The 60948-nt window shown below is 40.8% G+C and overlaps 1 non-coding gene across 1 annotated transcript; it reads right to left on the reverse strand.

The window, feature by feature from the left end:
• Nucleotides 1-41183: 41183 nt before the first annotated feature.
• LOC133813553 (small nucleolar RNA R71) lies at nt 41184-41290 on the reverse strand. The gene has a single exon (XR_009884563.1). It is a non-coding gene; the product is annotated as a small nucleolar RNA R71 (small nucleolar RNA).
• Between the last annotated feature and the right edge of the window lie 19658 nt (nt 41291-60948).

Genomic DNA, 60948 nt, shown 5'->3' on the forward strand with positions numbered 1-60948 from the left:
ATCATACTCAACTAGGTGGTAGGATCGATCCCGAACCCTTAGAATTAAGTTCCCACGGCTAAAAACCAAATCTGGGCAAAAATGCACAAACCATTCGCGACTTGGCTTTAAGGGTCGCGACTTGCCCCTAAGTCAGAGAGCATTTTCCTGGGATTCAGGGTGCGGACCGCGGCTTGGCCCCCCTTGAGTCACGGCGCGCCCCCCAGGCAGAGCCTCCTTGGCTCCTGGTTCATTCCGGTCGCGACTTGCTAAAACAAGGTCATGACTTGACCACGAAACCAACCATTTTCTACGGTTTTTCCCACTTAAAACCTTCCAAAAATCTATCCAAACAATATCAAAATCCCAAAATCAAAGTTCCCAAACATCCCAATTATCCAAAACCAATAAAACTCAAGTCTCAAACCATCTACAAGCTCATCAAAACATAAAATACAATCAAAGCTTCAAATCTTAGAGCTTAAAACTTGGATTACCTCCGATTAAGTCGTTTCCCAACTAAATCCTCCAGCTAATAAGCTTCTAATCTTTCCTAGAATTGCTATGCCTCAATCATTGCTTGAATCCAAGTCCTAAAACTCGAGTTTCCTTCGAGAATGTGATCGGGTGTCGAAAAGAGAATGAGAGAGAGAGAACGTTCTGAACGTTTTTTTTTTATAATTTTAACAGGTTACTTCGAGCTTAAGTAACCTCAAGCAAATCCTAATTCTCGGGGTCCCAAAAACGCCCCCAGGGGTAAAATAGTCACAAAATTTCCCCCTGATCTCACTAACTCCCAATTTATCATCAAATATTTATTCCCATTACCCAATATCTCAGTAATGTGCTAAATACCCCTTGACTCACTCCGAGTCAAGTATGGATCCCGTTGTAACTTTCTCACTGGCTTACCTCCTAGGATTGTCTAGTGCTGAGTAACCCAAGCATAACCAAATAATAATAAAGTACCACACACATACCACATATATGCCAAATATACCCATAGCAGGCCAAATTATGAAAATTACCGAATTAAACAGAAATGGGCCCACATGCATATTTAATACACCTAAACATGCATATCAAGTCATATTATAATATAACTCACATAATCACATAATAATACACATAAATATCATATAATCACATAATTCCAAAATTTGTCATCCTGTCCTCCTAATCAAGGCCCTAAGCCTTATTAGGATATTTGGGTCGTTACAGTGAGATACATTAGAAACTAAAAATAGTTGATGCATGTATATTATTGTCTACACTATGACTTTTTCTATTCTTATTTTATTTCTATTATTAATTTCTTTTTAAATATTATTGTATTTTATATATATGTCATGTAGCCATGTAAATATATATCTATGTCAACCATGTGTTTAGATGTCATATATCTAAAGATTACTGATATAAATATTTATATATACTATAAAACAGTAATTCATTATATTATATATATATTTTTTTAAATTGTGGATTAGTTTTTATTAAAATTATAGACAATATTTACAACTTTAAAACTAAGTAAACGTGCATTGCACATTGATTCTACCTAGTATATGTCTTCTATATAAAAAGTATGTAGATGATGAAAATTCTTGGTTTTAACGGTTTGATTTGTTAACTTTAACGACATATTCTAAATATTTAACAGAATATACTTTTAAGACTAAACAAAACAAATATTTATTAATTATATTAATATAAATTCAAATATTATAATATAACTATAAATTTTATAAAATATCATTATTATAATAATATATAATACAAAACTAGATATTTAATAATTATGTTAATATAAATTTAAATTTTATAAAATAATATATAATATAAGACTATATATTTAATACTTATATTAATATAAATTTAAATATTATAAAATATAATTATAATTGTTGACGCGGTTCTTCGCCAACAGATAATTAAGAAGATAAGAGGAAGGGATTAATGCTTATGTTGAACCGAAATAGATGAATGATCTTTTTAGGAATGGGCTGGTGACACAATTACGTTTTTAGGTGGTTCAAATGTTAAAATCATTCTACTCCACCAGTCAATATTATTGCTATATGCTTGGTATTCTTTTACAGGGTATTTCTTACGCAATCGAATCCAACCCTTTGCAACTCCCAGGGTCTCCATATTTATAGGAGAGGGCACCTAGGAGTTGGTAAGAAGGTCATCCCGTGACCTTCTTACCTATCATGTCAACTCTGTGACATTCATGATTAATTCCTAAAACATGACACATGAAGTGTGGTCTAATCAATAGGTAAGGGGGATAATGGGCCGCACGGCTCAACCAAGTCGTGGGTGTCTGAATGCGCACGTTCATGCTGCGTGTCCGAGAAGTCAGGGATATATCAGACACGTGATGTCTGATATATGCACGTTTACCTTGCGTGGTTGACTTTATAAAAGGTCACAGCCTCCAACTCTAGCTCGCACCACGAGCTGGATGCTTCCCTCGACCTTTGGCCTTCAAAGTCCAAACTCAGTCTAATCTTGGCGAACCCTTAGGTTACCTCGAGCTGAGGAGGTAGGATCTTTCGAGTGGCAGCTCCGGTCTTGGGGATGTCCACATGGTAGACGTGATTAGGCCGTATCTCAGCTTGTTAACAGCCCGTGGGAAAACCAGGGCGTACATTTTCCCCCCAAGCCCCTGCTCGTGGTACACAACGCTGCATAGGGCCACAATAGGGGCTTTTAGGCTTCCCCATGAACTCTTCATATTCCACATTTTACGCAGGCGCCGAATACGTGGAACACCGTGGTTGGTGACGGTACGTCTTCCGAGAACCGCATTTAATGGCCTAGCCTATACTTAGCCATCGTTTTGTCTTTCGAGTGGAGAGCCTTGGATCCCACATCAGGGCAATCAAACGGCCCTCCTCACGTGGCCCTTCACGTATATAAAAGGGGTGGCCACCTTACGCATGGGCCACCCACTCATTTGAAATTTTTCAGAAACTTTCTTCTTCTTCTCTCTTCATTTTCAAAAGAAGAAACCCTCTTCTTTTCAGCTGCCATTCCCAGCACTCAAGAAGTTCAGGTGTAAGGGCTCCTTCGAAGCTTTGGAATCAACTACTCCGACGAAGCCCCAACCCAGGCGATCCCTTCATCCTCTTCTCAACTAGAACATTCTGTAAGTCTCCTGACTGTGCATGTTTTGAAATTATTTTTCACTGTAGCTTAGGTAAATATTTACTGTAGTCACATGCAAGGTTTTGTTGGTATTTTGTGGGCATGAAGGGTAAAAGTCTTTTAGGTTAGGGTATCATTTGCAGTAAAAAACCATTTAGGAGCATTGTTTATAGGGTGCGTTTTCTGGGGAAATTTTTTGGGTAGGATTTTAGGTATGCTGGTTTAAAGTACCCAGTATTTTGGGTGCAAAACTGGGTAGCTTAGGGGACACACTTCACAGGCGGTTTTGCCTTTCTCACCTACTGAAACTTTCCTTCCAAGGAAAATTCTATCCTGACCCTCCTAACACACGAATTCTGAGTAATCGGGGATCTGTTGGGAGCACAGGCGTGTGTGTCATAGAACCGTGTGGTCTCACTCTCCATGGGCTAGGCTTACCTCAGCTCGTGTCAAGGAAACACATTCAGATTTTTCTCCATTTTTAGGTCGCCTTCTTCTAAAATTTCTTCTTTTTGTTCGCTAGGCGACCAGATGGGACCCAAGAAGAACGCTCCCAAGAAGTTCATAGGCAGCTCATCTTCCCAACAAAACAAGGGAAAGGAGGTGATGGCTGAATCCCCGATTCCCAACTTCGGGCCAGCAGTGGAACGGGAGCTCGAGGTGGCCCCCGACGTATTCTTTGAGGCGAAGAGGATCATCTTGAAGATCTCTGACCAGGCGAGGGTAAACAAAATATTCCTCTCCCATAACATCGAGCTGGGGAGAGGAACCGTGATTGCTCGACCTCCCTTAGAAGGCGAGCGGAGCTGCGCGCCGCTTGATGAGGTGTTCTCGGCTTGGAGCGACGAACATTTCAAGGCGGGGGCCTTCCTCCCGTTAGACCAGTACTTTGCCGATTTCCTCAACTACGTGAGGTTGGCCCCCTTCCAGCTCCCCCCCAACTCTTACCGTTTGTTGGCGGGGTTAAGATACTTGTTCTTGAAACAGGAGTGGGAGGTCCCCACTCCTGCAGACATTCTGTATTTCTTCTGCCTCAAGGCTAGCCCGGAGCAACGGGGGCGAGGTGACGGGTTCTATTACTTAGCCCGGTTCCCCAACACGGCTGCGGTCATCGAGCTGCCCAGCCACCCCAACGACTTCAAAGATCAATTCTTTATGTCGACGGGGTTCCGAAACTGTGAGCTGCACTACTTCAACCGTCCTCGTAAGTGCCTTTCAACCCGTAAGTTAAGTATCGGTTAGCTCCCCCTATATCCATTTCTGACTTAGAATAATTCTGCAGCTATCTTCGCGAGGACAGAGAAGTCTGTGATCCTCGGGAGCCAGTACGAGACACTGGCGGGCTTGCCCCCCAGTGAAAAGGACTATCGTCAGCTCGTGACGGACGAGACGATGCTGGCCTGTAAGTTGATCTCCCCAGGCCAGACTCTGAACCTGAGGAGGCCCCGGGTGCTTCCCCCAGCTCGCGATACGAGGCCTATCATCGTGGAGGAGGTCGTGGGGGATGAGGATGAGGAGGACGAGGTGCCCCTCGTGAGGACGAGGAAGCGGGCATTGGAGGTCGCCCAAAGAACAGACGAGGAGAGGATCTGATCCAGAGCAGCTGCAGGTCCCTCCGACCAAGGTAACCCTTACATGTTTAGGAACTTAGATAGGGCCATTGCAGACCCCCGACTAGCTAGGTTCAATCCAAGACAAATCGTCCAATGCCATCGAAGTGACCCAGATTTAGATGAAACCTTGCTCCACTGCGTCGACCAGCTCGTGTTGGATTACGAAAGTAGCCGCCCTAGGGGTACCGTAGTTGTAGACAACACCCTAGCCTTTAGGTCGGTCCTATTCGAGGAGCATGGGACTAACCTTCGGTCATGGCCATCACTCTGGGAGGGTGCCGTAGCTCCAGGTCTTAGGCAATACGTAGAAGAGTCTAGTCCTAAGACAGCCTCGGATCCAGAACCTGCGCCAGCTCGAGAAGTAATTGCCTTAGATTCCCCCGCGGAAGCTCCGGGGCCGATGGTCGTAACCATAGATTCTTCCTCTAGCTCGGGGGGTAGGATTCTCTTTAGTATATATATATATATACTTGAATCTCCCTTTTTTTTTTCTTTTTGCATGACTACTAACTTGTGTACTAACCATATCTTTGTTTTGCCAGAGGAGATGTCTCAGCCCGGGGGAAAAAATCAGCGGGCTGTGTTCATCGGGGGGAACTCCTCAGCTGGGGCCTCTGGGCCCAAAATGAAGAAGCTCTGGATGGCAAAGAAAGTCACCGGGACCCCAACCAAGTCTCCTGCAAAGGAGAAAGAGCAGCCCCCAGCCGCCCAGGCCGAGGAAACTGCACCTCCTGCTGCAGGGGGGAGCATGCCCCCACCCCCTCCGCGAGCTCCGGCCTTCGTCCGGGACACAGGGGCGGAGCCCAGACTTCGTCGATTGTGCCTCCCGAGGTGCGCATCCCGGTTGACCCCCAGGACCTGGAGAAGATTCCAGATGTCTTTCGGGGGATGGTGTATGAGACGGCGAACTACGCCGTCAGCCACTTCTACCGCTTCAACGAGAGGGAGCTGTGGGCCATCGAAACAAGGAGCCCGGTGGGCGTACTGGAATCTTCATTGGGCATGGCCCTAACGGTAAGCTGACCTTACCCTTTTATGGTTTTTGATTATCATGCCTTGCCCTGTTTTTCCTTTCTCTCCTTTTTTTTTCTTAAGGCAGTCGCCTCTCCGTTTTTGCAGAGCGCCTTGGCCCTTCACCGGAGCATAGCCAGGACTAAGGCCCAGCTCGAGGATATAAGGGGCGAGCATCAGGAGGTTGTGGCCACCCACCAGACTTCCTTGCAGACGGCTAAGGATGCCCTGGCGGCCGTGCTGGCTGAGCTGGAAGAAGCCTGTCCCAATATTCAAGAGGTCGAGGCTACCAAAGTCACGCTCGCTACTGCGCGGGCAGAGCTAGACACTGCGAAGGCTGGGGCTAAGGAGGCCAAGGCCGCCCTGGAAGCCGAGAAGGTAGCCTCCAGCACCGCCATGGAGGACATGCTCTACCACTGCTGGGTCTACAACCCTGACGGTTATTTCTCCTTCTTGGGAGTGGACGTCTGGGAGCCCTTGCTGGAGGGGTTTAAAGCTCGCCTCGAGAAAGAAGCACCTTTCGAGACCGGGGAAGTCTCCGACGCAGCTGACCAGGAGGGCAAGACGGCAACCTCCACGAGGCCGACTGGTGGAGCCTAGGGCCTTTCCATTTTGCTCCCACTCTTTTATTATCATTCACTTTTTTTTTGTTGTAACTTTGCATGAGGTTTTTCACCTCGAGACATCTAACTATCAATTTTATTTTTAATCAATTTATTTCCTTTTGTCTTTACGCACTTTAGTTACTATTTTGAAAAACTTAGTTCGTGTTAATTTTTGTCAATATCTCGTGCTCTTTAAGAAAAACAACGATCAATCGATTTAAATTAACTTCTAAGTTTTATGACCTGGTTATTTCCAGGAACTTAATTTGAAAACTTAATTCGTGTTAACTTTTATCAATATCTCGTGCTCTTTAAGAAAAACAACGATTAAACGATTTAAGTTAACTTCTAAGTTTTATGACCTGGTTATTTCCAGGAACTTAATTTGAAAACTTAGTTCGTGTTAACTTTTATCAATATCTCGTGCTCTTTAAGAAAAACAACGATCAATTGATTTAAGTTAACTTCTAAGTTTTATGACCTGGTTATTTCCAGGAACTTAATTTGAAAACTTAGTTCGTGTTAACTTTTATCAATATCTCGTGCTCTTTAAGAAAAACAACGATCAATCGATTTAAGTTAACTTCTAAGTTTTATGACCTGGTTATTTCCAGGAACTTAATTTGAAAACTTAGTTCGTGTTAACTTTTATCAATATCTCGTGCTCTTTAAGAAAAGCAAAGATCAATTGATTTAAATTAACTTCTAAGTTTTATGACCTGGTTATTTCAAGGAACTTAATTTGAAAACTTAGTTCGTGTTAACTTTTATCAATATCTCGTGCTCTTTAAGAAAAACAACGATCAATCGATTTAAATTAACTTCTAAGTTTTAGAACCTGGTTGCATCCAGGGTAGGGCTTAGTTTGTGTTAATCCTTTATCAATATCTCACATTTTTTTTAAGAAAAACAACGATCAATCGATTTGAATTAACTTCTAAGTCTTTAAGGCGACCTGGTTATATCCAGGTACCATATGCCCCCCAAGTAACTGGGAAAGGGTCTTTCATGGTTACTTTAGATTACACTTGTAAATATGTACAATCATAAACGAAAAGTTAATTCTCATTGCGTAATACATAAAAAATGGCCTTTTAGGCCTTACAAGGGAATCATTGATAATATCTCTTCAAATGGATGGCGTTCCAAGTTCGTGGGACTGCCCCTCCATTAAGCCGAGCTAATTTGTAAGTTCCTTCTTTAATGACCTCGATGATTTGATATGGCCCTTCCTAGTTTGGTCCCAATACTCCCTCTTTGGGATCCTTTCCGGCTAAGAAAACCCTCCTGAGGACCAGGTCTCCAACGCTAAAGGCACGTTTTTTGACCTTAGAGTTGAAATACCGAGTGATTTTTTGCTCGTAATGTGCGAGCTGGAGTTGCGAATCTTCTCGTCTTTCATCAACCAAGTCAAGGGAAGTGCAAAGTAGCTCGTGGTTGTGGTCCTGGTCATATGCCTGGACCCTATGCGAAAGTACCTTAATCTCCATAGGGAGGACTGCCTCACTCCCAAAGGTCAGGGAGAAAGGAGTATGACCCGTAGGAGTCTGATGCGAGGTCCGGTATGCCCACAGAACCTGGGGGAGCTGTTCTGGCCAGACCCCCTTCACTTTGTCTAGTCTCGTCTTGAGGCTCGCCTTTAACGTCTTGTTAACGGCCTCGACCTGGCCATTTGCCTGAGGATAGGCCACGGAGGAGAAACTCTTCACAATTCCGTACCTTTCGCAAAATTTAGTGAAGAGGTCGCTGTCGAACTGAGTCCCATTGTCGGAAACGATTTTCTAGGGCAACCCGAATCGGCAGATAATGCTCTTAACCACGAAGTTGAGGACTTTTTTGGAAGTTATCGTTGCCAAAGGCTCTGCCTCAGCCCACTTCGTAAAGTAGTCGATGGCCACCCCGGCGTAACGGACCCCACCTTTTCCAGTAGGGAGGGCGCCAACCAAGTTGATCCCCCAAACTGCAAACGGCCATGGGGATGAGATCATCTTCAGCTTGACCAGGGGAGCTCGGGCAACGGTGGTGAATCGCTGGCACTTGTCGCACTTCTTGACATACGAGATCGAATCCTTGGACAGAGTGGGCCAGTAATATCCTTGCCTCAAGACCTTTAGGGCCAAGCTTTGCCCCCCAGTGTGATCTCTGCAAAAACCCTCATGCACTTCCTGCAAGATGGCCTTTGCTTCGCCTGGAAGAACACATCGTAGGAGAGGTAGGGAATGCCCACACCGGTATAGCACCCCGTCCACCATCGTATACCTTGGGGCCTGGTACAGTACTCGCCGCGCATCATTACGCCCTTCAGGTAGCTTCCCCTCGGTGAGATACTCAAGGATGGGGGTCATCCAGGTCGGACTAGCGTCGATCATCTCGACCTCCACCCGGGCTTCTTCTATACTTGGTTTTTCCAAGAACTCTACCGGAATTTACCCCAGAGCCTCCGTCTCCCCAGAGGTGGCGAGCTTGGCAAGAGCGTCTGCGTTAGCGTTCTGTTCCTGAGGTATCTGCTCGATTGAGCCTCGCCCAAACGCAGACAGTTCAACTTTTACCTTTGCTAGGTAGGCAGCCATCTTGGGTCCTCGTGCCTGATATTCGCCCAGAACCTGGTTTACCACGAGCTGGGAGTCACTGAAGCACTGGACAGAGCTCGCCTTCAGCTCCTGGTCTATTCTTAGCCCGGCCAGCAAAGCTTCGTATTCGGCCTCGTTGTTGGAGGCCTTGAATCTGAATCTCAGCGCCGAGTGGAATCTATGTCCCTCAGGGGATATTAAAATGATTCCAGCCCCGGAGCCGTTCTCATTGGATGAACCATCCAGGAAGATCCTCCACGACGCCTGGGCCGAGGTGACCTTGGGCGAGTCTTCTGCAGGATCCTCTCAGAATCCTGTGCAATCTACTACAAAATCGGCCAGGGCCTGACTTTTTATGGCAGTTCGTGGGGTGTACAAAATCTCGAACTGACTGAGTTCGATAGCCCACTTTAACAGACATCCCGATGCTTCAGGTTTTTGCAAAACCTGCCTTAAAGGCTGATCGGTTATGACGTGTATTGAGTGGGACTGGAAGTACGGCCTGAGCTTTCGAGAGGCCGTGATAAGGCAGAACGCCAATTTCTCCATCAACGGGTACCGGGATTCAACTCTGAGAAGTCTCTTGCTGATGTAATAGACAGGTCTCTGAACCCAGTCTTCTTCTTGGACCAATACGGCACTAGCTGCATCCTCTGTGACAGCTAGGTAGAGAAAAAGAGGCTCTCCTGCTTTTCGTTTGGATAATACGGGTGGCTCGGCCAGATGTGCCTTCAGGTCGAGGAAAGCTCTTTCACACTCTTCTGTCCATTCGAACTTCTTATTTCCTCGGAGCAGGTTGTAGAATGGCAAACACTTATCAATGGATTTTGAAATAAACCGATTTAGGGCTGCCACCCTTCCTGTTAGGCCTTGGACGTCTTTGCACGACCTGGGTGAGGGAAGCTCGAGTAATGATTTGATCTTGTCGGGGTTTGCCTTGATTCCTCGGGTATTGACGAAGAAACCCAGGAATTTTCCTGATGCGACTCCAAAAGTGCACTTCTGTGGATTAAGCCTCATGCCATACTCCCGTAGTATCTTGAAGCATTCTTCCAGGTCAGAAACATGGTTGTCGGCAGTCTTTGACTTGACTAGCATGTCATCAACGTACACTTCTATGTTCTTCTCGATCTGGTTTGCGAACATTCTATTTACTAACCTCTGGTATGTAGCACCGGCGTTCTTCAGCTCGAAAGGCATGACCTTGTAACAATAAACGTTAGTCGGGGTCATGAAGCTGGTGTGCTCCTGGTCCGCCGGATTCATGGCAATCTGATTGTAGCCTGAGTACGCATCCATAAAGGACATGAGCTCGTGTCCCGCCATGGCATCCACCAATTGGTCAATCCTAGGCAAGGGAAAACAATCTTTGGGGCAGGCTGTATTCAGGTCGGAGAAGTTGATGCAGGTCCACCACTTCCCGTTGGGCTTCGGGACCAACACAGGGTTGGCGACCCAAATCAGAAACTTGGCTTCATGGATAACGCCGCATTTCTTGAGCCGGGCTACTTCTTCCTCTAAGGCTTCAGCCCAGGTTGTTCCAAGGCGCCTTTGCTTCTGGGACTTTGCAGGAATGCTTTTATCCAGATGAAGGGCGTGCATGATGACACTCGGGCTAATTCCCACCATATCCTCGTGGGACCATGTGAACACATCCAGGTTGTCCTGCAGAAACTTTGTCAGCTCCACCTTCCTCTTACTACAGAGGATTTTACCGAGCTTGACCATTCGTGAAGGGTTCTGCGGATCGATGTTTACTTCCTTGAGCTCCTCAATAGCCTGAAGCTCAGACCTGTCCTCGCCTATTCGGGGGTCAATATCCTCACTTAAGACGATATTTTCCCCCTCGGCGCTCTGAGGTTTTTCAATCTCAGGATCAGCTAAGGGTTCCTGAGATTCCTCTCCACCACCTTGGATGGCCATTGCTAGCTGCCCGGGTTTCGATTTTCCCTTCATGGAAATGATGTAGCATTCCCTGGCAGCGAGCTAATCGCCATGGACCGTGCACACTCCCGTGGAAGTAGGGAATTTCATCGCGAGGTGACGAACGGATGTGACGACCTCAAAAGCTATGAGTGTGGGTCGTCCCAAAATAGCATTGTATGCAGCGGAGCAGTCGATGACCACGAACTCGAGGAGTTTGGAGACTGTCCGAGGTCCTTTTCCCAAGGTGATCACCAGCCCGATAGTCCCTATGGCCACCGATCCTTCTCCCGAAAAACCATATAGCATCATGGAGGTCGCCTTCAGCTCGGCAACAGTCAGACCCATCTTCTCCAATGTGGACTGGAATAGAAAGTTTACTGAGCTCCCATTGTCGATCAGCACCCTCCTAACTCTCCGATTAGCGAGCTGAATTGCAACGACCAGAGGGTCGTTATGAGGGAACTGGACATGGCCCGCATCTTCTTCTGTAAAAATGATCGGTTACCTCTCCAATCACTGCTGCTTTGGCAGACGCTGTTCCGGGATGAACTCTACTCCATTATGCGCCTAGTTCGTTTACGTACCTCTTCTGGGCACCTCTGCTCGTGCCAACCACATGCGGACCTCCAGATATTGTGGTTATCTCTCCTTCTATCACGGGAGGAGGGACGTCTTGATCTATCCGAGGCCCGGGCTGACTGAGCGGGACTTCTGGAGCAGGTCGACTTGCTGGAAACCTATTCCGCGCATACTGGGCCAAGGGGCCGGCTCGGATGAGAGTTTCGATCTCATCTTTCAAATGCCTACAATCATCGGTATTGTGGCCAACATTGTTGTGAAAACGGCAAAACTTGGAGGTGTCTCTCTTCCCTTTCTGGTGTTTTAATGGCTCCGACCTCTTCCAGGGGAGGCAAGTAGAGTTCGCCAGGAAGATGTTCTCCCTAGAGTGGGTGAGCTCCGTATAAGTCGCATAGACCGGCTTGAACTTGTCTACGAACTTATTCTTCTTTGGGCCGTGCTGGCAGCCCTCGCCGTTCCCCTTTCTTTTGCCTCCACCGAGCTGGTTGTTCTGTGTGACATTTTGGGTCACTGTCGCGACCTCCGTCCCCACTCCAGCGGGCTGCTCAGGGACTTGGCTGGTCCCTGCAGCTAAGGCTTCGGCCTCCTCCAAGTTGATCCATTCATGGGCCCTATTTAGGAACTCGTTCGCCGAGCTAACTCCCTTCATTTGTATATCTTTCCAGAGTCCCCCTTCAACGAGGATCCCAGTCCTCAAGGCCATGAGCTTGGAGCTATCATCCGCGTCTCTGGCCCGAGCAGCAACGCTCGCGAATCTGCCCAGGTAAGTCTTCAGAGGTTCGCCGGGCTGCTGCCTCACGTTAGCCAGAGAATCGGCCTTGACGCGGGCAGCCTGGGAGGCTCGGAATGCCCTTTTGAAGTCTGCCAAGAAAGTCTTCCAGGAGCTGATTGATTGTCTTTTGCTTTGCTTGAACCACTGCCTGGCTGGTCTAGTTAGTGTGGAGGGAAATATCAGACACCTCAGCTCAGGGCCAATGTTGTGGGCCATCATCAGGGTCTTGAACATCCCCAGATGATCCGAAAGATCTCCGCCTCCATTGAACTTGGACAGGCGCGGCATACGGAAACTAGGTGGGTAAGCCGTTGCTGCTATGCTGGGGGCGAAGAGCTCCATCTCGTCCCCCGAATCATATTCATCTTTCTCTTTCTCCGACAAGAGCTTCCTCATTAGCTCCTCCATCTGAGCCAGGCGCTCAAGGGTTTTTTCCTGATTTCCTTGGTTATTCCGGGGCTGCTCAACAACTCCGGATCCATTGTACATATTTGGTGGGTTATTGCCCCTCCTATCTTGAGATAGGTTATTTGGGGCATTCCCGCCGTTACGCACTTTGGACAGGTCCCCCCCTGAGCGAGCATGGTTGCCGCCTCCTACTGGCTCTCCTCTATGAGAGTTAAAGCGATCTCGCAGGTCGTCCCCCTGGGTGGTTTGAGGACTTTGTCCCGAGCTTAAACGCTGACGTAGGTCTCTGCCAGAAAGGTCGCTCCGGCGACTGCTGATCCAGTAGCTCCCGTTAGAAATGTTTGGAGTTCGCCTTTGGGGGTGAGGATCCGGGCTCTCTGTCGCCGCCCCGCTACGTCAGGAAGGTCCCACGGACAGCGGGCTTCTCCTACTTCTTCCATAAGCTGGGATATCTCGGATGGGCCGAGGAGGAGACGGATATCTTATTGGTGAGGGAGGATGCCTGACCAGAGATGCGTTCCTAGTTCCATCTGGGCGACTCAAGTTAGGTGGGGGCCTCGCGGCCCTGCCAACCTGCGGGTCCCGCGCCTGGCGATCTGGACGAGGCGCAAGACGGCTGGTGGGGACGGGCTGATGCTGTGAGCCTTCCCCGGATCTCCTTCTGGAATTTCCTCGAGCTCTCCTAGGAGCGCTCGAGGCTGGTTGGGAGCTGGGAGTTGAAGTTCGGACCAAATGGCTGTACTGTTGTTGTTCGGCTCTAGGTGCTTCTTCGAAGTTTGCCTCTCGACGAAGCGATGAAGGAATAGAGTTGGTTGTTGGAAGTCTGTCCGAGCGGCTAGGCCTGGACCGATTACCCCGGCGGGACTTATGAGTCTCGCCTTGCCTCTTTCCGACGTTAACGTCGGTTATAAGAAGGGGTAGTCGGGCCAACACATCCTTGATCTGCTGATTAGCTTTTGCTAGTTGGCTCCTCAGCTGAGCGTTTTCCATCTCTACTGCAGTGTAAAAATCTGGGTTTGGATTAGGTGGCCGGGGCGCCAAACTTCCACTGTCATCTTGGCCCACCGGCTGTTTGCCCGGCCACTGTTGGACCTCAGGAATTTTTTCACCGGGGATGGCGATATGATGAGCCTCCTGCCCATCATGTTGTTCCGTCTCGTTACCATACCTGGATCAAGTGGTCACCATAGTTGGATGTTTGCGACAGCACCAATCTGACTAGCTCTCAATGAAAGCACCAATCTAACTTGCTCTCAATGAAAGCACCAAACTGTTGATGCGGTTCTTCGCCAACAGATAATTAAGAAGATAAGAGGAAGGGATTAGTGCTTATGTTGAACCGAAATAGATGAATGATCTTTTTAGGAATGGGCTGGTGACACAATTACGTTTTTAGGTGGTTCAAAGGTTAAAATCATTCTACTCCACCAGTCAATATTATTGCTATATGCTTGGTATTCTTTTACATGGTATTTCTTACACAATCGAATCCAACCCTTTGCAACTCCCAAGGTCTCCATATTTATAGGAGAGGGCACCTGGGAGTTCGTAAGAAGGTCATCCCGTGACCTTCTTACCTATCATGTCAACTCTGTGACATTCATGATTAATTCCTAAAACCTGACACATGAAGTGTGGTCTAATCAATAGGTAAAGGGGATAATGGGCCGCACGGTCCAACCCAGTCGTGGGTGTCTGAATGCGCACGTTCATGCTGCGTTTCCGAGAAGTCAGGGATATATCAGACACGTGATGTCTGATATATACACGTTTACCTTGCGTGGTTGACTTTATAAAAGGTCACAGCCTCCAACTCTAGCTCGCACCACGAGCTGGATGCTTCCCTCGACCTTTGGCCTTCAAAGTCCAAACTCAGTCTAATCTTGGCGAACCCTTAGGTTACCTCGAGCTGAGGAGGTAGGATCTTTCGAGTGGCAGCTCCGGTCTTGGGGATGTCCACGTGATAGACGTGATTAGGCCGTATCTCAGCTTGCTAACAGCCCGTGGAAAAACCAGGGCGTACAATAATAATAATATATAATATATAATCTTAATTTTTATTAAAAAAACTATTATTTATATTTGAAAAGATTATCATAGTATACATATATTGAAAAAATCAGAAAAAATGTTTTGGTTTAATTTTTAATTTAATATGTTTATGTCATTAATTCTGTTATATATAATATTGTTTATTTATTTGAAATTTATATGACAATGATACAAATTTAATAAAAATAATTAATAAATTCTATAATAAAATTAAGCAAACGTGCATTACACGTTGCTTGTATCTAATATATATATATATATATATATATATGAAGATATATAGAGTACTCACAATGATTTCTTTTCATATTTTTTTAAATATATCACCAAATTTTTATTTGTTTTATTTTACATATTAATTTTTACATTAAACCACGTATTTTTTTTAATTTTATTTTCCTTATATTATTTGAATATTTTATATATTTTGAAAAAAATCATTCATTTTAAATATAAAAAAATACAAAGAAATGAGAAAAGATAGTACAGAAATTAATTAAAAATGTTTAAAAGATCAATAGTGTTTTTACTTTTAGTAAGAAAAACACTGTTAAAAAATATAATTTTTTTTATTTTACAAAATTTGATAAAGTGTTATTTTAACATAATTTATATATATATATATATATTAAAGAAAACTATATTACACAGAAATCATTAAAAGTGCTCTATAGTGTATGAAAAACATAACTTATATAATACTTGAATAAACGCAATATGATAAATACAATATTTATATCTACTAAATTAAAGATACATAAATATTATAATTATAAATAATACAATATAAATAACTTATAATATATATATAACAATATAATATTATAATTATAAATAACTTATAATATATATAACAATATAATATTATAATTATAAATAACAATATATAAATAACTATAATATAAATAGCAATTATAATTAATTTACACAATAATTATAAAGAACAAAATTAAAAGCCGAGGCCTGTGTAACACACAGTTTCCTTAAAACAGATTCGCCGCCTCTACGAGGTTTCGACGTCTATCTCCCAGGATACAACGGTGAACGACAAGTAACTCAATTACTTCGCCGAACCAAATATACCCGAACTCTATCACACTAGAACAAATCTAAGAACTCTAAAGAGTAGAAAGGAAAAAACAATATTGAAAATATATATATCACAATCTTCAAAGGAAGACAAATATATATAAGTAAATATGTTTTGGTGTAAAAGAAACTAAGACCATTAAGGTCTATTTATAGTATCTAACTAATGAGATTTTTTATTCATAAACATTGTGGGACAAAGAAAAATTACTATTCACTACTGATTTTTCTAACAATCCCCCACATGAATGAAAGATGACACAAGAATAACCATCAGATGGTTTACACCTAGGTGATAGAGTTCAACGTTAGAAACCCGCATAGGATAGGTAGGTGTTACCATTTGAACCTTCCCTTGTGTAAGTATATTTACTTTACTAGCTGATCAGTAGACGCGATGTCTTTGAACTGTTCTGCCGTTCGTGTAAACGATGATATACCACACACAGGAATCTTCCTGACATATATTGGTTCTCAAGATTATGTTCGTTTTGACCCTGAACATTTCCCTGGTTCTGCAAGAGATATTCTAGGAATTGATCCCTTATTCAATCCCTATAGAAGCGGCCCATCTTCTCTCTCACATAGGTGATTTTCTTAATTAAGAGTAACCCATATTACTCTGCTCGACATTTCGACGCATAAGAAATCATTAAAAGCATAGCTTAACCTTTTCCTTACGGTTATCACTGTTTCATCATAGGAATGGACAATGAGGATAACCCCCACAGTGATCCAACATAGTCTTTACAGTTTTAGTTGTCCCTTTGAACCTAGATCTTGGGATCTCCAGTCAACTAGGTGGGGTGTCTACTGTATTGACTTTATTCATTCATGGGCTTTAGACCCATTCCCCTCGATGATTTTTCAACCAACTCTCTATTTAACCATTTGGTTAGCGGATCCGCAATATTATCCTTTGACTTCACATAGTCAATAGAGATAACTCCAGTTGAGAGTAGTTGTCTAATGGTATTGTGTCTACGACGTATATGTCTAGACTTACCATTATACATATTATTATGCGCCCTACCAATTGCAGATTGACTATCGCAATGTAAGCCAATAGCTGGCACTGGTTTAGGCCATTTTGGAATATCTTCTAAAAAATTGACGAAGCCATTCAGCTTCTTCGCCACACTTGTCTAAGGCAATAAACTCAGATACCATCGTGGATCTAGCTATTACCGTTTGTTTAGAAGATTTCCATGATACAGCTGCACCATCGAGTGTGAACACATATCCACTCGTAGATTTTGAATCTTTCATGTCAAATTTCTAGTTCAACATACTCTTGATAGATTTGATCATCTTATCACTGCTTCCAACAATGAGCATGTCATCTACGTAAAGACATAAAATGACATAGTCATTATCTGTTTCTTTAACATAAATTTAAGTTGATTCTCAACTTCGGTCTTATGGAGAACAAATTTCTCTATAGCCTCGGTTTTGCTTTTTAGCAAATACACATAGCAATATTTAGTGCTATTATCGACAAAAGTAATAAGATACTTATTGTCTCCCCTTGTTTAAACAAATTTAAAATCACATACATCGCTATGTATTAATTTTTAGGGGTTCATTATTCCTTTCAATCGTTTTGAAGGATGACCTTGTTAGCTTTGCCTTAACACAGGTTTCACACTTATGATTTTGAATCAATGTGGAATTTTGGCATGTGATTCAAGTTAATTAATCTACACAAAGTGTCATAAATTAACATGTCCTAGTCTACCATGCCAAACATAGGAAGACTTAAGCAAGTAATAAGAAGCGTTATTAACTTTATTGATAATTGGTTTAACAACCATTACACTGAGTTTAAACAACCCATCAGTTACATAACCACTTCCCACATACATTCCACTTTTGGACAGAACAACTTTGTCTGACTCAAATACAATTAGGAATCCGTGTTTGTTCAACAATGAACCAGACACTAGGTTTTTCCGGATCTCTGGTACGTACAGTACGTTGTTCAGAGTCAGCTCCTTTCCAGAAGTCATTTTTAGGATCACACTTCCTTGACCCGCAATTTTAGATGTGGCAGAATTTCCCATGAAAATCTTCTCGCCATTATCTACCTGTTCAAAATATTTGAACAGACTCTTGTCTGAGCATACATGCCGAGTGGCACCAGTATCAATCCACCACTCCATTGGGTTAGAATTGACTAGGTTTATCTCAGACACTATGGCTGATAGATTTATTAGATCAAACTTAAAGAAAATTCTTAGGTTAGCCTGGAAGGGTAAAAAACCCAACCATTCGTGGTCTAGCCTCTCGTAGAATATTTCTATTAAGTATTTATCTAGCCTCAAATATCTCTACTAGATAATTTCCAAAGAACACTGGAAGAAGGGTCTAGCCCCTGCCTCAACAGTCTAGTTTCTTTGAAAATATTCAGTTCCCAGAACTTCTCTAGTGAAATTTAAGTTCAAACGAACTTTTCACAATAACAATATCTTTCAATATATAGATATAGAAATATCACTAATATATTCAAATATTATATTTAAACAATAATCTGTTTTAAGATTGTATGAAAAACATAACTTATATAATACTTGAATAAACGCAATATGATAAATACAATATTTATATCTACTAAATTAAAGATACATAAATATTATAATTATAAATAATACAATATAAATAACTTATAATATATATATATATAACAATATAATATTATAATTATAAATAACTTATAATATATATATATATAACAATATTATAATTATAAATAACAATATATAAATAACTATAATATAAATAGCACTTATAATTAATTTACACAATAATTATAAAGAACAAAATTAAAAGCCGAGGCCTGTGTAACACACAGTTTCCTTAAAACAGATTCGCCGCCTCTACGAGGTTTCGACGTCTATCTCCCAGGATATAACGGTGAACGACAAGTAACTCAATTACTTCGCCGAACCAAATATACCCGAACTCTATCACACTAGAACAAATCTAAGAACTCTAAAGAGTAGAAAGGAAAAAACAATATTGAAAATATATATATATCACAATCTTCAAAGGAAGACAAATATATATAAGTAAATATGTTTTTGTGTAAAAGAAACTAAGACCATTAAGGTCTATTTATAGTATCTAACTAATGAGATTTTTTATTCATGAACATTGTGGGACAAAGAAAAATTATTATTCACTACTGATTTTTCTAACATATAGTTTATGTTTGTATGAAAAATATACACGAAATACTAATATAACATCATGCATGTGGTGGTCATTCTTTTTCACTCTTGATCTACTAATTACCCAAATGTTGTACATAATTTAATAAAAAAATTATTGTTACAAAACATTATAATATTAAACAGTATTATACACTAATACAAATAAGGTTTATAATATTAAATTTTGATGTAAGTACATTTGTTATAATCGTGTGGTATTTGTTAATACAGTAAAATTTATATAAATTAATTACGTTGGGACCATGAAAATTTATTATTTAATCGAAATATTATTTTATAGGTAAATTAAAAATTTATTAATTTATGCATTAGGTAATAAAATATTAATTTATCATAATAATAATTATAAAAATACATTGATACATAAAAAATTAATGAATGCACCTAAGTTACTAAACTGAATAACACCGTGTTAAATTCATAAACGTACATGGAATGTATCTTTAGTATCAATTCACAAATCAACAATAAATAAAAGTCATAAATCTATCTATATTTGTAAATAAATTTTACTATTTTTATGAATAGTGAGATTTTTAATTTATATATCAAGTGGACCTATGTGTTTTTTTGAAAAATTATTATCTTATAAATTTAACGAATTTTTAATTTACCACATTAGCCCTGAATTGGGACCCGAAAAAATTATAATTTAACCAAAATTATTAATTAATTGAGTATTAATTTATCAAAATTATATTGTATTTCCTTTCAAAAATAATTTTTAAAAGTATATATAATTATCTTATTAATAAAAAGCTAATGCTAAATATAAATAAATTATACATGATAATTAATTTTAATTAACATTTTTATGTAGTTAAAATTACTTATATATTAGTATTTAAAATTAAAGGATTGATTCCGTCCATCTATTAGTTTTGACAAAACTTAAACTTTAAAATAATTAAGAAATTGAGACACGATTTCCATACAAATAATTCATTATTTATATATGTTGACGCCGTTTTTCGTCAACAGTGAATATAGAGCACGTAAACAATAATTAGTTATGGCCAGAAAAATATAATAACACAAACATGATTTTTTACGTGGTTCAGCAGTTAACTCTACCTAGTACACGAGTCTTTGTTATTAGAACTTAAGATGATTTCTGGAAATTCTTCAAGAATGAATTCTCCAGAGTTTCTCTCCAGGTTCCAGAATTTCAGTCATTTCACTACTACAAAAAAAGTTTTTTAGGACTAGCATTGCGAGTCCTCTATTTGAGAGCCTTAAAAACTGAGGTTTTTAGGACTCGCAACTCGAGTCCTAAAAAATCTGGTTGAGTGCCTTTAAGTAATTTTTTAGGACTCGTTTTTAGGACTTGCCACGTGAGTCCTAAAAAATCCTGTTGAGTGTCTTTAAGTAATTTTTTAGGACTCGCTTTGCATGCCCTTAAAAGTAATTTTTTTTAAAAAAAAATACAGCTAAAATTTTCATTTTGATTTAAAAATATATAACCATTTGAGTGTCGAAAATATATTAAAAGAAATTTGAAAGGAAAATACTAAAAAAACGGCAAAAAAATTTTGCGAAAGAAATTTAAAATTTCTGAACATGTATTGTAATTAGCTAGCTATAACATCATTCATTTTGCTCTAACTAATTCTAAAAATGATATCACCCATTCTTCTCGAACTTCGTCAATTAGTATATAGTTTGTCGGAGGTGAACTGAAAAAAAAAAGAAACAAAACTTTAATTAGAATTATATTAGTGGTAATAAATTCAAAGCATATACAAAAATTATACTAGATTAATATTATCTAGTTGTATATTGTTTGTTACATGTTTCGACAAGAAATGTTTGATATGAGGGGCATTGATAAGTACATTCTTCATTATCCTCATAACGTAATATCCGCAGTCGATATTGTTTGGTTGTTTACGACACTATATAAAGATTGGTAATATATGTACAATTCTTAGTATTAAATATCTTAAACATCTTTACATATACATAAACTATACAAATAGAAACTTACCGTAGGTTGGACATCTTTTTCATATTTACACACTTACTACAAGGACAACAAATATAGTTTGGATCTTTGGCATGATCCAAACTAAATTTAAGAAACTCATCAACCCCTTTTTATATATTCTACTGACAACCTATCAGCTGACATCTATTCTTTTTCCATATTGCGCCTATTTGTTTTAACAAAAAATTAAAATTAAGAAAATAAAATAAAATAAACATACAAAACAAAACTAAGTACAACAAAATCTATAGAAAATCGAACAACATATCCCCTAATTTACTAGCCTAGCCATCTGTCACAATCATCACCAACATGTCAAACAAATCAAACAACACACAGATTTCCATCCATATATCACCGTAGCACACAAAATTCTCAGAACCTACTTCACTATGCAAGTTCTCAATCTTCTGTTATCACCGCAGCACACAATTCTCATAACCTACTTCACTACGGATGAATATCTACAATATTCAAACTCCACTAAAGTAGTACAGTTATCATTCAAAATTGTAAAATATTGAAAAAAAATTAAAACTAAATCAAATGCAACATACCTCTTGCAATTAGCTACCAATCTAATGCTTTAAGACTAATCAAAATAGTAACCTATTCAGTTTAATCAACATTATAAAAAAAAAAAAAAAGGACAGATGAAAAATATTAACCGTGGCAGGGTACTATTCTACCACTAGACCACTGGTGCTAGGCTGGTTGATTCATAAACAGCTTGGTATTTATTTATTTTCTTACAACTGTAATTCAATACTATATATACAAATTTTGAACCATAAAATTTCATGCGTATAAACATTGACTTCCTACCTAGAGGAAAATGATAAATAAAAAATCTGAAGTTAATATATATATGATAGTTTAATAATTAGTAAAAATACAAATGCTTTATGTGGTTTTAGTACAATTATTATATTACTTTCTTCCATTGGACAATTTGTGTTTGTCTTATTGGCCATAATAATAAAAATTGGTCATGTTTTTAATATAATAAGCTTTACTAGATGGAATACTAACAGAGTTTGGAGACATCGATCAATTTAATCAACTCTTTCCATGAGTAGGCTAAGGCAGCTGAAATATTGTTAGAAAACAAGAGAAAAAAAATGGCTTAAAACAGGCTATGAAAATGTTTTTACCATATTAATTGTTTGTGGATTGAGATGAAAATAGTTTTCGAGCTATGAGTGAAGATGCTTCAAAAGATACATCAAGAAGGAAAATAGGCAATAGTAAAGTTTGTCTATCAATTATTTTCCTATTGCTAGCACTAAAAATGAGCAGCATGGGAGTTCAAAAGGAGCATACATTATAATAGACAACTATGAATAACTAGAAGAAGATAATTATGTACAAATATTAATGAAGAACCACATCAGTTTTCCTAGGTTTGAAGACTATTAATATTGATGATGGCACACAATTTTTCTACAAACAAATGCTTTAAGATTACCAAACTACATCTAGCTACTACAATAGTCTCCCCTCTTTGTGATGATATTCATTATGTTATGTTTCATTTATTTTTATATATTGATCATATATTATTACTGACATAATTCATCATACTTTAAGTATCTCAGCCTCTATAATATATTTTACAACACTATAGCTACTAATTCTAATAATAAATTTCTGACTTTGTCATTTGTATACATTCTTATAAATTATATAATTATAAATGAGATAGCTGGTTATAGTGGAGTATAGAAGCTGAAAGTAACTCAAACGGTGATGAACAACATCAGTAATCAGTCAAAAAATTTATTTCAACTAAGATAGCAATAGTTCAAAGGGTGTTTTGCAACAAAAAATGAATAGGGTACTGATATCTATTGCTCAAATGTATGGTGCTGATGTTGGCAGGTGTGACCTCAGGCAATGTGGATTACTTAGCAAATGTTATGCATCAAGTCACATGTTGTCATCAAGAATCCATGGATGTCTATAGCTCGCCAAAGTAATTTTCTTTTGATGACTCTTTGTAAAGTATCTTTCCCGATACACTCCATACTCTGTTTGGAATACTAATTTGCAAAGAATTATAAAAAAGAATGTCATTTTGCAAAGTAAGTATGTCAATTTTCACCCGTATATATCTATCGCTTAGTCTAAAAGAATCCAAGTCGTTTCTCACTTGGTTCTGTAGTCTTAGCTGAGAAAATAGTAGAATACTAAATATAGCTTTAAAGATATGTAACCATCATTTATGTTTTTATATAATAATGAAAAAATAAGAAGAAGCCAATTGTTTCCTCAAATCTTAATTGTGTGGACTCTTACTTCTTCTTATATGTTTCTTGCAATTGGGTGAATGGAATCTTTAAGCTAGAGTATGCAGACGAATACTCAACCTTAGTGACTAGTCTTAGGGGTAAGTAAAGAGAACATGACTCACTGTTGATGATCTATGTATCAATTTTTTTTTTCTTGGAAGTGAACATGTCACGTGAGTCATGGCTCAATTGAGATAAGCCACACCAAACAAGAAGGCCCACACATAGATATCAGTACCTTATTCATCAGACATATGAGCAATAAACAGACATGACTGCATTAAATGGATGAATCCTTTTTATGAAAGCAAAACATATATTCATTTCAATTTTGAGAAATCCTTTTGGCATCTTACCTGCTCAAAATTCTAGTGTAAACACTTTGTTATTTCTGTCTCTTCTTAATATCTATTTTTATTTTTGAGAAATCCTTCATGATATAGAGTAATCAACACATATAGTAGTAGTACATGCCCTTTTCAGAACATGAGAGGTATCTAATAAGCATCAGAAATACTCGTATCAATAATAAAAAAGAGGCATTAACTACATTTTTTTTATTCCATTACCTTTATAGTAGATATTAATAACATGGAAAAGAAGAGGAACATAAAAATCTCTCTAAAGGATCTAAATTATACATGAATAGTAATGTCATATCAATCTTGAATCCAATGGACTGAAAAAGAAACACACATCCATGCACACAGGAAAACAAAACTATGCATCCTCAATTAATGTCATTCAGGACCAAGACCCAAAAATAAAAAGACACATCAAGGCTCATTATTGCTTATAAAAAAAAACACATAAAAACAAGAACAAAAAATATAATAGAACAAAAGGAAAAGAGCAATGAAAGAGGCTATATTATATATATATATATACAAATGGGTTAGAGCATGGTAAGCCCGTACTATTGCTAGCCTGGTCTGTAATTGTATTGCTAATTTGGTCTGCATTTCACTAAGCAATAGCTCTTGTTTTTAAAGGGTAAGTTTATTGCATACTATACAATTAAGCTAAATTTTATCTTCTCTATAAACTAAGTAATGGAAGGTAAGTAAAGAGCTTTAATGACATATCTTTTATTTCTGTAAAGTATACATTGAGGTCATTTCAACTAGATGTTTTCTTCTCTTTTCCATTCTGACGAGTGCGATGGAGTTGGTCTGCTTATGTATACAATTGTTATCACATTATATATTATGTATATAAGCAAAGAAATTAAAAAAAAATCTGCTGAGAGGAACCAGTCGTGAACCACTAATGCAGAGACGCCCACGCCTCACCGTCACCGTTCACCACCACAAGCCGAAATCCAACGTTGCCGGAGCAGATTTTCGAGGGTCCCGAGAGCCCACGCTGGCTGGAGGCGTTCACCCACGGTCACCGTCGCCCTTCACCACCAACAGCCGCCCTTCACCACCAACAACCGCCGTCCACCCAAGCCCTAAATCCCCCAATTGTGTGTGACTAAAACAAATCCCCAAATGTGACAAATAAATCCCAAATGTGTATTTTGACCCTATTTCGAACACAATGAGTATTTTTGATGCCCTTTAACTTGACAATTTGAAGGACTGTTTTGGGAGACCTTAATAATCTTTTAGGACCCATAAAGTCAGTTTTTAAAAGTCATCATTCCTAATTTTTCAGCCAAGGTATTTTAGGACTCGCAAACCTTAAAGAGTATTAAGCACTTCCAAAGCAAGTCCTTAAAATTAAAACACTCATTTTTTAGCCCAGATTATTTTAGAACTCGCATATTTTTTTAGGACACTCATTGCGAGTCCTAAATTATATTTTTTCAGGACTGTCAATGAGTGTCCTAAAAACTCTATAAATATTTTTAAGGACTTAAATTTATGTGCATGTCCTAAAAAAGTGTCCCATAAAGGGTATTTTGTAGTAGTGTTTTCAAAGGTACAGGACTTCTCTATTTATAGAGGAAGTCTCAGAATACTATCCCACACGTCTCTGGGAAGTTATTCTTTATGTCAATAAATTTAATGGCTTTAAAAGCCTGTAACTCCTATATATAAGGAAACGTTCCCTGAAGACCAGGGGGCGTATAACTGAATAATAAATATCCCTTTATTATAGGGAAGTTACAACAATAACTGTAGACTGCGTTTCTTCAAAATGACTCATTAAGATATTCAAAGTTATCAATCTACATCGTCAGTGCCATGCCAACCCAGGTCTCTTAATGACTTTCGAGTTGTAGTATTTTCCCAAGATCGTGTGGCTTCGAGCTCATACTTATGTCGGGCTCGAAACTCCTGATCCAAGGCCACCCGAGAATAGACGTACTTCTATGTCTGTCTTTCGAGCTTGTGAGGATTTCGAGGCTACCATATTCGAGGTTGCCACCTGCTTTATAGGTTCAGTGCCTAGGTTGCGAACACGTATTTCTAGATATTGCGAGCCCATACCTGACGAATCCAGCTTTCGAGATCACAATTCTCAAGGCTCGAAATCTGGGTGTAACATTTTTCCCCCTCAAAAGTATTTGTTCGAATCCTATCAAAAGAAAACTTTTGAACTACTTTCTTCGAGAACCGCACCGTCAAACATAATTGAGGGTGGACACGTGTCAGTTGGGTATTGCTCATCCAAGGTATTCGAGTACCTTGGAAATCTGCCACGATCGTTCGACTGCCACCCTTTCGGTACCATCTTGTCATTTTTCCCTGGCCGTCGAATTTTATAAGGATTCTGGCCAATGGCTCGGATTAATCCCCCTTTTTTCACTTCTGATTGTCTATATATAGGGCTTCAGTCATCCTCTTCTTCTTACTTTCACGTTTACTAGAAAAAAGAAGAGAGAAAAAAAACCAGAGACCAATCCAGGAAGTTTTCGCTTTTACATGTTTTCCCACTCAAGGAAGCAAAGGACCACCAGCCTGTTTGAGATCGTGAGATCATACCAGCCTGTTCGAGATCGTGAGATCATACCAGCCTCTTCAATCATCAGTTTCTCTGCAACCGCCATTTTCAGTGTGTAAGTGTCTGATCTTAACTTGTATGTATATCTTCTCTTTCTTTATGCCAGTTTATGTCTTTATTGCTTCTGCATTTCTGGGAATGTGTTGATTTATTCTTTAATTTGACGTACCAGTATATTTTGATCGTTAGATAATCGTTTAGGTTCCCCATTACTGGTTTAGAATCTAGTTCAAATGTAGGAAGACTTAAATATGTTTTTCTTTTTTGGGTTTTCAAATTTTGAAGGACTTATCTTGTACACCAAGATATCGGGTACAAAATCTTGATTTTAAAGAATGCACGATACCCAAAAATACCATTTGTAAATAACTGCCACCTTTTTCCCTGATATTTCGGGATTCTCAAAAATTAGATCCACTTCCTTCCCTTTTTCGTGAAATACACATTGTGACACTTAATCGGGTCTCCAGGATTGAACTCGTCTCGTACCCAAGCATTCCCGAGCTTGTTTCACCAAGCTCGGTATTCTTAACCCCTTGCTTGCATGGCCCTCACCATTTTTTCTTTCTTGCTAGATGTCACAGAATCTGGAAAGACGGTGGGGGTCGCTGCTGGAAATTCCGTACTCGCCAAAAACTTCGAGCCCAGAGTCGCTGTTTGCTCGGAACCAACGTCTGATTCGTGAATACAATCTCGCGCACGAACAGGAAGAAACCCGAGCTCACTATCGCCACCAAATCATCGAGGTCATAGAAAAGAAGAGGAGAATCCTTCGAGAGGCTCTTTATCCGGAATCTGATTCAGGGCCCAGGTCGATCCCCCTAGGTTAAAAGTGACCATCGCATACAACCCGGGAGAGCTCCAATTCTCACTGATGGGGGAACCCTCTACCTCGCAGCCGAGGAGGGAGTTCTTCGAGGCCGAGCACTACTGGAGCTCGGTTACCTCGCTAGGTTAGATAAATGATATCCCGGCCTTCCACGGTCTCAGACTATCAGGCTCCTTAAGGTGTCAAGCTCCTACTTCTAGCGAGTGAAGCTGCTATGCTCCAGGGGATGGAAATCCTGATAACAAGCTGAGGTATGCGGCTTGGAGCGAGGAACATATGAAGGCAAGAGCGTTACTGCCTTTGAAGTCTTTCTTCAAGGACTTCATGGACTTTGTTGGGTTGGCTCCATTCCAACTCAACACTAATTCGTATAGGGTTATGTCCGCCCTGAAGTCGATTTACAATAAGCAGAAGTGGGAAGTACCCACGCCAGCAGAGATCTTGTATCTCTTCTGTTTGAAAAGCAATCCCTCCCGAGCTCGGGGAGGAGATGGCTTTTATTATCTTTCGAGCTACCCAAAGGAGAAGAAGATGTTTGAGGATCTTTCCAATCATCCTCCTGATTTTAAGAAGGCCTTCTTCTGGACGGATGGCCTGTCTCCATCATGATGCTATTCGTTCAGACCGATCCGTAAGTGCCCCACCTCCTTTATCTCTGTGCTCGAACATTTATCTATAGGCTTATACTTAGTTGAGATGTGTTTTATTTTCCAGCCAACTATCGTCGTCCCACTCCTTCTGACGAAATGAAGGAGTGCAGGGAGATCCTGCTCTGACTGCCTTATGGCAGGAGATCGCTCTCATACCTTCTACATGAAGATAAACTTCGAGCTTGCGGGCTCTTGGGAGATGGTTAGTCCACCTCGGACTGGTCTAACAAAAAATATGCCCGCTGGGAGCTTGTGCCCTTGCCAACAGGCGTCCTCCCCCCGAGGAGAGAGATGAGGCCCTCGCCTCCAGTTCGCCGAAGGAGCCCGCAATCAGGGAACGAGGCTAACGACGAAGCCTCAAGCTCGGGCTTGGATGATCAAGGTACAGTCATCCTAAGCTCGAAAATGTGGTCCCCCACCTTGTTAAAGCACAAACCCGATAGGCTAGTTCTGTGCAAAGACGATAGGAACCACTTTTATGTGTGGACTTGGGTAGATGAGAGGGTTCATAGGTTCGATAGTTGGCTCAGGCAATACGATACTATGTATAGCCTGAACGAGGTATGGAACAAAATAGCCGTCCAATACGGAACCAATGATTATAGGGACCTTTCGAGGTTGACATCCACATATAGGGAAGGTACTCCCCCCGCCTCTTCTGAAGATGGGGGAATTTCATGGTCTCCGAGCTCAAGCTCGGGGGAGAGTTCCAATTAGGTCTTTCTCTACTTGTTGGTTTTTTTTTTTTATATCTTCCAAGTTTGTTAGCACTATGCTTAACCTCGATTGGAACTGTGCAGGTGCTATGGATTCCGACCTTGACGTCGTGCTCTTCAGCGATGAGGAAGCTCAAAAGAGTAAGCGCCTGAGAGGCTCACGAAAATCAGATCGACCATCTAAAATCCCCAGGCGCACTGAGAAGACCCCATCGGCTCAAACTGCTGCGAGCACAGCTGAGGATCCGAATGCCCAGGTCGATGCATCTGTCTCGACCGCGTCTGCCATGCTTCCTCCAGCCGCAACTCTCCCAACACTCGGCCGACCCCCGAAGAAACCGTCAATCTCCAAGGCACTCCTGCCATCAGCCCGACCTCGTGTTGAAGAGTTCGTGCTTGATGGTACTGCTGGGACCCACGAAGCCGTACTTGGCTCGGACGTCCTTTCTCGAGTGGGTCAGAGTCTTTCAGGATTCGGCGCTGACCACTGGGATTTTGTGAATAAGGCCCCAGACTGTAATACTCTCTATGATAAGAGTATTGAACTTACTGCCGCGGTAATTTTCGCAATTCACCTTTAATTGCTTATGTCTTGGCTTATGATCTAATTCAATCTTTATGTTTCAGGCCCTTGTCGTCTCGGCACAGCTTAATTATAAGCTGATCAATGAGGTGCACACGAACATGTCTCTGGCCCAAGAGTCGAGGGATCTCCAGCTTAAAATGGCTGATGAACTCAAAGACTTGAAAGCCGAGCTTGAAAAGATGAAAACTCATCTTGCGGAGCTGGAGAAGGCTAATGCCAAACTCGAGGAGGAGAAAGCTGCCACTTTCGAGATAATCAAAAATGAGAAGGCCCGCCTTCTTAACGAGTTCAAAGAGAAGAAGGAAAAAGCGGTCGACTAAGCCATGTACAAGATTTGGGTCGATAATGCCGACCTCGACACCAGCTTCCTAGGTCCTCTTGAGGCGAAGTTTGTAGAGCGGTGGAATGCCTGACTTGAGGCGGATGAGGCTACTCGGGAGGCTGCTCGGGGGGCTGCTCAAAAGGATAGTCATGTTATTCGTCCTGAGGGGTCTAGTACCGCTGATGCTGAGAAGGCCAAGGAAACTGCTTCTTCTTGAACCTCACCTCGGGGCTGCGTCCCTTTATTTTTGTAATTGCTTTAATTTATGCCCGTAGGGCTGATACAATTTCTTTTTATTTTAACACATATGCTTTACATTTCTTGGTTTGAAATATTTTGCACATTTTATATTAAAGTCGTGTATGTTTGTTTATTCGCACAAACATAGTTTGGATTTAGGCTCGAGGCTCAATGCATTCATGCACCGTTTGCTCGAATTATCCACTTCCGATCTCATTACTCATCAAGTTCAGATATTACTTTAACTATGAACCTGAAAGTACTTGTATGGTATGTAATGCAAACGGTTTAGTTATATCTTATTGTTTAGTTACTTTTTCTCGTCCTCGGTTATCTCTTCGAGGTTATGAGTTCGAAACTATTTTTTATAAGATATTCCAGCCTCGATCTCGACTTATCTCGAAGTAGGTTTATGTTCCAACTTATCGTCGATTAGTTTTAGCTGGTTTGTTCCAAACCTTTTAAGGTTGTTTAGCTCGCGCATTTGGTTACATCCAAACACTTAAGCTTTTAATAATTTCGTTTTACCCAAACTTCCTTAGCTCGCGCATTTGGTTACATCCAAATACTTGTACATTTTTTATAATCGGTTATATCCAAATTATCTTAGCTCGCGCATTTGATTACATCCAAATACTTGTACATTTTTTATAATTGGTTATATCCAAATTATCTTAGCTCGCGCATTTGGTTACATCCAAATACTTGTACGTCTTTGATAATCGGTTATATCCAAATTATCTTAGCTCGTGCATTTGGTTACATCCAAATACTTGTACGTCTTTGATAATCGATTATACCAAAATTATCTTAGCTCGCGCATTTGGTTACATCCAAATACTTGTACGTCTTTGATAATCGGTTATATCCAAATTATCTTAGCTCGCGCATTTGGTTATATCAAAACACTTATATGTATTTCGTATATGTTACTTTATTTTTCAAGCTAGTGGTATTTATATATATACCAATGATGCCCCCTTAATATCCTATGAATGTGACCATAGGTTATTAGATTAAGAGAGATTGCAAAAATAAATTATATCAGACGAAATAACTCTTTATTTAATAAAATCCAAAAGTAGGCAAAACAGTACAGATAAACAAGTATGGTTACAGGCAACATCCTTCCTACACTATTGATAGTAAGGTCTTAGGTGTTCGCCGTTCCATGCTCGCGGCACCAGGCTCCCATCCAATCTCGCTAGCTTGTAGACACTGGGTCAGATGACTGACTCTATCTGGTAGGGTCCTTCCCAATTTGGCCCGAGCACGCCAGTTGCTGGATCTCGTGTTGCCAAAAATACACGCCTTAGCACCAGATCTCCCACACCGAACTTTCGATCTCGAACCCTCTTGTTGAAGTACCTGGCAGCTCGCTGTTGGTAGGCAGCGTTCCTCAGCTGAGCTTCATTTCTTCTTTCTTCGATCAAGTCTAAGGTTTCTTCGAGCTGAGTGTGGTTCGAGCTTTGGTCATAAGCGTGAGTTCGAATTGTAGGTATTTCGACCTCAATAGGCAACATAGCCTCGAAACCGTATGCCAGAGAGAATGGGGTATGTCCCGTTGATGTCCGAGCTGTAGTCCTATATCCCCCATAGGACTTGGGGCAATTCTTCGGGCCATCATCCTTTTGCTTCCTCCAACTTTTTCTTTAGCAAACTTTTGAGAGTCTTGTTTACAGATTCGACCTGGCCATTCGCCTGGGGGTGAGCTACTGACGAAAAACTCTTTATTATTCCATTCTTCTCCCAAAATTTGGTGAACAAATCGCTATCGAACTGGGTTCCGTTGTCGGATACAATTTTCCTCGGCATCCCATATCGGCATACGATGTTTTTTACCACGAAGTCAAGGACCTTTTTGGAAGTTATTGTTGCTAACGGTTCAGCCTCTGTCCACTTTGTGAAATAATCTATGGCAACTACAGCATACTTCACACCGCCCTTACCAGTTGGGAGAGAGCCTATGAGGTCGATTCCCCATACCGCAAATGGCCAGGGGGAACTCATCATGGTCAGCTCGGATGGTGGAGCTCGAGGAATTGTGGCGAACCTCTGGCATTTATCGCATTTCTTTACGTACTCGAAAGAATCCGATTTAATGGTAGGCCAGAAATAACCTTGGCGTATGATTTTCTTGGACAGGCTATGCCCCCCAGTATGGTCTCCACAGAACCCTTCATGAATTTCTTCAATGATCTTCTTGGCTTCGGGTGGAGTCATGCACCGAAGTAATGGCATGGAATATCCCCTTCTATACAACTTTCAGTCCAAAATGGTGTAACGGGGTAGATGATACATTAACTTTCGAGCCTGGTTCCGATCTTTTTGAAGGACTCCGGTCTCGAGATATTCAACTATCGGGGTCATCCAGGTAGGCTCGGACTCAATCATACACACGTCTTCCTCCTCCGGCTCGTTAATGCTAGGTGTCGAGAAGTGTTCTATTGGCACAACATTTAGCTCATCATTCTCGGCGGAAGTAGCGAGTCGAGCTAAGGCATCTGCATTTGAGTTTTTCTCTCGGGGACTCTGTTCGATTGCATAAAACTCGAAATGTTCCAATGCAGATTTTGCCTTCTCTAAGTAAGCTGCCATTTTTGTGCCACGAGCCTAGTATTCTCCCAAGATTTGGTTAACCACAAGCTGGGAGTCGCTGTAGCAATGTATTGCTTTAGCTTTGAGCTCTTTGGCTATACGAAGTCCCGCCAGTAAAGCCTCGTATTCGGCCTCGTTCTTTGATGCATTGAAGTCGAATCTTAAGGCAGAATGAAATTTGCTCCTTGCGTGAGTAATCAAAATGACCCCTGCCCCCGATCCATTTTCATTAGATGACCTATCGACGTAAAGTTTCCACAGCTCGTGGGCCGGGGTTATAACTTCCTCGTTGATCATGCCAATACATTCCACTATGAAGTCTACCAATGCATGTGCCCTAATGGTCGACCTCGGTCGGTAGGTGATCTCGAATTGTCCGAGTTCAACCGTCCATTTAAGAAGTCGACCTAAAGCCTCCGGTTTAGACAAGACTTGCCTAAGTGGTTGATCAGTTAATACATGGATGGGGTGCACCTGAAAGTAGGGTCAAAGTTTACGAGATGAATGAATTAAGCTGAGAGCTAGCTTCTCCATCAAGGGGTATCTCGACTCTGCCCCCAGTAATCTTTTGCTGATGTAATATACGGGCCTCTATACCTTTTCTTCTTCTCGCACGAGCACTGCACTTATTGCGTGTTCGGTAGTGGAAAGATATTAGTACAGTACTTCTCCCGTAATAGGTTTTGATAAGATGGGGGGTTCTGCGAGGTGCTTTTTAAGCTCCTGGAAGATCAGCTCGCACTCTTCTGTCCATTCAAATTTCTTGCCTCCCCTCAACAGATTAAAAAATGGTAGACAACGGTCTGTAGATTTCGAGGCAAACCTACTAAGTTCCGCCATCCTACTGGTCAAACTCTGGATATCTTTGTGTCTTTGATGTGAGGGCATGTCGATTAGGGCCTGGATCTTGTCTGGGTTAGCTTCTATCCCCCGTGCATTCACAATGAAGCCCAGTAATTTTCTGGATGACACCCCAAAGGAGCACTTCTGAGGATTAAGCTTCATGTTATACTTCCGGAGCACGGCAAAACACTCTTCGAGGTCGTCAACATGGTTATCATTAAGTTGAGACTTAACTAGCATGTCATCAACATAAACTTCCATGTTGTTCCCTATTTGCTCCGAAAACATCATGTTCACGAGCTGCTGGTATGTGGCCCCATCATTTTTGAGCTCGAATGGCATGACATTGTAACAATATAGTCATTTATCTGTTATAAAACTCGTATGTTCCTGGTCAGGCGCATGCATGGGAATCTGGTTATATCCAGAATAGGCATCCATGAACGACATCAGTCCATGCCCTGCCGTGGCGTCCACGAGCTGGTCAATCCTTGGTAAAGGAAAACAGTCCTTTGGACAAGCTTTGTTGAGGTCCGAATAGTCAATGCATGTTCGCCATGTCCCATTTGGCTTCGGGACCAACACCGGATTGGCTACCCAGTCAAGATAAAAAGCATCCCTAATGAACTCGTTTGCTTTCAACCTGTCGACCTCCTCCTTTAGTGCCTTCTTTCTGTCGTCATCCAGCTGTCTTCGCTTTTGTTGCTTCGGTGGGAAGCTTTTATCGATATTTAGTGTGTGGCTTGCTATGTTTGGACTTATTCCAACCATGTCCGAATGTGACCACGCAAAGACATCCTGGTTTCTCTTCAAAAAGCAAATTAGTTGCTATTTGGTTTCTTCCTGGAGGTGTTTCCCAACTTTTACCTTTTGCGGGGGATCGGACTCTTCGAGCTGGATCTCTTCGAGCTCTTCTAACGGCTCGAGATCAACTTTCTCCTCAACCCTCGGATCGATTTCATCATCAATCTCCAAGACCGTCCCATCTTTACTCTGAACAATGGCGAGTGCCTGTGCGCTCGTCTGTTTCTTTCCTCTTAAGGAAATACTGTAGCATTCCCTTCCAGCCAACTGATCTCCTTTCAATGTCCCGATGCCACTAGGGGTCGGGAACTTAACGGCTAGATACCTTACAGACGAGACTACCCCCAACCCAACCAAGGCGGGTCTTCCGAGTAGCACGTTGTAAGTCGAAGGTAGGTCTACTACTACGAACTCCATCATCTTGGTTGTCGAGACTGGGTAGTCTCCCAAGGTTACGGGGAGTTCGATGGATCCCATGCAAGCAGTCCCTTCTTCTGAAAAGTCGTGCAGTGTTGTTGCACATGCTTTCAGGTCGCGAAGAGTGAGTCCCATTTTCTCCAAGGTGGCTTTATAAAGAATGTTAACTGAGCTCCCATTGTCTATGATAACTCGGTGAACTCTCTTATTTGCGAGCTGGAGAGTGATGACCAGTGGGTCATGGTGAGGAAACTGGACATGGGACGCATCGTCCTCAGTGAAGGTTATTGGCTGGGATTCAATCTTTGATTTTTTGGAGCTCTATGTTCGGGTTCATAAGGAGACTGATAACTCTATATTTTAGAGTTATTAATTGAGCTTTTGAACTTAAAAATTTAAGTGAAATAGAGTGTTTGTGTTATTATTGTGTGGTTTTAGTCATTTTGTCTTTTAATTTTGTTTGTGTATTCTGTTTTAATTAATGATAACTCTTGTGGAAAATAATGGGATTATATTCTAAAAATGTGGTATCTATTTTGAAGGCAAAAAGAAAGGGTGCTTGGAAAGCTTAGTGAAACATGTGCAAGGAAATCATCTTGGAGCTGAAATTCTGGCATTTTGTTGCAACATCAGTTAACTTTGCTGCAGCAAAGTGTGGGCAGTTAGCAACATAAAGTATGTACACTTGGCATGTACTTAGATGAGGTGGAAAGGAGCTGCAAAATTCTGAAAAGGAAAAGGATGTGGTCCCCACGTGTAGAAGAAAAACAAAGGGTTTATACCCAATTTTGGAGCCCTAAAGAGTGAATTTAATTTTTATCTTCTTCAACCTTGGAGCAGCCACCATTTGGAGAGAGAGCTGCCATTGTAGAGAGAAAAACACCCAGAAAAATGAAGAAAAAGAAAAAGAAAAAAATATTTTATTTGAGTGTTAGTTTTAGGTTTGGCATTTTTCTCTAGTAATTTTATTTAGAGATTTGGCAAAAATCAAGAGGAAGAAGAAGAGGATTTTGGGGGAAAAGCTTGGAGTCTTGTGACAAACTCCATATGGGTTTTTCTTTTTATCTTTCTCTAATTTAGAATTTTGTATTTTTTGCACATCTATTTATGAGTTAATTTCTATTTTGCTAGTATTATTTTCTTGACTTGAAATTGTGATTTGGTACTTTGTTGCATGAATGTTTTGGTGGATGAGTTTTGTTCATTCAAGTGTGTATATTGCCTAGTGCTTTCTTTTGTTTGATCACCAATTGTGGGCTGATGAATTAATATTAATTATGGAAAGGTTAATGTTAATGGACACAAACTTGAATGATGCAAGTTCTTAATTTCTTAGATTTGGATTTGTGATTGTATAGGGATATATTATCACCTTGCATGACTTAGAGGAATTGTACTTATATTGGTGTTCTTGAAATTAATTGGGCATAGGAATATGTTAATTAATTAAAGAACCAAACCATGAACACTTTGGAAAAAGGATTATGAAATTTAAATTCTTAGTCAACTTTGCCCAGTTGCTATAGCATTCCTCTGCAACATTGTTACCATAATTGCATTTTTAGGACAATTTAATAATTCTAGCTTGTGTCTTCTCTTAGTTTTTGTTTGTTAATTTTATTTGTTTTTCATTAATTTAGTTTTATCTTATTGTTTTAATTTTATTTGAAACCAATTTGTGCATAATTAATTTTGTGAATTAATTTCCAATTTTCAATCCCTGTGGAAACGATACTTGACTTATCACTTTATTTTGCACACACTATTAATTTCGCAACAAGTTTTTGGCGCCGTTGCCGGGGATTGAATTTAGTGAAATTTTTGTTTGTTAAAATCAATTGCTTGTCAATTTGGTTTCTTATTTTTCATTTGTTTATTTTTATTTTTCCTAGTTCCTATTTACGCCTGTTGGTTTAGCTCTTTTGCGAGGTACTTGAGATGTCTCATAGGCAAGTACTCATTAACTTTGTTCAACGTGACTTGGAGCCTTTACATAGAGCATGGCAGAGATACAAAAATTTGTTCATGAGGTTCCCTTACCATAGTCTCTCTAGAGAGTGTTTACGTGAAGTCTTTCTCAATGGGTTGCATGCCACCACAAGAGAATGGGTAGAAAGAGGAGATGGTACCACCAATTTCTACCAATTATCCATTGATGAAGCCTATTGGATGTTGGAAGATATGGTGGAATATGATGAGTGGTATTGTTTGCTTTCTCCAATAACCAACCAAGTTTTGGAGAACAATTTTAGCCATATGGAGCCTACTTTTGAAGATTGCACTCAAGAATTATGGGAGGAAACATTGGAGGATTGTCAAGATTTTATCATAGAAGAGGAACCTCCCCAAGTTGATCAATCAAGTTCGTTTGAGGCATTGATGAGGGAGTTTATGGCTAAAAATGATGCCTTGATTCAAAGCCAAGATGCATCCTTGAAGAAGTTGGAGAATCAAATTGGGTTATTGGCCAAAGAGTTGCTTAGTGATATGAAAAATGCAAGGGGAAAAGAGAAAAGTGAGGAGGTCATTTTGAGAAGTGGTGAAGAGTTAGAGAAGTTTGGGGAAAATGTGAAGCGGCACAAGGAGCCCACTTCAATCCAAAGTAGCGAAGAAAAATGAGAGAAAATAGTGAAGTCAAGCTTGTCATGTTCTATCTCTTCCCAAGATGCTGAGAAAATGTTTAAGCAAAACATTGCTGAAAAGTTAGATGTCCACCCACCACCACCCCTTATGCAACACTTTCAAGAGCAACAAGTCCTTGATTCTCAACTTTGGAAGCCATTAGTCATGGAAGCATACACATGTGAAGATCCTTTTTGGCCACCAACTCCTCTGCCATCAATAGCATCGTATCTTGGTATCTACCACACTCAATCATCGAAAGCAAGTCGAGTTGAGCACATGAGTCTGTCAATTTCACATCTCACCAAGCTTGAGGGCATTCATAATGAAGAACCATATGTGAGGGCATATGCCACTCTCTATGGGCGAAAACCGCTCTTTGATGAGCACTTTTCCATAAAGTCAAGCCGACGACTATAAATCAAACACTTCTTGGAAAATGGAATCAAAAAGGGGCTGCGAAGTTTGGGTGATATTGTAGCAATTTTTGAGGAGAAATAGAAGTTATATTCTGGGGCATTTTTGTTGTAGCAAAGTTCGTATAATGTTACAACATCAATTCTGGGCTTGCTCTCTGACTTGCTGTTGCTGCAGCAAAGTTCTATGATGTTACAACATCAGTTTTGAGCTTGCTCTCTGACTTGGTTTTGCTGCAGCAAAGTTCTATGATGTTACAACATCAATTCTGGGCTTGCTCTCTGACTTGTTTTTGCTGCAACAAAGTTCTATGATGTTACAACATCAATTCTGGGCTTGTTGTTGCTGCAGCAAAGTTCCATGATGTTGCAACATCAAAATTCAGCATGCTCTCTGACTTGACTATTGCTGCAGCAAAGTTCCATGATGTTGCAACATCAGCATTAAAACAAAACACATTTTTGGTCTTGCTCTTTGACTTGACTTTGCTGCAGCAAATCTCTATGATGTTGCAGCAAAGTTGTTAAAAGACACATAGAGTAAAAATTTCACCCAATCCATTTTTGAAACCCTAAGCCCATCATCTTCATCATCACCATTTCTCTGTAAACACCCAGCCGCCCCTAGCCCCCACGATCCCAGTAGACCCCGCCCCACGCGTTCTTCATCGACCCAAACCAACCGAGCCATGGGATTTCACGACCCCACCCCATCTGTGTGAATCCTGGATCCAAGACATCTTGGTGTGATGTGGTCATTGTTATACTTTGGCTGCCCATGGTGTTCGAGAATTTGCAGGAAATGGCAGCCAAGGCACCAAAAGCTCACCAACTCCTCTTGTAATGCCCTGGATAGCCAAGATCGTTACACTGTGTGTTTATAAAGTGCCAGACTTGCTAATCAAGTCCTTTAAGTAAAGTCGTGTCATTGAAACTAAAAAGGAACTAGGGTTAAAAGCGTTTTGGTCTCAAAAGCCATATTTTCATTAAAAAGTATCATCTGTTACATGGGATCCCAAAAATATTAAGTTTAAAGACCGTTTACAAAAGACTCAAGGTTTATATACAACAACCGGCCCTGCTAAGGCAAAACATGTAGTTAGGTGATCCCTGTCCTGGTCCACTCCTCGACCGTGACGGTCGAACCGCTGGCTATGTACATTCCACCTCGGAGCTCTCCACCTCAGGCTTGGTCCAGCTTGCCCTTGCCTTTACCTGCACCACGTAGCACCCGTGAGCCAAGGCCCAACAAGAAAACACAACAACAATAGAGCATGAACAACTAGCAGACAAGTTAACATCTCACATTGCTTCACATAAACTCAGATATATCATCAGTCAGTATAATTAAGTATTCCACATACTATGCATATCAGTTCATAACATACACAATTCACAAATGATAACCAGGGCTAGCGCCCTCGGGCTGCTCCCTCCGTTATCCCGTTGTTCTTGGCTCCCAGTGGCCAATTCGCGCTTTGTGCACTAAAATCATGTACGGCACTCTTAGACCGCTATTACATGTCCCATGGCGTAATACCAACATTGACACGATATAACTTTCGGGAGCACTTAGTCCCATCACTATCGTACAACCGGGTGCCGTTTTCTTACCTTTCAATACACTAGTTTCTGATGCCACGAAGTCGCGAGCACGGTCCACTACCCCGAGCCTCTCCAAAGACCTAATCACAACACAAATGAAACATCCTTTGTCATTAACCAATCCAAAACTACTTCCCGGAACCAATCCCACACTCTCGGAACCCCCAAATCCCTAAAACAATGCACCGAAGGCATCCCCCGAACCCCCGGAGCAAAGGCTCAAAATTGCAAAATCCCATGTCCTGAAATTGGCCTAGCACCACGGCGCAGCCCTATAGAGCCGCGGCGCCTAGCAAGTCAGAGAGCTTGCTCTGCCCAGAAACGGCCTCGCGCCGCGGCGCCCAAGAACAGGGCCGCGACGCTCCTTCTCTAACCCAGAATTCTGGGTTTTCCCCTGCGTTTTTCCCGAACCCAAATCGCCCCAAACTCATACCTAAGCCCCAAAACCAACTCAAAACCCCAAATAAACCTTTCAACAACCTACAAACATCATAATCTAGCTCAGTTATACAACCATTCACAGAATTCACACTTAAATTTCATACTCAAACACTTAAACCAAAACTTGAGAAAAGTACAAACCAGACCTCTAAATCCCTAAATCATAACAGCTACGAGATTGCAAACATGTTTAATACCCTTACCTCAATCAGAAATTCAACTTGAGCTTCCTCCAACCCAAGCTTTAAACTGAGTTTCCCCTTGACAAACCAGCTGAATTTTCATGCAAAACAAGCCATGGCTATCTTTCAATTCCTTCCAAGATCAAATTCAGAACTTAACAAAACAGGGACCAAATCCTTACCTCAGTATAAACCTTGATATGTGCTTGATTCCACACCCTTAAGCCTTTTATTAGCCTCAAAGAACACAGCTCAACTCCTCTTCCACTTTGCCTTCTAGGTTCTTGATTCTCCCTTTCCTTCTTGATCTTTCTAGCCTTCCAAGGTCTTAATTTCAGTTATACTTAGCATTAAAGAATTGTGTATATCCTTTCCCCTCATCCAAAGCCATCTATACCACTACCAAAAGACTACCTTATCCCTCCACTAATATCCCTTTCCAACTAAACCTCAAGGGCACTCTTGTCCTTTTACTTACTTTACAATTCTACCACTTTTCCAACAAAACCTGTTACTCTCTATAGTTACTAACAGTTACACAAGTTACCATTATCTAGCTTTCTAGGACCGTCTCGGCACGTGCATCACATTGATATCACCACACCCACATGGTACAAATCACATAGCATAATTATCACATAACATAATACACACAGTCATATAACATGCTTTAAATCATAGTCATGCATCTTAATCATTAAAATCACACATAGTTCCCATTATGCCCTCCAGGCACACTAATCAAGGTCCTTAAGCCTAATTAGTGAATTTGGGTCGTTACACCTTTACTCCATTACTCCACAATGAACCATCGCTTCTAAAATCGACCCTATCTTTTCGGATGATAATCCCAAAGGATAGGCGAGGGGAGTTTTCTCATCACAACACATTTTCATTCAATTCCTATGTTGTTCTTGCTATTTCTTTTGTTCTGTGGTTGTAGCTTTGTTGACTTAGTGTCTTGTTAATATCATTGTCTTGTTTTAGGTTGTGCCTATTGTTGTTGTAGTTGTGTTGTTGTTGTTGTTTTGAGGTTGTTCTTGCTTTAGTTGGTGCTTAACTTGGGGTTCGATGATGACCAATCTAAAAAAAATAAACAACAATCACAATTGCATTCATGTCACATTCCATCCCCTTGCCTCTTGTTTTGTGTTCTAAGCTAATAATACTCAACTTTTAATGGAGTTTTAAAAATCTTGATGACAGTGTGGATCCCAATTTTGTGTGCATAGCTTGACCAATAATTTCTTGAACCCATAAAGTAGCTAGATTTTTGGGAGAGCTTAAGTTTCTAGAATTGCTTAGTGGTTCCCTTGAGGCGAAATCCTAGACAACACCAAACCAAGGACATGATTTAGGCCATCTTTGGACCGTTTGAGCCTTTCTAGCCAACCATTATATACTCTTTTATCCTTTGTCACCCCATTGAGCTTATTAGATTCCCTTTCTTTCTTCACCACATGCTAGCCTAGCTATATACATATTCATTCACCATACCCTTTGAGCACCTTGATTTTTCTTGGATGTATGTTGAGTGTTGCATCATGAGGGAGGGTGAGAGGAGTGTGCCTTTGTCAATGGTATTTTGGTGAGTGCTATATTGTTTTCCTTTCTTGTTTTCAACATTGGGGACAATGTTGATTTTTAAGTTTGGGGGGGGTGGATCTCATGATGATGTCTAAAACTGATAGTCTAAGGAGAGAAATCTCCGAGTTTTTTCAAAAAGATAATGAAGAGTTTTATGAATGTTGGGAAATATTTAAAGATTTATTATTAAAATGTCCTCATCATGGTTTTGAAAAATGGAGACTTGTAAAATATTTTTATGATGGTTTGACTCCCTCTAATCGTCAAATGATTCAATCTATGCATACTGGAAATTTTTTAAAATTTCAAGGACAAGAGGTGTGGGACGCCCTTGAAGATTTATCTGTCAATTCACAACAATGGAATTATTTTGATCCTAGGTCTAGGTCAACTAATTCACCAAAAAGATGAGGAAGGTATGAAGTAAAAGAAGTATTAGACTTAAGAACATCCTTAGACAAATTAGCGAGAAAAGTAAAAGCTTTAGCCATAAGCCAAACTATAAACTCTCCAATACAACAAAGAAAAGATTTTTGTTCTATATGTTCTAGTCCGTGCCATAATGCCCAATCATGTCCTTCCTACCAAGAAGCCTTTTCTGAGGAGGCCAATGCACTTTATGTTTATGGGAAACCAAATGATAGCCCATTTTCATCCACCTACAATCCAAATTGGAGAAACCATCCGAACTTTTCATGGAGACAAAAATAACCTCAAATAAATCAAGGGCACCAATACAACACACAAAACCAAGCTCATGCCCCACAAAATCAACCGTATCTGCAACAAAGAAAACCTTCCTTAGAAGATACTTTACAACAATTTATGAAATCAACTCAACAAATCCTACAAAATCAATCTCAATCAATTATCAAACTCGAGACACAAGTAGGACAACTCTCCACCGCTTTAGCTGATAGAGAAAAATGAACATTCCCTAGTCAACCTATCCCTAATCCAAAAGTTCAATATGTGATAGGAAAGTCTAGTCATAATGGAGAAGTCAAATCAATTTCTACTCTTAGGTCCGAAAAGAACATTGTCAAACCTGATTACATACCCAAGGTTGAAAAAGAAAAAGAAAAAGAAAATAGTCAGCCTTCTAGTTTTAATGCCAATGACTCTTCAAACAAGGAAACTCCAATCCATCCTTTCATTCCAAAAGCCCCATTCCCACAAATATTACTTCCAATTAAAAAAGGCGGCCAATATAATGACATCTTTGAAATTTTTAAACAAGTTAGTATCAATATCCCTTTCTTAGATGTCATTAAACAAATTCCTGCCTACTCTAAATTTTTAAAGGATCTTTGTACTGTTAAAAGAAACACTAATGTTCATAAAAAGGCATTTTTAACTGAACAAGCTAGTTCCATTATTCAATATAAGAGTCTTGTTAAATATAAAGATCCTGAGTGTCCCACAATTTCATGCATTATTGGTGATCATTTTATTAACAAAGCTTTACTTGATTTGGGTGCTAGTGTTAATTTATTGCCTTATTCTATTTATATGCAACTTGGTCTTGGTGAGCTAAAACCTACCTCTATAACTGTTCAATTAGTCGATCGATCTATGAAAATTCCTAGAGGCATTATAGAGGATGTTTTGATAAAAGTTGATAAATTTTATTTTCTTGTTGACTTCATTGTTCTTGATACTCAACCTGTAGAAAACATGCATGCTCAAATTCCTATCATTTTAGGCAGACCATTCTTACCTACATCTAATGCAATCATAAATTGTCGTAATGGTGTTTTGAAATTATCTTTTGGAAATATGACTGTTGAATTGAATGTTTTTAATGTTTCTAAATCTGTTGAGTGTGAGGAAGTGCATGAAGTTAACATGATAGATAGTATATGTGAAGATGATGGAAATGACTTACTTAACTTTTGTGAAAAATACTTTGGTATGAACTTGCATGTTGATGACTCTAATGATGATGTGAATACTTTGCTAGAGCCTATACCCTTAAATGAAACCAAAGTTGAACCTTTTTCACCCTTAGATCATGTTCAATCAATCTCCGAGTCTCCAAAGTTAGACCTTAAACCTTTGCCAGAAAATTTAAAATATGCTTTTCTAGGAGAGTCTGAAACCTTACTTGTTATCATAGCATCCGCTTTAGATAAAGAACAAGAAGATAAATTGTTAGATGTCCTTAGAAAACATAAAGAAGCCATAGGTTGGACCATTGGAGACATGAAATGAATTAGCCCATCCATATGTATGCATAGAATCCATCTAGAAGAGAATGCTAAAACCTCTCGGGAATGTCAAAGAAGGTTAAATCCAAATATGAAAGAAGTAGTTAGATAAGAGGTCATGAAATTGTTAGACGTATGTATCATTTACCCTATTTCTGATAGTCAATGGGTTAGTCCAGTTCAAGTTGTGCCTAAGAAGTCTGGGATCACAGTTGTTGAAAATGAGAAAAATGAATTAATCCCTACTAGAGTACAAACAGGGTGGAGAGTGTGCATAGACTATAGAAAGCTGAATAATGTTAGAAAAGACCATTTTCCATTACCTTTTATTGATCAAATGCTTGAACGATTAGCTAGCCATGCATATTATTGCTTTCTTGATGGGTATTCGGGATATAACCAAATCCCCATTGCCCCAGAAGATCAAGAAAAAACTACATTTACATGCTCTTTTGGGACTTTTGCCTAGCGTCGCATGCCTTTTGGATTATGTAATGCACCTGCAACTTTTTAAAGGTGTATGATTTCAATTTTTTGTGACATGGTTGAAAGATTTCTTGAAGTGTTTATGGATGATTTTTCTGTGTTTGGTTCCTCTTTTGATGAATGTTTGCACCATCTTTCACTTGTTTTAATTCGTTGTAAAGAGAAAAACCTTGTGCTTAACTGAGAAAAATGTCATTTTATGGTTAAAAAAGGAATTGTTTTAGGTCATGTAATCTCATCTGAGGGAATAGAAGTTGATAAAGCAAAAGTTGATCTTATTTCAAAACTTCCCCCACCTAAAAATATGAAAGAAATTAGATCATTCTTAGGCCATGCCGGTTTTTATAGAAGATTTATAAAAGACTTTAACAAAATTTCTCGGCCTTTATGCCATTTACTTGGAAAAGAAAATGCTTTTGACTTTGATAATAATTGCCATGTTGCCTTTGAAAAATTAAAAAATTTGTTGACTACTGCACCCATTATTCGACCTCATGATTGGAAAATACCTTTTGAAATAATATGTGATGCTTCTAATTATGCTATAGGTGCTGTGTTAGGACAAAGACTTGAAAAAATACCTCATGTAGATTACTATGCTAGCAAAACTTTAAATGATGCTCAATTAAATTATTCCACGACCGAGAAATAATTTCTTGTTGTTGTTTTTGCGTTGGAGAAATTTAGGTCTTATCTATTAGGATCTAAAGTTATTGTACACTCTGATCATGCTGCATTAAAATATCTCTTATCAAAAAAAGATGCTAAGTCTCGTTTGATCCGTTGGATCCTGCTTTTACAAGAATTCGACTTAGAAATATGTGATAAAAAGGGATCTGAAAATGTTGTTGCTGATCATTTATCTAGACTAGTTGTTGAAACTATACATGATTCCACTCCTATCACTGAAACTTTTCCTGATGAACAATTGATGCATGCTTCCTTGCCTTGGTATGCGGATATTGTTAATTATTTGGTCACTAAAGAAATACCATATCATTGGTCAAAGCATGATAAATCTAAATTTTATTTTGAGGTGAAAAATTTTATTTGGGATGATCCTTACTTGTTTAAATACTGCCCTGATCAAATAATTAGAAGATGCATTCAAAATTGTGACCAATCTAAAATCATATCTTTTTGTCATGATCATGCATGTGGAGGACATTTTAGTGGAAAGAAAACAACTGCTAAAGTTTTACAATGTGGTTTTTATTGGCCTACTATCTTTCATGATACATATGTTTATTGTAAAGCTTGTGAATGTTGCCAAAAGTTAGGAAGTTTAACTAAAAGAAACATGATGCCTTTAAATCCTATTCTTATTATTGACATATTTGATGTTTGGGGCATTGATTTTATGGGACAATTTCCTAACTCTTTTGGTAATCTTTATATTCTTGTTGGAGTTGATTATGTGTCTAAATGAGTTGAAGCTATTGCATGCCACGCTAATGACCACAAAGTTGTGCTTCGGTTTTTAAAAGAAAATATATTTTCCCGTTTTGGTTCACCACGTGCTATCATTAGTGATAACGGTACACACTTTTGTAATAAGCCATTTGAACATTTGATGAAACAATGTGGCATTACGCATAAAGTCTTAACACCATATCACCCACAAACTAGTGGTCAAGTTGAAGTGTCTAATAGGGAAGTTAAGCACATTTTAGAAAAAAACTGTGAATCCAACTAGGAAAGACTGGTCCTTAAGACTCACTGATGCATTATGGGCGTATCGTACCGCGTACAAAACACCCATTGGCATGTCACCCTACAGACTTGTGTATGGGAAGGCCTGCCATTTACCTGTTGAGTTAGAACATAGAGCTTTTTGGGCAATTAAGCAGTTAAACTTTTCTTTAAACAAGGCAGGTGAGAAACGAAAGCTTCAACTAAATGAACTAGAAGAAATTAGGAATGATGCATATGACTATTCAAAAAAGTATAAGAATCGCATGAAATTTTACCATGACAAAAATATTTTGAGAAAAGATTTTTCTCCAGGTCAGAAAGTCCTTTTATACAACTCTCGTTTGCATTTATTCCCGGGAAAGTTACGCTCTAGGTGGTCCGGTCCTTACATTGTTCGTATTATTTTTCCACATGGAGCTATTGAAATTGAAAATCCTAAAAATGGTGATATATTCAAAGTTAATGGACAAAAATTAAAACCATTTTTAGAATTAAAAACTGATGAAGTGGATGAGATCCTCCTTGAGGACCTTGTTTACTATGCTCTTTGATTCCTATTTGATCTTGATAACTTGTGTTTTATTTGTTTTGTTTGTTTTACGTGTGATTTAATTTTTATTTGTTGTGTCTTCTACTCTCTTAGCGGTGCACCATATCGAGGTCCGATCATTCTAAACTCTAAACTCTTGTCAATTTTAATTTATATTTATATTTTGACACATTGAGGACAATGCTTAAATTAAGTTTGGGGGTATCAAGTTTATATGGTTATTATCATTAAGGAGAGTATGATTTATTGTGTTTATGTTTTGCGATGTTTCTATTTGTTATGTTTTGTGTTAATTTTTGTTTTTATTTATGCTTGTTTTAAAAAAAAACTTTATTAATTTTTGTGTTGTAAAAGTATATATATTTTGTTGTCTTGTTAATTTTTTTTAATTGTTCATTTTCATAAAAATTCAAAAAATATATATATATATAAAAATAAAAAATTTGGTGATATTTTTCATTTTCAATGATAAAAATCTTGATTGAGTTTGAGTTTAGTTCTCTTAAAAATATGAATAATTCTTAAGCTTTGTTTTTAATTATAGGGTCAATTTTGCTTGTAACAAAAATTACATTTTTCATAATAAGAACACTTTTATTTCCTATAAGTTTAAGTGAAAATAATTTTAATGAAAAGCTATTTTTAAAGCAAAATTGACAATTTAATTAATTACATAAGCTTAACTTTTATTCATAATAATTTTTTAGAATTATTTTCATTGTGAAATTTTTGAGAAAACCCTTTCAATATCACCAATAAAAAAAATGTATGTTTTAATTTTTCTTTTGCTTGAGGACTAGCAAAACTTTAAGTTTGGGGGTGTGATAACTCTACAAAATAGAGTTATTTTACCATATTTTATATGCTAATTGTTTCTTAGTTCTTGAATTTTTAATTAACTTATTAAGTTTTTATGTAATTTTTAATTTATTAGTCTTATTATAGTTCTCTATATTTTTATATGTTTTTATATATATTTTATTATAATATGTTGAAGTTTAATTATTTGAAATTTGTGTTGTTAGATTATAAGTTAAAAAAATATGATTTTATTGAACTTAATTGCCAAAGTAAATTAAATTTTAATTAATATTTTCATGGATTTAATATGGCTTAATTTGTAATTGAAAATATTTGATTATAATGTTTACTTATTTTGTAGGATGAACTTTGCATTTTTTGTATGCTTGAAGAGAGAAAGGTGTAGTTTTGAAAGAAAAGAAAATAACAAAAGAAATATGGCATTTTTTAAAACTTCACTTGCCTTGCCCCAGCCGGCCCAACAGCAGCCCGACCCAGCCCGTTCCACTCCAGCTTCTCTCTTGCGCCTGGCCAGAAGTCTGCAGCTGCCACCTCACGCCCAAGCAGCTGCTTTTCACCACTGTAACCCCCAAATGCATGCTTCTCCTTCTCCAGCCGTACGAGCCCAGCACTCCCTAGTTGCCCAGCTGCCTCAAGTCTCCCCAGCCGCGACCATCTCCTCCCACTGCAAGCCCAAGCAATTCGGCCCAACCCAATTCGACCCTAAAGCAGCCAGCAGCCAAAGTGCTGCCATCAGCCACCTCTTGAGCCCATCAATTTGGATATTGTCCCCTTGTCTAAAAATGTCAACTTTTTACCCATTTTTCTACACATTTTTCACCACAACATCATCATTACACCCTATAATTTACCTCTACATACCATATTTATTTTATTTAATTAATATAATCAATTTAATTAATTTAAATTGATTATTTTAATAACCTCACTTTGGCTATAAATATGGAATTTCAAGACCATTTTAGGGTGCTTAATTTTTTGTTACCATCTTCTTTTCTCCCATTTTCTCTCTACCCTTCTCTCTTCCATCTTGGGTTTTTCAAGAGCATTTTGCAAGTATGTATGTCATTTATTTTGTAATTTCTATTCTAGTTATGTGCTTCTAAATTTTTTCATAAGATTATTAAGATCATGATGAAGCAACTTGTAACTAGGTAATATTTATGTTTGTTATACCCAGATTTCGAGCTATGTTAATTATGATCTCGAAAGATGGATTCGTAAATCAGTGGACTCATAAGGTTGGAAACATGCTCCAGGAATGTGTATCGAGCTTGCAGGATATAGACGACCTCGGGTATGGTGACCTCGAAGTATTCATGATCTCGAAAGATAGCTCCGGGAACACACTCATCTTCAGGGACGACTTCGGATCTGGGGTCCCGAGCTCGACGATATGTACGATCTCGAAAGCCGTGTGGCCTCGGGAGATATTCCTCGCTCGATAGATGACGGGAGATCTGAGAGGCTAAAAACCTTAGAGATACGCGATAACCACCTTGAATATCTGCAAGTGTTATAAATATGAGATGTAATCCTCATTTATTATTGTAAATCCCCTAGAATCGTGGGATATTATTTGGTATCATACGTCTCCTGGTCTTCAGGGGACGTTTCCTTGTATATCTGATTATAGGCATTTAAGGCCATTAATTTTATTTATACAAAAAGAGTAACTACCCAAAATATGTGGGATAGTATTCTTTAGCCTTCTCTATAAATAGAGAAGCCATGCACCATTGTAAAGGACGGAAATTCTGATCCTTGAGAGAAAACTCTGGAGAATTCATTCTTGAAGAATTCCTAGAGATAATCTTGAGTTTAATAACAAAGACTCGTGGACTAGGTAGATTTAACTGTTGAACCACGTAAAAAACGTATGTTTATATTGTTTTATTCTAATTGGCCATTTTCAGTTATCGTTTTACGTGCTCTTCTTTCACTGTTGACGAAAAACGGCGTCAACAGTTTGGTGCTTTCATTGAGAGCCTTAAGCGTTCATCCCTGAAAAAATCATGGCCGCAAACAATCAGAACACCCCTGATGAAAACTACCTAAGGCGTCCTGGAAAACAACCAATGGAGAACCCGGATGCTGAGGAGAGGAGTGGGTCCTCTGATTCCTGGGGACCACTGCCTCCACCAAGGGATGAGGATATGTACTACAATCCCGAATGTTACGTTCCTATAGTAGAACTGGAAAACCGGCAGTTGAAACAGCTATTGGCAGATGCCAACAAACGGAATGAGGAGTTGACTAGGATAGGCGCAGGTGGCTCATCCCCGGCCTCCGCGCGAAAACCAAGTCCCTCCTCCAAGGGACGTGCATGTTCCTCCCCGGAAGCCCCCTGGAAGTCCACGAAAGGATGCTGCCACAAGGAGGCCAACTCAACCTCCGGCGCCAGCAGAACCATCTGCTCCTACTAGGCCTCAAAGGAGTACCCGAGCTCGGGTCCCGCCTAACCCGCCTGTGGAAGTGCCTGCAGGAACTGAGAATAACCGAACCCCTGCAGAGGCTCGGACTCAGGTACCTGGTAGCGCACCGAACGCGACTAACCCATCTCGGGCAAATTCAGGACCCTCTAGGCCGCGACAAGGGTGGCAGCCACCGTCGCCTATACGGTTCCCTCTGTCACCCATAAGGTATCCTTCGCCGCCCCGCACAAACGCTCAACCTGCTCGAGATCAGGATCAAGGGCGTGCAGGGAATGGACAAGGGAACAGGGACACTTTCCGGGAGCGGAGAGGCGTTCCATCTGAGAAAATTCAGACATCTCGGTCTCGAACCGCAGAGACGAGGCGACGTGGAAAGAATCCATCTCGAAATAACCGCGCAATGAGTTTTACCAGTGAAGATTACGGAGATACCCGGTCGGTCAGTAAGCATAACCGAGATCGTAAGAATGCTGGAAGTCGCAAGAATCGCCCCGACCTGCACAATCATCTGAATCAGAGTCGGGGGAATGGAGATCAAACGAATCCGGACCTGAGGGATCGCTTGAATAGGCGTAGAGATCCCTCGCGGAGACGCAAGCCTGGAATTACGATTAATGACACTCAATTCCAGACAACACCTCCTACTGATCCAGTCCAAGAAAGAATCGATCAGCTCGAAAGAGCCTTTAGGATTTTGAAGAATGAACGGGGAAATGGTCGATACGAGGACTCTGATGAGGAGCTCGAGCCGTTTGCTCCTCATATTTGTGACACTCAATTTCCTCAAGGGTTTCTGATTCCTCACGTCCCTACGTTTGAGGGAAAGACCGACCCATGTAGTCACCTGAGCACGTTCAACACTATCATGAGAGCCAGTAACGTAGGTTACGAGCTCAGGTGCATGTTGTTTCCAGCATCATTGGCAGGTCCTGCCAAAAATTGGTTCGAAAAGTACAAGAGACACTCGATAACCTCGTGGGAGCAGTTGTCCAAAGACTTTAAGAAGCAGTTCAGAGCAATGGTAGGGGTCAGACCAGAAGCATCCACCTTAACTAACGTCCGGCAGCAACCGGGTGAAACATTGAAGAGTTACTTGACAAGATTTAATCTGGAAGTAGCCCGAGCTTGGGATTTGGATGACAGCGGACACCTCATGGCTATCCAAGCTGGCGTATTACCGGGAAGTGCCCTTTGGGAAGATATGCAAGGGAAACTGGTAAGGTCGATAACCGAGTTTAACAGACGAGCGCAGAGGTTTGTTAATGTAGAGGAAGCGAGGTCGACGCTCAAAACGACCTCCCAGTCCGAAACTACAACGATAAACATCAACTCTGCCTCAACATCGGTGGACCCAGCGGCATCAAAGCCTGCCTCGGAGAACCAATCCAAGAGGAAAAAGAACGAAGGAAGTAATCCCGAAGCTGAGGGAGGAAAGAAAAAGAAAGGAGAGAGGTATTTCTCCGTGTATAAAGTGCACACCGAGCTCAACGAGTCTCGGGAAAACATATACCTGGCTAATGAAAACCAGGTCCCCTTCAGGCGTCCTGACCCAATGAGAAATCAAAAGTCCAAGAGGGATTCCAGTAAGTATTGCCAGTTCCACAGAGACACCGAACACACAACTGATGAATGTCGACAACTGAAGGACGAGATCGAAGGGTTGATCTTGAGAGGTTATTTCCGGCAGTATGTCAAAAACCAGAATTCTGGTCAGACGGCCGCAAGCCAGAAAGTAGCTGCGCCTCCGACGACGCAAAATAATAACTCTCGATCTCGGGAAGAGGATAGCCCCCCCCCCCTCGATAGATGGAGAGGACGTAATAACCATCTCGGGAGGGCCTCATCTCGCAGGAGGAGGCAGGAATGCCCAAAAGAGATACGTTAACGAGCTTAAGACAGGGGACAGGTCTCCTTATGAACCCGAACCTAGGGCACCTAAAAGCCAGAGGGTCGAATCACAACCCATAACCTTCACTGAGAAGGACGCTTCCCATGTTCAATTCCCACATCATGACCCACTGGTTATTACTCTTCAGCTCTCCAACAAAAGAGTTCGCCGAGTTCTCATAGATAATGGGAGCTCAGTCAACATTCTTTACAAAGCAACCCTTGAGAAAATGGGACTCTCCCTTCGCGACTTGAAGGCATGTGCAACTACTTTGTACGGCTTTTCAGGAGAAGGAACTGCCTGCATGGGATCCATTGAGCTCCCTGTGACCTTGGGAGACTACCCAGTCTCGGTAACCAAGATAATGGAGTTTGTAGTAGTAGATTTACCATCTGCCTACAATGTGCTGCTCGGGAGACCCGCCCTGGTCGGGCTGGGGGCAGTTTCATCTATAAGGCATCTGGCCCTTAAGTTCCCGACCCCTAGCGGAATCGGGACATTAAAAGGAGACCAGCTGGCAGGGAGAGAGTGCAATAGCATCTCTTTGAGAAAGAAGCAAACGAGCGCTCAGGATCTCGTTATCGTAGACAATAAAGATGGAACGGTCTTAGAAATCGACGAGGAGATTGATCCGAGGGTTGAGGAGAAATTTGACCTAGAACCTCTAGAGGAGCTTGAAGAAATTCAGCTCGAGGAAGCTGAACCCTTGAGAAAGGTGAAGGTCGGGAAATACCTCCCAGATGAGACAAAATAGCGATTAATTTTCTTCCTGAAGAAGAACCAGGATGTCTTTGCATGGTCACACTTAGACATAGTGGGGATAAGCCCGAATGTAACAAGCCATGCTCTAAACATAGATAAGAGCTTCCCCCCGAAGCAACAAAAGCAAAGGCAGCTGGACGAAAACAGGAAGAAGGCACTAAAGGAGGAGGTTGACAGGTTAAAGGCAAACCATTTCATTAGGGACGCCTTTTACCCTGATTGGGTAGCCAATCCGGTGTTGGTCCCAAATCCCAATGGGACATGGAGAACATATATTGACTACTCAGACCTCAACAAAGCTTGCCCAAAAGATTGTTTTCCGTTACCAAGGATTGACCAGCTCGTGGATGCCACAGCGGGGCATGGCCTGATGTCGTTCATGGATGCCTATTCTGGATATAACCAGATTCCCATGCACGCCCCAGACCAAGAACATACGAGCTTCATCACGGATAAAGGGCTATATTGTTATAATGTCATGCCATTCGGGCTCAAGAATGCTGGAGCCACATACCAGCGGCTCGTAAACATGATGTTTTCGGAAAAAATTGGGAACAACATGGAGGTTTACGTTGATGACATGCTTGTCAAGTCTCAACTTAACAAGAACCATGTTGATGATCTCGAAGAGTGCTTCGGCGTGCTCAAGAAGTATAACATGAAGCTAAATCCTCAGAAGTGCACTTTTGGGGTATCTTCGGGAAAGTTTCTGGGCTTTATTGTAAACTCTCGTGGAATCAAGGCTAACCCCGACAAGATCAAGGCCCTAATTGATATGCCATCACCTCGAAGGCATAAGGATGTCCAAAGTCTGACTGGCAGGATGGTGGCCCTAAGCAGATTCAACTTGTTGAGAGGAGGTAAGAAGTTTGAATGGACGGAGGAATGCGAGCTGGCCTTTCAGGATCTCAAAAAGCAACTTGCGGAACCACCCATCCTGTCAAAACCTGAAACGGGAGAAACGCTGTACCTATACCTTTCAACTACCGAACACGCGATAAGCGCAGTGCTCGTCCGAGAAGAAGAGAGGGTGCAGAGACCCGTTTACTACATCAGTAAAAGATTACTGGGGGCAGAGACAAGATATCCATTGATGGAAAAACTCGCGCCCACTTTAATTCATTCATCTCGGAAGCTCCGCCCCTACTTTCAGGCACATCCCATCCATGTGCTGACTGATCAACCACTTAGACAAGTCCTATCTAAACCAGAAGCTTCAGGTCGACTTCTTAAATGGGTTGTTGAGCTCGGACAGTTCGAGATCACCTACCATCCGAGAACGACCATTAAAGCACAGGCATTGGCGAACTTTATATTGGAATGCACGGGTATAGCCGACGACGAGGTAATAACCACGGCCCACGAGCTGTGGAAACTTTACGTCGACGGTTCGTCAAATGAAAATGGAGCAGGGGCAGGGGTCATTTTGGTTACTCCCGCAGGAAGCAGATTTCATTCTGCCCTAAGATTTGATTTTAAAGCATCGAATAACGAGGCCGAATACGAGGCTTTACTCGCGGGACTTCGTATAGCTAACGAACTCAAAGCTAAAGCTATACATTGCTACAGTGACTCCCAGCTCGTGGTTAATCAAATCTTGGGAGAATATCAGGCTCGCGGCACGAGAATGGCAGCATATTTGGAAAAGGAAAAATCCGCGTTAGAGTGTTTCGAATTCTATACAATCGAACAAGTTCCTCGCGAGCAGAACTCGAATGCAGATGCCTTAGCTCGACTCGCGACGTCCCTCAAAAATGAAGAGCTGAATGTTGTGCCCGTAGAACATTTATCAGCACCTAGCATCAACGAGCCAGAAGAGAAAGATGTGTGTATGATTGAAACAGAGCCGACCTAGATGACCCCCATAGTTGATTATCTTGAAAACGGGGTTCTTCCAAAAGATCGGAGCCGAGCTCAAAAGTTGATGTATCAACTTCCCCGTTACACAATTATGGATGGAAGGCTATATCGAAGAGGATATTCCATGCCGTTACTCAGGTGCGTAACCCCTCCCGAAGCTAAGAAAATCATTAAAGAGATCCATAAAGGATTCTGCGGAGATCACACCGGGGGGCATAGCCTATCCAAGAAGATAATACGCCAGGGATATTTCTGGCCAACCATTAAAACGGATTCTTTCGATTATGTGAAGAAATGCGACAAATGCCAGAGATTCGCCACGATACCCCAAGCCCCACCATCCGAGCTGACCATGTTGACATCCCCATGGCCTTTCGCGGTATGGGGCATCGACCTCATAAGCTCACTCCCAACTGGCAAAGGAGGAGTAAAATATGCTGTAGTCGCCGTAGAATACTTCACAAAATGGACGGAGGCTGAACCATTGGCGAACATAACTTCAAAAAAGATCCTTGATTTCGTGGTAAAAAACATCGTATGCCGATACGGAGTACCGAGGAAGATCGTATCCGACAACGGGACCCAGTTCGATTGCGATTTATTCACTAACTTTTGTGAAAAGAACGACATAATAAAAAGTTTTTCTTCAGTGGCTCACCCTCAAGCGAACGATCAGGTCGAAGCCGTTAACAAAACTCTCAAGAGTTCACTAAAGAAAAAGTTGGAGGAAGCAAAGGGACGATGGCCCGAGGAATTGCCTCAAGTCCTTTGGGGGTATAGGACCACAGCTCGGACATCAACAGGACATACCCCGTTCTCTCTAGCATACGGCTGCGAGGCAATGTTGTCTATCGAGGTCGAATTCCCAACGATCCGAACTCAAGTTTATGATTAGAATTCAAATCACACTCAGCTCGAAGAAACCCTAGACTTGATCGAAGAAAAAAGAGAAGAGGCTCAGCTGAGAAATGTCGATTACCAGTAACGCACTATCAGATATTTCAACAAGAGGGTTCGAGATCGAAAATTCGGAATGGGAGATATGGTGCTGAGGCGCGTATTCTTAGCAACCCGAGACCCCGCAGCTGGAATGCTCGGGCCGAACTGGGAAGGACCATACCAGATAGAGTCAGTAATCCGACCTGGCGTATACAAACTTGCAAGATTGGACGGCAGCCTAGTACCGCGAGCATGGAATGGCGAACACCTTAGACCTTACTATCAGTAGTATAGGAAGTGTGATGCCTGTAACCATGATTTTCTATATGTATTAGCTTGGCTGTTTTTGAATTCCATCAAATAAAATATCTATTTTGTTCAACATGTAATCTCTTTTTTATTTTATTTTTTTATTTTTGCAATCTCTCTTAATTTAATAACCTATGGTCACACTCATAGGATATTAAGGGGGCATCATTGGTATACATACCATCAGCTTAAAAAATAAAAAATATATAAAAAATTATTTGGATATAACCAAGTACGCGAGCTTAGATAGTTTGGACATAACCGAACCATCAAAAACCTAAAACATTTGTAGTTAACCAGATGTGCAAACTTAACAGGTTTGGAACAAAACGGCCAAAAAATTTATCGATAATAAGTAGGAACCTAAACCTACTTTGAGATAAGTCGAGATCGGGGCTGGAATATCTTAAAGAGAAATAGTTTCGAACTCAAACTCAGAGCAAAAACTGAGGGTGAGGAAAAGTGACTAAAAAAAAAAGATATAACCAAATCATATACGTTACATACCATATAAGTACTTCCGGGTTCATGGTTAAAGTAATATCCGACCTTGATAAACAACGAGGTCGGAAGCGGATAATCCGAACAAACTATGCATGAATGCATCGAGTTTCGAGCCTAAAATCCAAACTATGTTTGTATGAATAAATAAACATAACTAATTCATCCATAGAAAATGTGCAAAATATTTCGAACCAAGGAATGTAAAGCACATGTAAATAATATTTAAAGAAATTGTATCAGCCCCGTGGGCATGAGTTAAGATAGTTACAAAAATAGGGGGACACAGCCCCAATAAATGATTTTCCCGAGATCAGATTTAAGGAAGAGGAGTATCCTTGGCCTTCTCATCATCAGTAGCACCGGAACCCACAGGACGAATAGCATGACTATCTTTCTGAGCCGCCTCTCGAGCAGCCTCACTGGCCTCGAGACGGGCATTCCACCGCTCAACATATGTGGCCTCGAGAGGGCCCAGGAAGCTGGTATCGAGGTCGGCATTATCAGCCCAAAGCTTGTACATGGCCTGGTCGACCGCTTTCTCCTTCTGCTCCTTATACTCGTCCAGGAGGCGGGCCTTCTCGCTCTCCATAAAGTCGATAGTGTCCCCGGGGGTGTTTTCGGGACCCCAAGCACTAGGTTTTATTTGAGGTTACTTAAGCTTGAAGTAGCTTGACAGATAAGAACATATGTTAGAAACTTCTCGTTCTCTCTCAAAACAGTCCGTTTTACCGTTTGAGCCTTTTTGAGGGAATCTTGAGTTCTGGGAGTCGGAATCAAGCGAGGGTCGAGGCATAGCGATCCTAGGAAGGATTAGAAGCTTCTTAGCCGAAGGATTTGATGAGAAACAACCCAATCGAAGGTAATCTAAGTTTGAAGTTTTAATTTTTTAAAGTTTCTAAGCTTAGAATTGGACTTTGTTAATTGTTGAGTTTTTGGTCGGTTTGAGCTTTGGGTTTTGGGGGTTTTGGAGTATTGGGAAGCTTGGGAACTTTGATTTGATGATTGGGGAATGTTTGGGTATGTTTTTTGGAGGATTTCGAGTGCTTGAAACACGTTTGGGAATGGCCCAGGGTTGGGGGCCGCGACCCTGTTCTTGTGCGCCACGGCCCTAGTTCGATGAAGCAGGTGTCAGAAATTTGTGCTTGCTGGGCGTCGCAGCCCTTGCCTCTGAGAACCCTGGGGGCCACGGCCCAAGGTGCTAGGGCCACAGCCCTTGCCCTGTTTTCACCCCGTTTGCTCGTTTTGACCCCGAGAACTTAGCTATGGGCCTCGGGAGTGTCCCTACTACTTGGATTAGTTTGGATTGATCTCTTGTGGGCTAGATGTTGGTGTGAAACCTTTGATTATCATGTTATTGATGGTGTTTCATACTTGGTTATGATTAGGTGACCGCTAAGGGCTTAAAGGTTGATCGTTCTCAAGGATTGTTCTTATATTGGTACTAGCTCGAATCTGAGGTAAGAAAACTGCACCCTGTGTATATGTGACATGCATGGCTATTATGGATGCATGTTGGTTGGTTGGTTATTGAGCATGACATGCATGGCTATTATGATGCATGTTGATTGGCTATTGAGTATGACATGCATGGCTATGATTGATGCATGTTGGATGTTTAAATGTAAACATTGTTAGCATAATGAATGCTTGGCAAATCTTGCCCATTTGCATATGACTGTTGTTGAGGCATGCTGGATAATTAAGTGTGATGCATGTAGGCACGAGAAACATGTGATAGGGCATGCCATGAACGATGAATATGAGATTGGTCGGAGCTTGAGTCTCTGAGTTTGTGCATGATCATGATTGTGCTAGAAACTGTTTAGTAAGCATGTTGAATGCCCTATTCTTGGATAACTGGCATATGATACATATTGATAGCATTGCTTACTTGTGTATGGTACTGACTAACTAGTCAGATCGACAAAAGTGTTAGTATCAGCTGTGAAGTTGTGACTTACTTGTCAGGTTCGGCAGTGATACTGGACACAGGTCAGGAAGCGCTGACTTACTTGTCAGAACGGCCTTAGTGTGAATCACGCAAGCCAACAGAGATTAGATCTAATCGATTACTAGCATTGAATGACTCAAGGAGCATTAATGCCTGACCGACCCTGAGGGTCGATGAATAAACAGAGCTTGAAGGCTAGTGGCTTACCTATCAGCCACTCTCTTGCTAGAAAAAAGAGCTTGAAGGCTAGTGGCTTACCTATCAGCCACTCTCTTGCTAGAAAACAGAGCTTGAAGGCTAGTGGCTTACCTATCAGCCACTCTCTTGCTAGAAAACAGAGCTTGGAGGCTAGTGGCTTACCTAGCAGCCACTCTCCCGCTAGAAAAGAGAGCTTGGAGGCTAGTGGCTTATGTAACAGCCACTCTCCCGCTAGAATCATGTGATGTGCACCCATTGGTTTGAAAGCTTTATATTGAGTGTGATTATAATGATAATCATTTGATAATGTTTATGAAAAGTGTTATGTTTTCTTGCTGGGCTTCGGCTCACGGGTGCTATGTGGTGCAGGTAAAGGCAAGAGGAAGCTAGACCATCCTTGAGTTGGAGGGCTTAGGTGTTGACGTGTACATATGCAGCTACTCGTCCGTCACGGCCGAGGTTTAAAGTGGAACTAGGGTTGAACCCTGTTTTGCCGCTTAGAACGGCCTGTTGTAAATATTTACTGTAATAAACTCTGAATTGTATTTTCGGGATCCCAATGTATATGTTAAACATTCTAGTGAAACGTTATATCTTAACCAAAATTTTTAATCCCTAAACCGCTAATCATACTTAGATCACGATTTTGGCCAAATGACTCGATTAGCGAGTTTAGCACTATTTACAAGGCACACCGTAACGGTCCCAGGAGTTGGGGCGTTACAACTTGGTATCAAAGCGAGCCAAGGTTTATGGTTCCTAAAGACAAGTTGGGCATGTACACTCATCACTGAAGATAGCTTCACTCAAGGAATGGTAATCATTTCTGTAGCTATGTGTGTAGCTGTTTGAATAAAATGTGAATGCTTTACCTGTACATTGTATTAGGGAGCATGAGATTCTGATAGAGCCTGGCTCTTGACTATATGATTATATGCTCCGTGAATATTTATATGACTGTGATCATATGTTTGCCTGCTCCATGAATATATAATTGTGTTATTTGCATGCTGGGATTGGAGGCATGGTTTGAGTATTGGAAGAGCAGGGAATATGAGTAAAGTATGTATGCCATGGGCATGTTTGTAGCACTGCAAGTGGATTATGATTGTGGTGTGGTAAGATTTATCCCGTGGGGAAAGCCCTTGATATGGTTATTGTGACTAATGGGTCAAGTTATTGACTGCAGATTGAATCAGCAGGTTTATATTCAAGGCAGGTTATGAGGCCTGGTGATAGTTATACAGGGGCTGGGAGTTACAGCCAGGGTATTGGTTCTTCGTCTGCAAATCTGAATGTTCAGCAGACGCTTATAGATTTGCAATTAAGATTGCAGAGGCAGGAGGAAGAGATCAGGTATCTGAAGCACCAGCGGAGTTTGCTGGGGAGTACCTCTTCCTTTGCTATGCCAGGGGTGGCATCAGTTTTAGCTCAGCCTAGGGTTGAGAATAGATGGGAATTTCTTTGTGGAAGATTCCTGAGGTTTTATCCTCCAATCTTTGAGGGAGGCCTAGATCCATTCAGAGCTGAGCAATGGATGGGCATGATCAGCTCCATTCTTGATAGTATGGGGCTGGTAGGTCATGATAGAGTGATCTGTGCTACATGTGTACTGCGGGATGATGCCCGGACATGGTGGGAGGTAGTATCCCAGACACAAGATACAACTGTGATAGACTGGAAAGAGTTTAGGCAGCTGTTTAATGAGAAGTATTATTGTGATGTAGCTAAGACTGCCAAGATGAATGAGTTTCTGAATCTTGTTCAGGGTGGTGCGTCAGTGACTGAATATGCTACTGAATTTGATGAGTTGGCCAAGTTTTCCTTAGACATGGTACCCACAGATATGGTTCGGAAGGAAAGGTTTATTCAGGGGTTGAATCTTGGAATTGCTCAGGGCATTAGAGTTGCCCCAGTGCATGAAGTCTCTACCTATGCTCAGGTGGTAGAGAAGGCTCTTGCTGTTGAGAGCATCAGAGATGAGGAAAAGAGTGCCATGAGGCATGGAGCTCAGATAGTGGTACCTCCACTTAGTGGAGCAAGCAAGAAGAAAAGCTGGAAGACTGATATAGTATGCAACCGGTGCAAGAGGCGTCATCTGGGAGAATGCCGAGAAAAAGCATGTTTCCTATGTGACATGGTTGGACATCTCACGAAGGATTGCTCAAGGCTAAGGGAGCTTGAGCAGATGAGGATAGACAGCTTGACTCCAGCTCGAGTGTTTGTTCCAGGGCAGTCAGAATCTGAGACCGAGACTAGTTCGTCGGGGATGTCAGGTCAGACTTTTAGTTCTGAGTTGTGAATTATGCTGTTTGGCTTTGGTGCCATGTTGTTCTTTTGTTGATGTGTATTTGGAGAAAGGTATATGGATGATATATATGGATCACATGGTTATGTTGCGATGGGAAAAGTAGCACGGTATTGGTAACGTAAGGGATAAGTTGAGTTATGGCAAGGACTCATCGTTGGTTTAATGAGTTAGTTATGACTGGCTATGGTTGATCTAAGGTGTGGATCGGTTAAATAATTTTAGAACAGTTTTGAATAGCAAGGAAAGCATAGTAATTCTTGAGCTTGTGAGCAGAAAGTTTTGTGACAATTGGCACTGTGCATGGATTCAATATATTTATGATACCGGATGTGAGGGCTGAAGTTTGTGCAGGGAGGTACATGAAGCTTTTAGCCAGTGTGGTGGATACCACCTAGGTTGTGCTAGTAAGATCAGGACAGACTGGACTAGTCTGTGAGTTCTGAATGTGTTCCCAAGTGGTCTGCCAGGGCTCTTTTTATGAAAAGGGACTAGAATGGTGTTTAATTCAGTGCCAGAGATGGAATCAGATGTAAACACTGTTTCGAGTAGCTCAGTGGGGTTATAAGAATTAAAGAGTTAGTTGCTGGGTAAGATGGAAATCCTTTAAGGTGGATCTTGGATCTGGTTAAGACCAGTTAGGGGTCAGAGAGGGAAGATTATGTAAAGGATTGTGTTGGTATCAAATTAGAGCACTGTGAGTGCTGAATATATCTTGAGAATTGGCTTGATACTAAGTGTTTGTGAATCAGATGAATAGTACATTCAAGGGTGGATTTGAATGGGGTTTGTGATCGTCTTGGACGATGGTGTAGTGGTGTTTTCTCTGCGGAGAATTGCCAAGAGTAAAAAGTGCCTTGGGGACAGGAGTGTCCATGAATTGGAAAGATACTTCAGGTGCCTTGGGGAGAAAGTGCTGGGTCTTTATAGACCAGGACCAGTTAGTGGGT

Source organism: Humulus lupulus, chromosome 1, assembly GCF_963169125.1.
Source record: "Humulus lupulus chromosome 1, drHumLupu1.1, whole genome shotgun sequence".
Lineage (NCBI taxonomy): Eukaryota > Viridiplantae > Streptophyta > Magnoliopsida > Rosales > Cannabaceae > Humulus > Humulus lupulus.